The 69,183-nt window shown below is 38.7% G+C and overlaps 9 protein-coding genes across 18 annotated transcripts; 5 read left to right on the top strand and 4 right to left on the bottom strand.

Annotated features, from left to right (window-relative positions):
- Nucleotides 1–12,312: 12,312 nt before the first annotated feature.
- Nucleotides 12,313–14,785, bottom strand: LOC103430668 (cytochrome P450 71B26-like). Its single transcript, XM_008368821.4, has 2 exons — nt 13,799–14,785; nt 12,313–13,172 (listed from the first exon to the last, which is right to left on the bottom strand). The coding sequence occupies exons 1-2, from the start codon at nt 14,726–14,728 to the stop codon at nt 12,555–12,557; spliced, it is 1,548 nt and encodes a 515-aa protein (XP_008367043.2). The 5' UTR covers nt 14,729–14,785; the 3' UTR covers nt 12,313–12,554.
- Nucleotides 14,786–18,509: 3,724 nt separating this feature from the next.
- On the top strand, nt 18,510–21,773 carry LOC103430728 (uncharacterized). The gene is made up of 3 exons (XM_070811237.1): nt 18,510–20,331; nt 20,476–20,671; nt 21,764–21,773. The coding sequence occupies exons 1-3, from the start codon at nt 18,510–18,512 to the stop codon at nt 21,771–21,773; spliced, it is 2,028 nt and encodes a 675-aa protein (XP_070667338.1).
- A 1,668-nt stretch (nt 21,774–23,441) lies between these two features.
- LOC103414458 (serine/threonine-protein kinase AFC1-like) lies at nt 23,442–33,290 on the top strand. Of its 7 annotated transcripts, XM_070810377.1 has the most exons (12): nt 23,442–23,757; nt 24,389–24,575; nt 30,776–30,802; nt 30,894–31,047; nt 31,144–31,192; nt 31,286–31,400; nt 31,647–31,738; nt 31,902–32,058; nt 32,162–32,226; nt 32,329–32,426; nt 32,541–32,643; nt 32,747–33,290. In XM_070810377.1, the coding sequence occupies exons 1-12, from the start codon at nt 23,656–23,658 to the stop codon at nt 32,894–32,896; spliced, it is 1,299 nt and encodes a 432-aa protein (XP_070666478.1). In that variant the 5' UTR covers nt 23,442–23,655; the 3' UTR covers nt 32,897–33,290. The 7 variants fall into 7 exon arrangements, with proteins under 7 accessions (XP_070666478.1, XP_070666475.1, XP_070666481.1 ...); XM_070810374.1 differs by lacking the exon at nt 24,389–24,575 and having other exon boundaries at nt 23,553–23,757; XM_070810375.1 differs by lacking the exon at nt 30,776–30,802 and having other exon boundaries at nt 23,626–23,757.
- Nucleotides 33,291–33,419: 129 nt separating this feature from the next.
- LOC103452387 (NDR1/HIN1-like protein 13) lies at nt 33,420–34,556 on the bottom strand. Its single transcript, XM_008391878.2, has one exon. The coding sequence runs from the start codon at nt 34,554–34,556 to the stop codon at nt 33,420–33,422; it is 1,137 nt and encodes a 378-aa protein (XP_008390100.1).
- Nucleotides 34,557–34,637: 81 nt separating this feature from the next.
- LOC103452042 (pentatricopeptide repeat-containing protein At1g13040, mitochondrial-like) lies at nt 34,638–38,221 on the bottom strand. The gene is made up of 4 exons (XM_008391517.4): nt 36,442–38,221; nt 36,112–36,210; nt 35,247–35,348; nt 34,638–35,135 (listed from the first exon to the last, which is right to left on the bottom strand). The coding sequence occupies exon 1, from the start codon at nt 37,999–38,001 to the stop codon at nt 36,454–36,456; it is 1,548 nt and encodes a 515-aa protein (XP_008389739.1). The 5' UTR covers nt 38,002–38,221; the 3' UTR covers nt 34,638–35,135; nt 35,247–35,348; nt 36,112–36,210; nt 36,442–36,453.
- Nucleotides 38,222–41,095: 2,874 nt separating this feature from the next.
- Nucleotides 41,096–44,743, top strand: LOC103452043 (protein-tyrosine-phosphatase MKP1-like). Its single transcript, XM_008391518.4, has 2 exons — nt 41,096–44,262; nt 44,388–44,743. Exons 1-2 carry the CDS (start codon nt 41,782–41,784, stop codon nt 44,457–44,459), a joined length of 2,553 nt encoding a protein of 850 aa, XP_008389740.1. The 5' UTR covers nt 41,096–41,781; the 3' UTR covers nt 44,460–44,743.
- LOC103452044 (coilin-like) lies at nt 44,708–49,127 on the bottom strand. Of its 4 annotated transcripts, none has more exons than XM_070810372.1 (13): nt 48,840–49,126; nt 48,693–48,757; nt 48,332–48,613; nt 47,765–48,001; nt 47,497–47,566; nt 47,311–47,388; nt 46,859–47,108; nt 46,686–46,726; nt 46,317–46,511; nt 45,949–46,020; nt 45,721–45,867; nt 45,341–45,482; nt 44,708–45,226 (listed from the first exon to the last, which is right to left on the bottom strand). In XM_070810372.1, exons 1-13 carry the CDS (start codon nt 49,038–49,040, stop codon nt 45,033–45,035), a joined length of 1,974 nt encoding a protein of 657 aa, XP_070666473.1. In that variant the 5' UTR covers nt 49,041–49,126; the 3' UTR covers nt 44,708–45,032. The 4 variants fall into 4 exon arrangements, with proteins under 4 accessions (XP_070666473.1, XP_070666472.1, XP_008389742.1 ...); XM_070810371.1 differs by having other exon boundaries at nt 46,859–47,123; nt 48,840–49,122; XM_008391520.4 differs by having other exon boundaries at nt 44,805–45,208; nt 48,840–49,127.
- A 9,807-nt stretch (nt 49,128–58,934) lies between these two features.
- On the top strand, nt 58,935–64,722 carry LOC103452041 (glutamate--glyoxylate aminotransferase 2-like). The gene is made up of 14 exons (XM_029091277.2): nt 58,935–59,409; nt 60,312–60,510; nt 60,702–60,767; nt 60,887–61,004; nt 61,582–61,663; nt 61,790–61,877; nt 61,997–62,155; nt 62,514–62,687; nt 62,786–62,917; nt 63,333–63,398; nt 63,502–63,566; nt 63,898–63,989; nt 64,096–64,252; nt 64,431–64,722. The coding sequence occupies exons 2-14, from the start codon at nt 60,394–60,396 to the stop codon at nt 64,558–64,560; spliced, it is 1,446 nt and encodes a 481-aa protein (XP_028947110.1). The 5' UTR covers nt 58,935–59,409; nt 60,312–60,393; the 3' UTR covers nt 64,561–64,722.
- Nucleotides 64,723–67,845: 3,123 nt separating this feature from the next.
- LOC103452385 (cyclin-dependent protein kinase inhibitor SMR6-like) lies at nt 67,846–68,840 on the top strand. Its single transcript, XM_029091788.2, has one exon. It carries the CDS (start codon nt 68,322–68,324, stop codon nt 68,649–68,651), a length of 330 nt encoding a protein of 109 aa, XP_028947621.1. The 5' UTR covers nt 67,846–68,321; the 3' UTR covers nt 68,652–68,840.
- The last annotated feature ends 343 nt before the right edge of the window (nt 68,841–69,183 follow it).

Here is a 69,183-nt window from a genome sequence, read left to right as displayed (position 1 = left end):
TGTACTTCCGCTTAATGACACGTGATGTGACGAGATTGGTTAAAAATCATATCTAAAATTAAAAATAAGATTATCTTTTATTATTTTATATAAACATATAATAATATATATGTTAGTACCCATAAGCCTTGCTATTCAGTTTTGGGAAAGAGGTACACTTGGGCATTTACTATTCACTAAAGACAGTAATTGCCTTGCTTAGTAGCCCATACAGTAATTACTTGGGAAATTTGGTAGGGGTGGAAGTGCTCTTATAGGTTCGCCTAGCTAAAGGCTCTCATTGCTTTCTAACTCTAAGCAAGCTAATAACTAAGAGAAATGTTAAGAAGATTCTCTGAAGACTCTCCATAAACTCTCTGCCACTTCATGGTTTTGTTACAATATTCTATAATGTTTGCGAGAATTGTCGTTAAACTGTAAGGTGACAGAGAATCTATAGAGAGCCCACTTTGAGAGAGTTTCCTTAGCAGTTCTCGATAAAGAAACGTTCTTGCCGAGAACATGATCAATGATCATGACGTCCTTGCTTACCTTTTCTTTACAAAAATCATTGTTCTAAAAATCTCCATCTAGTGCCGGCTAGGTGGTTGTCCACCACCCCGATTAATGCATAGGCGTTTAAAAATTAAGAAATGGTGTCTAGACCTGCTGAGGCGCCCGCCTAGACTACCTATGCACCCGCCTAGCCCTCCCAGACCTGTCTAGACACCTACCTAGGTTGCAACTCACTTAGATAGAAAATAGATAACTTTTCTTTTGCATTTTATTGTTTCCAATAAATTGTAAGAGACTTATTGGACACTTAAATAAACATACATTATATGTTTGCTCCTCATGTTTTCATTATGTTTCATTACTTTATAATATATATATATATATATATATCATTCTATTTTCTAGTTTATGATGAAATTATATATATTTTAAGTATAAACAGACACTTATTTATCCGAAATACAATAGATTTACTTAAATGCACATAGTCCGCCTAAGCTTCGTCTAGTCACCTAGGCGCTAGGTCCCAGTCCGCCATCCGACTAGCACCTAGCGTCTTTTAGAACCTTGCGAAAATGTTATCTAGGGAGTAAGCCAAGAAGCAGCTCGCTATATTAACTCTCAGGCCATCTCCAACCGAAGGGTCCAGAGGGCCGAAAATAGCCCTAAAACCGTCTCCAACCGAGGGCTAGGCCAAAGGGCTCGGGAATCTGGGAGGGCCCCACGGGATCGGAGAGGGCTGGAGGGCTGGAGGGCTGGCTATTTTTTTTTTTTAATGTTTCTCATTTCTGTCGGTTACAAACGACAAAAATAACAATTTGAATTCAAACTTCCAACGGCTAGTGCCACTAGCCGTTGTAAATCCTTTTTTTTTTTATGAATTTAAACCTTTTTTTTTTCTTATTTTTTTCTATAACTTCCTATAACTTCTATTTTACAAAATTTGTTTCAATTTTTTTTTAATTCTATTTTTTTCCTATAACTTATATTTTACAAAATTTGGTTCATATTTTTTTCATATAACTTCTATTTTACAAAATTTGTTTCATATTTTTTTTTAAATTCCATTTTTTTCCTATAACTTCTATTTCACAAAATTTGTTTCATATTTTTTTTAAATTCTATTTTTTTCCTATAACTTCCTAAGCCATTATACAACATTAAATTAAATTAAGTAACATGAAACAACATTAAACAATATGAAACAACATTAAATAACATTAACCAACATAAAAATTATACAACACTAACCAACATGATTTTTAAATAAAATTAAGTTGTAGTTTTTAAATAATAAATTATGTTTGGCCCTCGGTTGGAGACGGTTTTTTGTGACAGGGCTAAAACGAGCCCTCTGGCCCTCTGGCCCTCGGTTGGAGACGGAGGCAAATATGGTCATGTATTGTTCATTAAAATATTAATATCTTGGAGAATCTTGGAGGGCCAGAGGGCTAAAACGAGGCCTCTGGCCAGCCATCGGTTAGAGATGGCCTCATAAAAAAAATTTAAGTATCCAACATTTTATATTACAACATTTAATATGTTGAACCGTGTTCTTAGCACACTACAAATTCTCTATTTATCTATATCGCGCTAGATGGTCAAAGTGATGAATTGAAGCCAGCAACTCCGACAAGTGCCTAGTGGAGTAGAAAATGTCGAAGAAAATTATGCACGAAAGTTGAAACGGTGGACTCAAGACAAAAATGGTTTTTGTCGTAGTCCTAAACACGTGCAGAATACCACAGAAAATTCCACAAAGTTCTAACCTTTTCGTGCTAAATAAGCATACCAAATGTAATCAAGGAGAACATTTTTAATGTACTCTGAGCACAGTACGCCCCATATTATTAAATATAATCAGTAGGACACCTTAAAAAAAAATTCATTAATTTTATAATGACATATAATGTAACACCTTCTATTATGGACGTACTGAAAAATTTATCATCTTCAAGTTTGATTTCATTAAAAAACAACGACAATCACCCATTTTCTTCTTACATTTTATAGCTTTTTCTTAAGGAAAACTAATGAAAATGGCTTGAAAACTTTAAGTTTTAACGATAAGGACAAAATAAATGGTAAAGTGAATAATACTATGATTAACTTTTTAGTGTAAAAATGTGATTTTTCATTAAAATGAACAGTATCAAGAGCTTTTCTTTAAAATTCTTTTTTTTCTTATCTAAACTAATATAAAATGGAGCATGTATGATTATTAGGTGTCATGTGTATTATTAAAATACATATTAATGAAATCTTTTTTGTTAATCAAAAGAGAGTGAAAAGACATTTTTGTCTTTTGTCACAACAAAAAAGTTAAAGATAACAACGTAATTTCACAAATAAAAATTTTGTTATTTTTTGTTTAACTTTAAGCCTTATCTACATATGATCTTATCATATCTAATTTAATAAAAAATTAAAAAAAAAAAAAAAACTAACTTCTCTCCCACTCTCCCCACTCCAACGTTCTCTCTCACTCTCTTCTTCTCTCCTTCAAATTTAAAACAAAAGTAAAAAATTTTACACGGACTTTATATGTGGGCATATATATTAGTATTTATTAACAAAACTCTCTTTTATCATAAAAAAAATTTTTAAAAAAATAATTTGATCTTTTATTCACAATTTAATAAAACTAAAAGAAAACACATGGGCATTAAAATAAATTTCAAACAAAAAAGAGTTTTATTTTATTTTTTATCTTTCCTCACATGGGCATTAAAATAAATTTCACTTTATCTTTACCTCACGTCTCTCTTCTTAACTGCACAAACCCGTGCAAAAAGAAAAAAAAAAAAAAAACAGCTCTCACATACAGTGTGTGGATTTAGACTAGTCAAAGGATAATGTTTTTCACATTCTCTTGTTAATTTTTGTTCATTTATCTTTTTCAGTTCATTTGATCACACAACCAAAAATTGTAATGAGTGTGTAAAAGATAAAAGGGTAAAAGACTGTTTACTACCCTAATGTTTCGTGGTTTTCAATATTTAGTACATCAAGTTTTTTTCGTCTCAGAGTCATACCTAAAGTGTAAATTTTGGGACAGTCTCATACATCCGTTAGTCAAACTGTTAAGTTTTTCGTTAACTGTGATGTGGCGCACTGAGTGGGCGCCACGTGTCATCCACGTTTTTTTTTTCTTTCTTTTCTTTTCTTCTTCTTCCTTCTTCTTCTTCTTCCTCCGACTGCAACTTTCTGCTTTTTTTTTTTTTTTTTTTTGCTTCTTCCTTTTGCTTCTTTCTTCCTTCCTCCTTCCTTTCCCTTTCTTCCCCTTCTTCCTTCTTCTTCCTTCTTCTTCCTCCGAAATTTGGGGAATGTTTTTTTTTTCTTTCTTTCTTCTTCTTCTTCATCTTCTTCCTCAAAAAAAAAAAAAAAAAACACTTTCATCTTCCCCCAAATTCGGAGGAAGAAGAAGAAGAACGAAGAAGGGGAAGGAAGAAGGAGAAGAATGAGGAAGAAAAAAAAAATTGAATCTGGGCAGATTCGGAGGAAGAAGAAGAAGAAGAAGAAGAAGAAGGAAGGAGGAAAGAGAAAGAAGAAGAAGAAGAAGAGGAAGAAAAGATAAAAGTGTTTTTTTTTTTTTTTTTTTTTTTGAGGAAGAAGAAGAAGAAGAAGGAGGAAGAAGAAGAAAGAAAAAAAAAAAAAACAAACTTCCCCAGATTTCGGAGGAAGAAGAAGAAGAAGAAGAAGAAGAAGGAAGAAGAAGGAAGAAGGGGAAGGAAGAAGGAGGAAGAAGAAGAAAGAAAAAAAAAAAAAAAAAACATTCCCCAGATTTCGGAGGAAGAAGAAGGAAGAAGGGGAAGAAAGGGAAAGAAGGAGGAAGGAAGGAAGAAGCAAAAGGAAGAAGAAAAAAAAAAAAAAAACAGAAAGTTGCAGTAGGAGGAAGAAGAAGAAGGAAGAAGAAGAAAAAAAAAGAAAAAAATTAAAAAAAAAATTAAAAAATTAAAAAAAAACGTGGATGACACGTGGCGCCCACTCAGTGCGCCACGTCACAGTTAACGAAAAACTTAACAGTTTGACTAACGGATGTATGAGACTGTCCCAAAATTTACACTTTAGGTATGACTCTGAGACGAAAAAAACATGATGTACTAAATGTTGAAAACCACGAAACATGAGGGTAGTAAACAGTCTTTTACCCAAGATAAAAATAAGTGTGTGAATATCACTAATCTAATTAAATATTAACATATCATTAATTATTTTAAAAAAAACATATCACATCACTCGAGTGCAAATAGACAATTTCATCCATAAAAGCAAAAGATTATTTTTCAAATATGGGCTTTTTAAGTCAAATTGATCATTATAAGAATTTTGATAATAAGAATAAAATGGTGTTGAATAAGTATTCATTTGGAAAATGTTTTTAAATGACCGAAAACGTATTTAGAAAAAATATTTTTAAATTTCAAAAACACTTAAAACGCATGATGCATATATTAGTGTAGTTGTTGTAATCCACAAAATTAGAAGGATTGAAACTTTTATATTGATTGTAGAAAAAGAATTCACATAATTCATTTTATTAATCTCCATACATAACATGCATTCATAAATCTCATTCTACACTTCTCAAATGTATTTTTCTTTCTAATTATAAAAAACTTGAAATGTCAAATGAAATTTTTGACGTGTCAATAACAATTCCCTTTAGATAATATATATATCTAAAGTGTTGAAATTTTTCCTTTTATTCATTCTTTTTCCTAACTGTGTGCGTGCCAAAATAATTTAGCCTGAGTGAGTAGTACAGAATATTTGTTTTCATTTAACACACACACATAGACATAGTTGTTTGTTGTTATTTTTTGTTTGTAAAATATTTGTAGTTCTCGCTTAAACTATTGTTTCTGTACTTGCAGATAAGATTCATAGAAAAATTGGTGTTTCACTGGATTTAGACCAATGTCTAGATGGGTTCCTGTACCCTTGGTCTGTCTTCTCATATTTCTGCTCTTTGCGTCGTCTAGGAACTTTTGGTCAGGTTTTGGAATGATGGGATAGGGAAGCAAAAGAAATGGTAGCTATAAAAGTTGTCATCAAGAAATACCGTATTGAAGTTGATGTGCTACATTTGCGTGGGGGACAAGGATTGTCTGCCCTTCATTTTTGATGTCTTTCTGTTTGTATAGTCATGGTTAAGTCACGTCAACATTTTATATTACTATTCAATTTGTCTTATTATATCCATAAAAAAAATATAAAATATTAATGTGACTTAACCGTGACCACACAAAACAGGAAGGCACAGAAAAGGCATCGGTAGAGGGCAGACAATCTTTGTCCTTGCGTGGGAAGTATGATGGGAATGGAAGTCGGTGAGTATGCTTTTCCTGTCATGATTATTTCTTTGGAAGTTTTAATGAAACATTTTTAGTATTGTTCACTTTTAACGAAAATGATATTTTTACTCTAAAAATTCACACATGATACTATTCACAACAACATCTCTTTATCATTTTGATTAAAACTCAAAGTTTTCAAGTCATTTTTATTATTTCTAATTATTTCTTTTGCTTCTTAGCAGTTGTAAAATGAAATTTGGGTCCATTGTTGGTAAAGTGGCTTTATTCTTTGCAGTTGTTTTCAAACAGAAATGATGGTTATTTCTTTTGCTTCTTAGCAGTTGTAAAATGAAATTTGGGTCAGTTGTTAGTTAAGTGGCTTTATTCTTTGCAGTTTGTGTTCAAACACGGAACTGGTTTGACTATCGTAACCATATATGTATAGTAAGTATATCAATATGCTTGATTTTTGATAAAATGATTCCCCAACTTCACCAATATTTTTGGGGGTTAAGACATTTTTTAATTTAAATGGTCTTAACTGGTATTTGAGATGCTTGTGCCAAGCTTATACAATTTCCTCCAGAAAACTAATTATCGCGCATTTCTGGTTGACCTTGTCCGCGAACTTGGCAGGCAACTGTTGGAATGTGTGGCATGTGTGTAGTTGGACTTCTGTTGTTTCTCTTATTTCATTCAAAGTTTATAGCAGCAGTTGTAGTATTCTTTAGGTTTTTACCTTTCTTTCTTAAAAATTTACCGGTAGTTTCTGCTTTTGTCTTTATAGCAAAGCTTATTTCCATGACACTCTGAGCATCTTTTATTAGACTGGACAATGAATTTAAATTGCAACGCTATTAGTTCACGGGGACAATCAGTTGTATTCAATCGTAACCATAACAAGGGTTCGAACCCAGTCGAAGCTGGGGGTGGGGGGGGGGGGGCCGCTAGGCCCTCACGTTCAAATTATATTACTTAAGAAAATATACAACCGGGGGAGGGGACATAGTACCTAAACCCCAACAATCAAAAATACAATCATATACAACCATTCCTAGTGAAGCTCCTTGAAATTTCGTTATCCTTTGCCTTTTTTTCCTTTTCATATTATTAGAGAGTTGTTTCCTAAAAGACATGGCTTCGATACTTTGTTTGCAAAAATTACCTACACATGATATAACAAAAATTTCCTATCAAAATTATCATTCCAACACATATTATATATTATAAAAACACTAACATATAGTTTAACATATTATAAAAATTGAACCTAAAAATTGGGTTTGAAATGAAATCAAATAATTCAATAAGTCAAGAATTCAATTCATCAACAACAACAATTCTATACATCAATTGTCATATAATTCTATGCTACTTGCAAAATTTTATATGAAATTATGAATTGATAATTCAAAATTTAAAAATTAGTTTACCTCAAAACTCAAAAGGAAGGGTTGGTGGTGAGTGAGTGCTCTTGCACTTGCAACGACCAATGGGCTTGGCGCTGAGCTGAGGAGAAGGGACAGCCGGACAGGGACCTCCTGTGCTGCAACAGCTTGCTGGTGAAAGGGAGTCAGGGGGTCAGGACGGCAAGGAGAAGTTGGGGAAATGGGGAACAAAGGGGGGTGGGGATATGGGAGTTAGGGTTAGTGGGGACCGAGTGGTCCCTTTAATGTCGTTTTGTTCTTTTTTTTTTTGTTGATTATAATGCCCAAAACCTAGACCACCGAGTGGCCCCTCTAATGTCCTTTATTTTTTTTATTTTTTTTGTAACGCCCAAAACCTAGGCTGTTTTTCATCTTTCCTGGGCTCTTGCCCTATTTGGGCTCTGGACTTTTTATTTTTATTTTTTTTATACCTAGTTATTTGGGTTACATTTTTTTTTGCCCCCTTCAATTTTGGCCCTGGACAGTTGCCCCTGTGGCACCGGGCCTGGTCCTGTGAGATTGCCCACTCATAACAAGAACTAGGGTTTTGAGGTCAATGTCATAACCCTGGATTTTGCAATGGGACATGGTTTCCTTGGGAAGATCAATGGAGCTGGAGGATGCAGTCTTAGGGTTTCTTTTATTACCATATTGAGGTATTGGAGCTGATTTGTATCAATTTCTGTGACTTTTCTTTTGTTTCCGATGCATTTTTTTCTTCTGCTTGTGCTTTCTTCATCAGTTTAGGGTTCTTAGCTAATTCTATTCGAAATAATTATTGTGATTATGATAATATCTTCCTGAATTAGGAAAATGTTATCATAGTTATTATAATATTATAATCATTATAATTTACCTCTTCTAGCATAAGTCAAATGCCACAAATTGTGGATCACGGCTTACATGCCGTAATAGCGGCTGTGCGCTTAATTGTAATATTTGTATATAATACCTTGTATAGAAAGAATTATGCAATTTGAAGAAAATCATTAACCCAATTTTCTATTACTCAAACCCTAGTCAATTTGCCCTGCAAAATCTTCCTTTGGTTTCTTAAGAAATTATGCCATCGCCACACCATTGTAATTGCGCCCGTATCTGTTCCACTTAAAAATAAATTTTGTTTCACAATTGTAACATCATAATCAGAAAACTGCATTGAAAACAAAATAGAAAATTGATGCATGAAAAAATAATTAATAAATTTCGCAAACCAGTTTTCTCTTTGTGAACACGGCACACTCATGTAATTTACTTTGTCTTTTTATAATCGTTCAATTTAAATATAACTTAAAGACCGAAAAAAAAAGAAGGGTGAGTCTAGAAAATAAAAGTTGTGAAAATCACACACACGACAAATTTCTTTCTTTCCGTTTTTTCGCAAAACTACGTACAAATTTTATTTTGCAGTTATAAAAGAACTTTTCTAAATAAGCACTACTAAAAAGTGGATTTAAACTTGGTTCTGCATAAAAGAAATCTCTTTTTTAATAATTAAAAAAATGGGGTGATAGTGTTCACTGTTCAGCTCCCTAGATCTTATTAGAATAAAGAGAGAAATGCAAACGAGGGGGACCTAAAGTCAAATCTCGTTGAGAAAAAAAAAATAGAGCAAGTAATACGGTAGGGGAACAAAAAATCAACCCCATGTACAAAGAAAACATATTGTAAAAAATCATCTTAAAAGATAGTTGATAGGAACAGAAAAATCATGAATATAAGTAAAAACTGCACATAAAGGATCGTCAAACCACCAGTAATATGCAGCATGATCTGCATCAATATTAACTAAGGCATCAACCACACATTTATTCTTGTGAAATATATGAGAAATAAAAATACCGCATATGTCTAATATGCCATAGGCAATTGCTCCAATCAATTAAGATATTGCCTTATATGCCATAACTCTCAAATAAACAACAAATTAATTAATTAATTGCATACATATTGTCATCATGTCTAGGCAATTGCTCCAATCAATTAAGATATTGCCTTATATGCCATAACTCTCAAATAAACAACAAATTAATTAATTAATCGCATCCATATTGTCATCATGTCTAGGCAATTGCTCCAATCAATTAAGATATTGCCTTATATGCCATAACTCTCAAATAAATAACAACTTAATTAATTAATCGCATCAATTAATTAATCGCATCCATATTGTCATCATGTCTAGGCAATTGCTCCAATCAATTAAGATATTGCCTTATATGCCATAACTCTCAAATAAACAACAAATTAATTAATTAATCGCATCCATATTGTCATCATGTCTAGGCAATTGCTCCAATCAATTAAGATATTGCCTTATATGCCATAACTCTCAAATAAGCAACAAATTAATTAATTAATCGCATCCATATTGTCATCATGTCTCTCTCTTGTCTCTATTGCCACGTATGGATGCAAACAATTTTTTATTTATGTCTTCATTACATTGAATATTATTTTGACAAATTCATGATAATACTCTTATTGATGGGTTGATGAATAAGCATCACGCATGTTGCTAGACGCAAACAACTTTCTTTATGTTTCCAGTCCACTGAATCACACAATCTGGTGCATATGATTATTTAATTATAGCTTTTTTCATTAAAATACAAAGTCAATTTACTGCTTTTCTTCTTACATTTTATAGCTTTTTTTTAATTTTATTTTTAACCACTGATATTATCTTCACTAAAGATGAGGGGGATGACCTAGTATTCGTCTTTAGAGAAAATCGAATGTAAGACCAATCACTTACAAGTGAAGAGAAATATCACTAGACCGTAATAAGTGGCATTTTATAGCCTTTTCCTATCTAAACAAATATAAAATGGAGCATGCATGATTATTAGTTGTTATGTATCTATATTATCTATTAATAAAATTTTCTTTGTAAAAAATGTCTAGATTGCAACGCATTAAGATGCCATTTCCAATAATAAATGTGTTCTTAGTGGGTCGTCTAGCTATTGTAAGTGTTCTAGAGTAAGCAAGGGCGGTTTCAGGATTTTAAACTAGAGGGGTCCCAATAATAAAGGTTAAAAATTTTATAGATAAAAATAAATTTAAAAGTTAAATTATAATACATTTCATTCATAAATCATACGCATAACAACATTACAAGCTATAAATCCTAATTTGCTTCCACGACGAGGTTTCATAGTCTGAAAATGTTCCATGATAGCTTCACTACCAATACATGAAAAAATATATCTCTCAACGTAAACAACTAAGTGTCGCTCAACAATGTTTTGTAGGCCTACAAGGTCTCATTTACAAATATGCTCTTCGGAACTCATCTTGAATATTAAGAGGATAGTCTTTCATTCGAATTTTGAACCAAATGGTGGTGGTGTGGGAAATTTAAAACAAATTAAGGTATGATATTGGAGTAAAATCAAAATATGAGATTGAATGGGTTTTTAGAATTTTAGGGTTTTGGAAATTGGGAAATTGGGGATTGGATGAATATGTGAAAATGGCCTTTGGGATGGGGAAGGGATGAGGAAGGTAATTTTAGAAAAATTGTTTTTGGGTTTCAAAAGTACTTGAAGTGTTTCATGCAAGAAACACATAGCTAGTACTTCTTGCAGGAAACAGTGTAGCTTTTCAGGATTAACTTGCTTTTTTACCAATGATTGGTTTCAGAAACATTTTCACTAAAAATGATTTCAATCATATAATACCCTTCACATATGAGCCCTAAATTAAATATGAGAGGTTACAAATTTTTATTTTTTATTTTTTTTTTGCCAATGATAAATAAATTATGAGCATTACAATTCACATAAAGCAATATTATGCAGAAAAATATTAGTACAAATCACATAAGAAACTTAAATCTGAGTTGGACACAAATCAAATGACTGAATTAATTTTTCTATCTCGGTTAAGATTTTAGCCCACAAGTGATGTTTTTTAAGGATCAATTATTTAATACTTTCCTTCTTTTTTAAGGATCAATTATTTAATGCTTTCCTTATTTAATGCAAATGCATCAGCCATATTTTGATTTATATAGAGAATGTTTGTAGGGCTTTGGTACATTGCCAACTAACAAACTTATCTCTAAATGTGCTAGGAGACAAACATGTACTATGAATTACACTTACCCTTCTCCAAATTTAATCCTAGCCCTTCATTGGGGGTTTAAATGATCTAATCTGGAGTGTACACGTGTCACTCATTTACACAAACAAAAGCTTTAAACAAAACTGGCCGTTCGAGTAAAAACCTTTGTTCTTCTTCTTCGATTATGCAGCAACTCATTACTTGGAGCTTCACTTGCTATCTTCGATCCTTGGAACCATAAGCAATTTAGGTTCCAACACTCCCCTCCAAATTGGTTATGGTTGTCATGCCAAGCAATCTCCCTCAAGTAATTGAATCTTTCCTTTGGAAGAGCTTTTGTGAAAATGTTTGCGATTTGATCTTCTGTCTTACAGTAGTGTAGCTTGATTGTATTCTCTTGTAATGCTTCTCTGATGAAATGATATCTCCTCTTTATGTGCTTTGTTCTTTGATGAAAAACTGGATTTTTAGTCATGGTGATTGATGAGGTGTCACACAGAAGTGGTGTGGCATCAACCTGCAATTCCCCAAAGTCTTTGAGTATGAATCTTAGCCATATGGCTTGAGATGTTGCCTCTGAGGCACTCACATACTCTGCCTCAGCTGTGGACAGTGCAACACTTTGTTGTTTCACTGATGCCCAAGAGAAAACCCCTGAACCAAAAGTGAATGCATAACCTGATGTGCTTCTGCAATCATCTTCACTGCCACCCTAGTCACTATCACAAAATCCTATTAGGATAGTTGATTTCCCCATTTCATACTTGATTCCATAGTCAAGTGTCCTTTGCACATATCTCAACACTCTCTGAGCAGTTCCCATGTGAAGAACCCCAAAGAAAAGAAAATGGCTAACATGCATATCCAGTTGCTTTGAAAACGAGTTCAGTGACCTCAAACATCAGAGGCTTAAGTGGTGTTCCAACTTATAACAAATGTTAATTAAAAACATAATCATTTCTGTTTTGTTAGAAAAGATTTAACTAATTAATACTCTACTTGTAAAGAACACTTCGACATTACAAACGAATCACTTTAGAATATATGTCAACCTGTGATTTGTAGTGTTTTATTCAATTTAAGACGAGAACAGAGTAATAGTACACATTCACACAAGGATATACAATATACAGTACAAGTGCCACATTATTAATTAACTACACCATAAGAACAAGAAACATATCAACTGAATTCTACCCAATCTTAAACCATAACAAGAAACAGGTCTTCCCCAATCCTCCGTTAATTTTTTTTCTTAATTTTAAGAAAATTTCATGGGGACAAGGTTGAGAGGAGTTCTCTTAGCAACGGTGAGGGAAAGGGAGCCACTGGCTTCTTCCATGTCAAGATCTTCCTCCTTCATTCCATCAGGCAATTTCCAATCGAACCAGTAGAGAAGATTTGCAAGTCCAAGCTCCACTGTTGTCGTTCCCATATAGATTCCAGGGCAAACTCTTCGACCAGCTCCAAACGGCAAAAACTCAAAATGTTGTCCTTTGTAATCGACAGAGCTTCCGTCAAACCGTTCTGGGATAAATTTTCCGGGGTCCCTCCAAACCTCAGGGTCGCGTGCGATTGCCCAGTCATTGATATAAATTGTTGTTTTTGGTTCAATATTATAACCTTGGATTTTGCAATGGGAGATGGTTTCTCTTGGAAGGAGCATTGGAGCTGGAGGATGCAGTCTTAGGGTTTCTTTGATTACCATCTTGAGGTATTGAAGCTGATCTGTATCAGTTTCTGTGATTTTTCCTTTGTTTCCAATGCATTTTCTGACTTCTTCTTGTGCTTTCTTCATCAATTTAGGGTTCTTAGCTAGCTCTGCCATCGCCCACACCATTGTTATTGCACCTGTGTCTATTCCACCTAAAAATAGATTCTGATTCACAATTGCAACATCATAGTCAGAAAAATAATTGAAAAACGAAGTAGAAAAATGATGCATAAAAAACTAATTGATGAATTTTGCACTACTTTTCTCTGTGTGCATACCATGTTTACTTTTGTTCCTTTATTCTTATTTGATTTCTTCAACTCAACTATCAGAAAGAAAAAAATAGTGTACAAGTCAAAAAAAAAAAAAAGGAAATCACACCCCTCAACAGAATGGGACATGAACTAAATTTTTTCCTTTCCTTTTTTCACAAAACTGGACAAATAATTTTTTGGGGTTATAAAAGAATAACTTTTACTGTTTTCTAAATGGGCACTAATTAAGGAGTCACTTAGCACTAAAGTTTAATGATATTTTTCTTTACTTATATGTGAGAAGTCTTAGGTTCAATTCTCGCTAACGCCAAATTTGAACCATATAATTGCTAGTCTATTGTTAGGCTCGGCCTACTCCCTCACTTCCTTGTAGATAATATGGTTCGTTCAAAAAAATAAAAAGGCACCAAGGGGAAAGGGTTCAAACTTTTGTCTGCATATAAAATAATTCTCAAACAAATAACAAATTAACACAAAATTAATAACCACAAGAGGTTCTTTTAAGAGATTAATTACCAAGAGGACTGCCTTGATGTTGTTGTGGCCAAGATGAGAAGCTCCAAACTCACTTTGCTCCTTCACTATCTTAAGCAGAACGTCAACTATATCTTCATGAGCTTGTTCGTCGTCAACTCTCCTCCCAGGTTTCAGATGATCATCAATCACCTGCTGGAAAAAACCATCCAACTCCTTGGAAATCCTATCGAACTCCTTGTGCACACCGGAAACCTTATCGATAACCCACCCCATCCAAGACGGAAAGCAGTCAGCCCCGGACATCCCTCCGAGCATGGCCTCAGTATCCTGAATCAACTCATCAATATTTTTAGCATGCTCAAATTTACTCCCTTGGAAACTTGTCCCGTACGCAATCCTAAAAATAATACTAGCCGTGAGAGCAAACAACTTTTCCGTGAGATCAACAGGAGCACCAGAAGATGAAGAGGCAGATATTGAATGGACCATTTCATCTACTTCTTCTTCCCTGATTGACCTGTATGACTGGACCCTCTTCACGCTGAAAAGCTCGAGCACGCATATTTTTCTTATCTCTCTCCAGTAATCGCCATAGGGAGAAAAGGCCATGTCAAGATAGTTGTACGTGAGCCTGCGGGCTCCGGCCGAGGAGGGTCTGCTGCAGCAGTGGAGGTCGTTGGTTTTTAATGCATCTTTGGCTGCTTCGGCGGAAGAGATGACGAGGGTGGGGACACGGCCGAGGTGGAGGAGCATGACTGGTCCGTACTTTATGGAGAGTTGGTGGAGAGATTGGTGAGGTGGGGTGCCGAGTTGATGCAAGTTGCCTATGAGGGGGAGCTTGGGGGGGCTTGGTGGGAGGGTCTTTTGCTGTGGGTTCTTATAGACATTTTTCCTCTTTTGGAGTAGAAGAAATAGAGGGAGAAGAAGGAGAAATGGAAGGCATATGAGCAAGGAGGTGATGATAGCCATTGGAGGTTCTATCAATGATATTTTTTTTTTTTTTTTGAGATTTTGTCCATCATATATAAAGCTCTGGTGATCTTAATATCTAGCTATAAGCGACTTTGGAAACAAACGACGAAGTAGTATTTCAACATCGATGAAAATTATCACTCATGTAAATTGTCGTAGGCAAGGTTTTAAAAGACACTAGGCGTTAGTCAGACGGTGGGCTGGGATCTAGCGCTTCGACGGCTAGGTAGGGTCTTGGCGGGCACCTAGGCGGACTAGGCAGATTTAATTAAATTTATTATATTTCGTGGAAATAAGTGTTTGTTTATACTCAAAATATATATAATTTCATCATAACCTATAAAATAGAATGACAAATATATTATGAGCTATTGGAACATAATGAAAACATAGGGAACAAGCATATAATGCGCGTTCATTTAGGTATTCAGCAAATCTCTTACAATTTATTGAAAAAAAATAAAATGCAAAATGAAAGTTATCTAGTTTCTGTCTAAGTGTGCGGATGCCTAGGCGATCTAGATGGGCGCCTCAGTAGGTCTAGGCGCCCTTTCTTAACTTTCGAAAGCCTAAATATTAATCAGGGCGGTGGCCAGCCGCCTAATGCCTAGGCGGGGCCTAGGCGACGCTAGGTGGGGATTTTTAGAACAGTGGTCGTGGGTAACAATTTGTAAGGGCCTTAAAGTTCAATGCCCTTTTTAATTTGTTTAGTTTTAGAGGACAATTATTATTTTTAATTTTTTTAAACAAACAATATTATCTACACTAAGAAGAGGGGGAGAGGGGCTTAGCCTGATAGTGGGCTAGCAATAATATAGTTCAAATTCACCTTTGATGAGAATCAAACCTAAGACCTCTCACTTACAAGTAAAGAGGAATACAATTAGACCGTAGTACTGAGTGTTTATAAATCATCTTCTACTGAGCTAACTAAATACGGAAAGACAAGTGGACTTTTACCATAATGGTGAAAATGTGTTAAGTCTTTGCATGATAGTGTGGGTTTAAATCCCATAAATGACTAATCTAACATTTAATCTAACCAAATTTATCGTTTGACAAAACAAAAAATACGAAAAGAAAGAAACAAGTGATAAAACTTTTATGTCTATCACAAATCCTCTGATATTGAACTTCATGAGTAGTCATAGTTTCATTTGAAACAACCTTAATTTGCAAAGATAATAAATGGCCTTCGTTATCATGAAAGGACGGTTTGGTACTGGTTTAATTTAGCAGTTTAAGTACTGGTTTGGTACTAAGGTACTTTTATAAAAAGTGGGTATAAAAAAAAGTTGAGCTCAAAAAGGTATTTGGTAAACACTTAAAAACAACTTATTTTCATAGTTTTGGGTGAAAAAAAAAACTGAAAACATGAAGCAGCAAAAATGAGCTTATTCTCACAACACAGCAAAAACAGTTTTTTTTCAAAACACATCAATACCAAACAAAATCCTTCGATTAATTAAATTTATGTGGAAAAATCTCCAGAAATAAGAAAACACATATGGGTGACACATCTATCTTTTTCTCTCCTTTTCTCTCTCATTCTATTGTTATATATAAGCGCAAACAACTTTTTAGTTATGTCTCTAGCCCTCTAGATTTTATTTTGACTAACTTATGATAGTACCGATATTGATCGGTCGATGGATAGCAATTCATATCCTTCAATTAATTAGATTCATGTGGAGAAATCTCAAAAAAAAAAAAAAAAAAAAAAACTCACAACAGATGCAAGATACATCTCTCTTCCTCTCTCTCAACCATATTGTTTCATATGGGCGCAAACTACATTTTATTTATGTATGTAGTCTACTGGATCTTGTTTTGACAAACTCATGATAGCATTCATATTGATCGGTTAATGGATAAGCATTATGCATGCTGCTGGCGCAAACAACTTTCTATATATGTTTATAGTCCAGTGAATCTTGTTTTGACAAACTCATGATAATGCTCTTATATATTGATCGGTTACTAGATAAGCATTATGCATGTTACTAGCGCAAACAACTTTTTATTTATATTTGTAGTCTATTGAATCTTGTTTTGACAAACTCATGATAGTATTCCTATATATTGATGGGTTGATGGATAAGCATTATGCGTGCTGCTGGTGCAAACAATTTTTTATTTATGTCTCCATTCCACTGAATCATGTTTTGACAAACGCAAAATAATATCTTAATCGGTTAATGGATAAGCATTATGCATACGGTTGGGGCAAACAACTTTCTATTTATGTATGTAGTATGCTAGATTTTATTTTGACAAGCTCATGATAGTACTCTCAACGATTGATTGATGGTTAAGCATTATGCATGCTAATGGGCACAAACAACTTTCTATTTTGTGTCTCCAATTCCCTGAATCAATTCTGTTTTAACAAACTCATAATATTACTCTTATTAATATGTATATGGATAAGGATTATACATGCGCGGCCAGGAAGAAAAATCCGGCAAATATATACCAGCCAACTTATCAGGCAGCTAACAGAACTCCCTGTGCTTTCATGGAATGAAAGTTGAAACCTATCCATCATATATGAGCATTCAATCAAAAACTTCATGCCAGTGTTAGCTGCAACGGTTCCAATTAATGTAACATGTCACAGATAATACAAAAGAGAGATTTGGAGTTTTATAAAGTTAGTAATTAGGTCGGCCAATAAAATTATGAATCCATTGGCGGGTTATTCCATTAGGTACCGTTTGGTACGTGGGATGGGACGGAACGGAGTGGGACGAGACGTTCCGTCCCACGTTTGGTGAGCCTAAAACGGATGGAATGCGCTGTTCCACGGAACGAGTTTTGGGTGAATTTTCGTTCCGCCTCACCCTCCTGGAACCAGTGGCGAAGCTACGTAGGAGCGAAGGGGGGCGTTCGCCCCTCCGCTCGCCGGAAAACAAAGGCAGGAGCGACCTTTGAACCCCCCTAGTTCGGCCGGAAACTGGGGAGCCCCTGGTTCTGAAACCAGAAACAGATAGCTCTCGGGGAAGACGACCGGGAGGGATTTTTTTAAAATTTTAAAATCCAGGCCAAAACGACGTCGTTTTGGGCCTGGTAAAAAAAAAAAAAAAAATTTGGTAAACGACGTCGTTTTGGTTGAATGAAAAAAAAAATAATATAAACGGGGGACCACTGGTCCCCATCCATCCCCATCTCAATCCCCATTCTATTTCAAATTCCTTAACCCTATTCCCCATATCCCATCCCGTCAGTCTCCCCACCCCACCTTTTCCCCCCTTTTCCCCACCCCACACGACAAAACCTTCTGTCCTGTAGCAAATTTCACTTTCCATTGGCCGACACATCAGTCTGCAACTGCAAGCACATCTGCACAGCCACTCCAAATTCCAATTAAGGTAAAAAAATTAATTTATTTCAAACCCTAATTGATTATTGAATATAAATTTTTGTTTAATTGATGTAGGATTATAGGGTTATACATTATAATTATATGGTTATTGATTATAGATTATTCATATGAATGCTATGATTATTGATATTTTTTTTTTTGAAGTACATAAAAGAGGACTGATACATTATATATACATTAACATAATGAACCCCAATTCAACTAACTAAAACCCTCATTCAAATGCATTGTTGGTACTTATTAATTACATTCGTAGTCTACATACTCTACTGTAGAATAAAAATTGATTATTCATATGATATGATTGTTGGTACTGATTAATTAAATTCGTAGTTTACTCTAGGACTAAGAGTCTAAGATATATTTGTTTTTCTTTCGTTATACAGTTACGTAATGGAACGATATTATAAGAAACAGTGCTTAAATCCTTCTCCAAATATTCCGGATAGTCCTCCTCTTCCTTCAAATATTCCGGGTAGTCCTCCTCCTTCTTCTAGTATTCCGAGTAGTGCACAACAAAGTGAGATTACTGAGTTGGATGAAATATTAGCTAATCTTCCGGCAGACCCTGGACTGAGATGTCGAATGCTTGATTATCCACTCAATTGTCGTGAAGCAATTCGTAGATACTACCTTCAAAAGGAACCTTGTCAACCTAAGTCTCACATCATGCCAAGGAAAGCTAGCGACAATCGATGTTTTATTACAGGTTGGTTTGATAATTTTAAGTGGTTGGAGTATAGTATAGTAAAAGATGCTGCATTTTTCCGTTATTGCTATCTTTTTAAATGTGATTTTGATAAAGCGGGTGGTAGTGGAAGTGATGTCTTCACTACAAAAGGGTTTACAAATTGGAGGAAAGGACCCGAAAATTTTCGAGTCTACGAGGGAGGTGTTGGAAGTCTTCATAATAAAGCTATGCAACAAGCTAAAGACTTGATGACCCAAAAACAACACATTGAAACATTTGTGATCAAGCAAACTGATGAAGCTCGCGTTAATTATCACACTTTACTAAGTGGAGCACTTGATTGCACAAGATGGTTGTTGCGACAAGGTTTGGCTTTTCGTGGGCACGATGAATCTTTGAAATCGAGCAATAGGGGTAATTATATAGAGCTTATGCAATTTCTTGCCGATCATAATGAGAAAGTTAGAAAGGTTGTGTTTGAGAATGCTCCCAAGAATCTCAAGTATACTTCTTCCGATATTCAAAAGGATCTTGTTCGTGCTTGTGTTATTGAAACTATTAATGCAATCACTAAAGATATGGAAGGTAAATTTGTTTCTCTTTTGGTTGATGGATCACGTGATGCTTCCAATAAAGAGCAAATGGCGGTGGTATTGCGTTATGTGAACAAAAAAGGAGAAGCAATTGAAAAGTTTTTTGGTGTTCAACATGTCTCCTCTACAACTAGTAGCTCACTTGAAGAGGCTATTGAGAGATTGTTTGCTACAACAAATTTGAGTATGTCCAAGTTACGAGGACAAGGCTATGATGGAGCTAGTAATATGAGAGGTGAGTTAAATGGTCTTAAAACAAAGATTTTGAACAAATACCCTCAAGCATTTTATATTCATTGTTTTGCACACCAACTCCAACTAGCTCTTGTATTTGTGGCAAAGGAAAATGAGGATGTTGCCAATTTCTTCATCAATGCTAATAGATTGGTGAATCTTATTGGATCTTCGTGCAAGCGTTGTGATGCATTGAGAGAGAAACAACAAGAACAAATTCAAAAAGCTCTTTATCTTGGTAATCTTGAAACGAGTGAAGGGTTAAATCAAGAAAGTAGCCTCATGCGTCCATGTGATACACGGTGGAACTCGCATTATGGTACTATAGTTAATATTATTGTTATGTTTGAAGCCGTGGTGGAGGTGGTTGAATGGATTAAAAGTGATCGCAATCAAGATAATCTCGGTGAAGCTACTGGGTTATTCAAAGACATACAAACTTTTGATTTTGTGTTTCACCTTTTCTTGATGAGACTTATATTGGGAATTACAAATGAGTTATCACAAGCATTGCAAAAGAAAGATCAAGATATTGTGAATGCGATGGCGTTAGTGGAAGTATGCAAGCAAAGACTACAATCCTTGAGAGATGATGACTTTGGGGACTTGTTGCATGATGTAGAAAAGTTTTGTGAGAAGCATGATATTGTCATTCCTAACATGGAGGATTTGCATTTCGTACCTGGAAAATCAAGGCGTAAAGCTCCAAAAATCACAAACTTCCATTACTATCGTGTAGACCTCTATTTTCAAGTCCTTGATATGCAACTAAAGGAATTGAATGATCGCTTCAATGAGGTAAACACCGAGTTGCTTCTTTGTATGGCATGTTTGAGTCCAGTGAATAATTTTGCATCTTTTGACAAAGAAAAAATTGTTCGTTTAGCCCAACTTTATCCTCAAGATTTTGATCGTATGGACCTCATGAATCTTCTAATTCAACTTGACAATTACATTCAAGATATGAAGATGCATAGTGAGTTTTCATCATTGAGAGGAATCAGTGATCTTGCAAAAGAGTTAGTGAAGACTAAGAGGTGTGAAAGCTATATGTTAGTGTATAAGCTTCTTACATTGGCTTTGATGTTACCGGTTGCAACCGCTTCGGTGGAGAGAGCTTTTTCTGCTATGAAGATTGTGAAAACACCATTGCGTAATAAAATGGGAGATCAATGGTTGAGTGATAGCATGGTTGTTTACATTGAGAGAGATGTATTTGCTTTTATTGATAATGAGCCTATTATGCGACGTTTTCATGACATGAAACCTCGTCGACAACAATTGTAATTTGTTTTTATTGATTAATTATCGAAGACATTATTATATACAAAGATTTAGTTGTTGCTAATTTTTTTTAACCTTGCACTGTTTTAAATTCGCCCCTCCTCCCGAGAAATCCTGGCTTCACCACTGCCTGGAACGACTCGTTCCACATCCGTAGAACACAAAATTATAACATCTCGGTTTCCTTCTTCTTCCTCCTTGTTTCCATCTGAGGGCATCTTTACTCCCTCTCCGTTCCGTCTCGTCCTGTCCCGTCCCGTTTCTTCCCATCCCGTCTGTGTACCAAACGATACCTTATTGCTTGTGGAAGGAGGAAGGCAAGTGGCCCGACAAAAAAATAAATAAAAAAATTGGGGTCCGCCAGGCAGGCACACTCGGCCTTCTCTAAAAATTATAAAAAAAAATTTAAAAAAAAATCCATGTGGACCCATGTGTCGTCCAGTCATTGTCCACATGAGCGTTACGTCACATTTAACGGGAGACTTAACAGTTTGACTAACGGATGTATGAGACTGTCCCAAATTTTACACTTTAAGTATGATTCTAGGACGAAAAAATACTTGATATACTAAATGTTGAAAACCACGAAACATGAGGGTAATAAACAGAGATTTACCCTAAAAAATATATATTTATGAATAGTAATCGTCATCACCCTTGCCTTTCCACTTTTCAAATAGGTGAATTTGCACAAAGATAATTACTTTTCAAATAGGTGAATTAGGGTGTTTGTATATATTTGATAGGATAATACTTGGTATTTTTTAACCGAAACGTTCCTGCCAAGAACATGATCAACGATCATGATCCGGCCTTGCTTGTTTTTTTCTTTAATTGTTTTCTAGATCACGCTAGGTAGTCAAAGATATCAATTCCGGTGATGAAACTTGAAGCCATAGACTCCGATATTGGTGGGTAGAAAAATTCTAGGAAGAGCATATATGCACGTCAGTTGGACACTCAAGTCAAACATGCACAAAGATAATTACTTTTCAAATAGGTGAATTAGGGTGTTTGTATATATTTGATAGGATAATACTTGGTATTTTTTAACCGAAACGTTCCTGCCAAGAACATGATCAACGATCATGATCCGGCCTTGCTTGTCTTTTTCTTTAATTGTTTTCTAGATCACGCTAGGTAGTCAAAGATATCAATTCCGGTGATGAAACTTGAAGCCATAGACTCCGATATATGCACGTCAGTTGGACACTCAAGTCAAACATGCATACCACAGAAAAATCCAGAGACTTGTTAACCTTTTCGTGCTAATTAAGCTAGACCAAAGGTCATCAAGTCTGATTTTCATTAAAAAACAAAGTCAATTTACCGCTTTCTTCTTACATTTTATAGCTTTATTTTATTTTATTTTTAACAACCGATATTATCTTCATTAAGGAGGAGGGGGATGAGTTAGTAATAATGTGGTTTAAATTCGTCTTTGGCGAGAATCGAACCTAAGACCAATTACTTACAAGTGAAGAGAAATATCACTAAACCGTAATAAGTGACATTTTATAGCCTTTTCTTATCTAAACAAATATAAAATGAAGCGTGCATGATTATTAGTTGTTATGTATCTATATTATCTATTAATAAAATTTTCTTTGTAAAAAATGTCTAGATTGCAATGCATTAAGATGCCATGTCCAATAATAAATGTGTTCCTGGTGGGTCTAGCTATCGTAAGTGTTCTAGTGTAAGCAACAGCGATTTCACGATTTTAAACTCGAGGGGTCCCAATAATAAAGGTCAAAAAAATTATAGATAAAAATAAATTTAAAAGTTAAATTATAATACATTTCATTCATAAATTATACGCATAACAACATTATAAGCTATAAATTCTAATTTGCTTCCACGACGAGGTTTCATAGTCTGAAAATGTTCCATGATAGCTTCACTACCAATATATGAAAAAACATATCTCTCAACGTAAACAACTAAGTGTCGCTCAACAATGTTTTGTAGGCCTACAAGGTCCCATTTGCAAATATGCTCTTCAGAACTCATCTTGAATATTAGGAGGATAGTCCTTCAGTCGAATTTTGAACCAAATGGTGGTGGTGTGGGAAATTTGAAACAAATTAAGGTATGACATTGGAGTAAAATCAAAATATGAGATTGGATGGGTTTTTAGAATTTTAGGGTTTTGGAAATTGGGAAATTGGGGATTGGATGAATATGTGAAAATGGCCTTTGGGATGGGGAAGGGATGAGGAAGGTAATTTTAGAAAAATTGTTTTTGGGTTTCAAAACTACTCAAAAGTGTTTCATGCAAGAAACACATAGCTACTCAAAAGTGCGAATCCTTTCAAATTTGCTTAAATTCCAAACCGGCCCAACCGCAGTCAACCTGTGAGTTGTTAACACGACATTATCCTACTTGCGTATCATTTCAAATTTGCTTAAATTCCAAACCGGCCCAAGCCCAACTACGGCCCACTTTTGCTTCAAGTTGGACTGATGAGCAAAAATCCAAGTATAATTCCGGCCTATAACCCAACATTAAAAGCTCAAGCCTCTTAAGAATGCTCCAAACACCAAACTCAACCAGGGTTCAAATCCAGCCGCACAACAGCTCCACGTACCAACCAACAGTCCAGATTATTCCTCCCAATCACATCCGACGGCTTGCGGTAGATCACAAAGAACAGGGGTTAGGGCGTTTTCTCCGTCTCTCGTGATCTATTCGTTTAATCAGATCGGTGAATTTAGGGTTAGGGTTTTGAATTGTATGGAGATGGATTACGTGTCGGAGTTCCCTCTTTCACACATTGATCGGCGTCCAAGAAAGCGCCCCAGGTTTGCTTGGGACCCCCCTCAGCCTCACCCAAAGGTACACTTTTCACCCTTTATTTCATCAAATTTCTCAAAATTGTGGTTTTTTTTTTCCGTTTATTTAGGCTTTAATTTGTTTATTTTATTCATTCAATTAGGTTTTCAATTTTGAATTCATCCCAATTTTTCTTCGTTTGTGTGGTAAATTCGACTGGTTAGGAAATAATTTGAGGGTAGAAGATAGAAATGATTCCATTTTCCAAACTTCAGATCTCTTAGCTTTCTTGGATAATTTTAATGATTCCATTTTCCAAATTTCATGATCTCTTAGTTTTCTTGGATAATTTTGATCTTATCTAAAATATTGCCTCAGACAAACAACAACAACAACAAAGCCTTTTCCCACTAAGTGGGGTAAAAATATTGCCTCAGACATGAATTAATATTGTTTGAGGAAATTTAATTTTATAAGTAAATAATTTGGAATTGAATTACTGAATTGTTAGTATTTTCATGACGAAGCTCGAAATTTTTGTTATTCGGGTGTTATAATTTGCATACATTGATTTTCTGTTTGGTTGATTAGAAAAGATGAGGGAAAATGTTAGAAATGAATGATAGATGGGTAAGGGGTGAAGTTTTTGTATTAATGTTTGTATAGTGGAGTATGAATAAATGGCTGTGTGTAGGCTCAGTCAGGAATATATTATGAGCAAGATGTTGGAAATGGGACAAGCTTTGGACCTACGAGAGTACTCCCAGACCATCCTAGTGTTTTTGTAAAGGGGTTGACTCAAAAAGGCTCTCCCCCGCGGCGAGATGATGACAAAGATGGACATTACATGTTTGCGCTTGGAGAAAATTTAACATCTCGCTGTAATTACGTTCAATCACCATTGAAGAGTTTTTTCTTTTACATTCTTCATGTGTCTTTTTTATGCTGTATTTTAAACTTTCATAACCTAATAAATCACACTGATGTACTTCCAACTTTTTCATTTTTTTACTCAACGGTGTATTTCCAATAAAATTATTCACATAGAAAATCTACTTACAAGTAAAAAGTTCTAGGACCTTTACTTTGGACTTTAGGGTTGCTCTAGAATTTGAAAATATATGTATATATCTAAAGTGTTGAATCTTTCCTTATGGTTTATTCTTTTCCTTACTGTAAAAAGTTCTACTTACAAGTAAAAAGTTCTAGGACCTTTCCTTATGGTTTATTCTTTTCCTTACTTTGGACTTTAGGGTTGCTCTAGAAACTAGAATTTGAAAATATATGTATATATCTAAAGTGTTGAATCTTTCCTTATGGTTTATTCTTTTCCTTACTGTGTTCGTTACCTAGGATCTATCTTGCAAAAGAACGGAGAATTAGATGGAGATCTCAACCATAGAATACAAGCTGGATGGATGAAGTGGAAGAGTGCATCCGGCGTGTTGTGTGACCGCCGTATGCCACTGAAGCTCAAGGGAAAATTTTATAGGACGGCAATAAGGCCGGCAATGCTGTATGGCACAGAATGTTGGGCGGTGAAACATCAACACGTACACAAAATGGGTGTAGCGGAGATGAGGATGCTTCGTTGGATGTGTGGGCACACGAGAAAGGATAAGATTAGGAATGAGGATATCCGGGGTAAAGTAGGAGTAGCCGAAATTGAAGGAAAGATGAGAGAAAATCGGTTACGGTGGTTTGGACATGTGCAAAGAAGGCCTACTGACGCTCCGATTAGAAGATGCGACTATGGGACAGAGGTTCAGGGCCGAAGGGGTAGAGGAAGACCTAGGAAAACTTTGGAAGAGACTCTAAGAAAAGACTTAGAGTACTTGGATCTAACGAAGGACATGACACAGGATCGAGCACAATGGCGTTCTAAGATTCATATAGCCGATCCCACTCAGTGACTTGGATTTTCCAAGTCTCCAACCAAGAAGTTTTCCTCATTCGGGAAATTAAGGGAACACTACCCCAACCTACATGCTCCACTCAGAAAGCTTCAACATACAAGCTTCAACAAAAGAAAATTCAAAGAACTTAGCGAAGAAGGCTTTGGTGTATTTAACACAATACGTTGAAATGAAGGAAAGCTTATTTATTGATATCCCCGATAAGCTACAAATATGTACATATACATGAGTCAAAATAAACACACAAGAGGGAGCCTTCACAAAGGTTGCTTAGGAGAAGTCTCAGCAGTCGGTAGAGCCCCAGAAAGAGAAGGCACCGGAGGGGGATCATTTGGAGCCTCAGTACTGGACAGAACCCTAGAAGGAGGAGGCATCAGAGGTTGATCATTTGGAGCTTCATTACGCGGTACAGCCCCAGAAGACGAAGGCAATAAATGCCTTTGGAACAAACCCACAAATCTCTGATGATCAAGTAAAACCTGACCATCAGTTTCCTTCATCTGGTCAAGCTTCCTCTTCATGTTTGTAGCATAGTCATGTGCGAGCCGGTGCAACTGTTTATTCTCATGCTTGAGCCCTCTAATCTCCTGTTTGAGACTCATCACTTCAGCCGCCAATGATTCAACTTGGCGGGTTCGAGCAAATAGGCGTTGTGCCATATTAGACACAGAACCTGCACACTGAACACTGAGAGCCAGCGAATCCTTAACAGCTAACTCATCAGACCGTTTGGAAAGTAGTCTGTTATCTTTGGGAGTGAGAAGGTTCCTGGCCACCACCGCAGCGGTCATATCATTCTTCATCACGGAATCCCCAACGGTAAGAGGACCAGTTGGGGAGACGAAGGATGGGCGCCATATGTTGTCTGGAGAAGGCGGGGCTGCCTCTTCAACAAGGTTCAAGTCAAAACGACGGTCGGAGGGGCCAGACATTTTCAAAGGTGTTGAAGAGAGAAGAGGTCGGACAAATCAAGATCTTAGAAGTGCAAGAATGAAGCTTCTACTGGTGGAGATTCAAGTGTGCTTTGGAACTTAATGCCAGCCCCTATAAAAATCTGCACTCGACGGAGCTTCAGAAATCAAAGAGGCGCCTGCTCAGAAATCGAAGAGGCGTTTGCTTTCTCAAAAGTTGGGCTGCTTAGAGATCACGAGGGTTGATCTCAGAAATCGAAGAGCCGTTTGCTTTCTCAAAAGTTGGGCTGCTCAAAGACCACGAAGACCGATCTCAGAAATCGAAGAGGCGCTCGCTTTCTCAAAAGCTGGGCTCCCTAGAGACCACGAGGGCCGATCTCAGAAATCGAAGAGGCACCTACTTTTCCAGCCTTGTCAGCACCTGTCACACGCACACTTAGCTTTGCGGAAATTATGGGCATTCTGTCAAAGACTTCTGGGGAAGTAGAAAACACATGAATCTTACTGTTCAATCACCCACTTCCCACACGCAACAATAGCTCATGGGTACCACAGATAACTTTGCCAAAGTTCTCTGCCAAAGTTGAGCACGTGAAGCTTGCAGCTCCCACTACATCGCTCTGACCAAGAAGGGTAAAAGAATAGCAAAGAAACAGCACTAACAAAGTTTAGACCCATAAATTTTGAAGGTCTAGCTACCATATTATTACCCACAAGGGTAAAGGAACAGTACCACTGCTGGATAATTGGAAAGTCCATGTATGTCAACCTCTGTGCTTCGTGGCAAGGTAGACTAGCAAACATGCCCAACCTTTACTCACATTCGAGAAAACACTCCCAATAAGATTGCTTGCTCCAAAATCGAAGAGGCACCGTCCTCCGAATCTAAAGAGCCAGACTCCCAACATGACTACTTTCTTAAAAATCGAAGAGAGGGTAAAGGAACAGTACCATTGCTGGATAATTGGAAAGTCCCTGTGTGTCAACCTCTGTGCTTCGTGGCAAGGTAGACTAGCAAACATGCCCAACCTTTACTCACATTCGAGAAAACACTCCCAACAAGATTGCTTGCTCCAAAATCGAAGAGGCATCGCCCTCCGAATCTCGAGAGCCACTCTCCCAACATGATTACTTTCTCAAAAATCGAAGAGACACTGCTCCCCGAATCTCGAGAGCCAGACCCCCAGCATGATTGCTTTCTCAAAAATCGGTGAGGCACCGTTCTCCGAATCAATCGAAGAGGCGCTCGCTTTCTCAAAAGCTGGGCTGCTCAGAGACCACGAGGGCCGATCTCAGAAATCAAAGAGGCACCTACTTTTCTAGCCTTGTCAGCATCTGTCACACGCACACTCAGCTTTGCAGAAATTATGGGCATTCTGTCGAAGACTTCTGGTGAAGTAGAAAGCACATGAATCTTACTGTTCAATCACCCACTTCCCACACGCAACAATAACTCATGGGTACCACAGATCACTTTGCCAAAGTTCTCTGCCAAAGTTGAGCACGTGAAGCTTGCAGCTCCCACTACATCGCTCTGACCAAGAAAGGTAAAAGAATAGCAAAGAAACAGCACTAACAAAGTTTAGACACATAAATTTTGAAGGTCTAGCTACCATATTATTACCCACAAGGGTAAAGGAACAGTACCACTGCTGGATAATTGGAAAGTCCCTGTGTGTCAACCTCTGTGCTTCGTGGCAAGGTAGACTAGCAAACATGCCCAACCTTTACTCACATTCGAGAAAACAGTCCCAACAAGATTGCTTGCTCCAAAATAGAAGAGGCACCGTCCTCCGAATCTCGAGAGCCAGACTCCCAACATGACTACTTTCTCAAAATCGAAGAGAGGGTAAAGGAACAGTACCATTGCTGGATAATTGGAAAGTCCCTATGTGTCAACCTTTGTGCTTCGTGGCAAGGTAGACTAGCAAACATGTCCAACCTTTACTCACATTCGAGACAACACTCCCAACAAGATTGCTTGCCCCAAAATCGAAGAGGCACCGCCCTCCGAATCTCGAGAGCCAGACTCCCAACATGATTACTTCCTCAAAAATCGAAGAGACACTGCTCTCCGAATCTCGAGAGTCAGACCCCCAACATGATTGCTTTCTCAAAAATCGAAGAGGCATCGTTCTCCGAATCTCGAGAGCCAGATACCACAGACCACTTTTTCAAAGTGCTCTGACAGAGTTAAAACATGTGAAACTGGCAGCTCCCACTACCGTGCTATGACCAAGCAGGGTAAAGGAATAGCATTACTACTTGTTAGGGAGATTCCTATATATGTCGACCTCCATCCCCAACGGACAGGCAGACCTGCAAAAATGCTCAACCCTTCATCATATCTGAGAGGGCACTCCCAACAAAGCCTTTCGAAATATTCAGCTTTCTTTCCCCCCGATAATACCTCTGCAAACAAGCTATACTAGAGCAAGAATATCTCATATCATCAGGGTTAAAAGCAAGAGTATCCCATATCATGCTTTTTCCCTGTTTTTTCTTTTGGCCTTGTTTTTACCTGCAAGACAAGGAGAAAGAGAGCAATCAGTCAGCACTTGGAATCAAGCTTCCAGCCAGGAACTGACTGCCTGGAACCCCTTACTTGATTACTTACCTGGCATTGCTCTCGAGTACTCATCTTCAACATCTTATGTTTCCAGGGAAGATTCCGCATCTGCTTGAGGAACAGATAGGGCAAGTGCGAAGGATACAAGGAAGCATGTGGAGACAAGCGTAACAGCACACGTGCCGATACATCCATTACTCTGTCAAAAGCAAAAGTATCCCATATCAGCAGGGTGGAACGTACTCTAGATTTGATGGACTTGTTTTGACCCTCAAATTCTTCAGTCGGCCTTATACTCTGGAGGAAACCAGAAAACCCTCCAACTCAGTTCAAGAATAAGCCTGTGGAAAGTTACTTCTTCAAAAGCAAAAGTATCTCATATCATCTCTTCTCATTTTTCTTCTCTTTATCCTTCATGCTGCTGCAAGATGGGGAGAAGGTGAACAATCAGTCGGAGCTCTGATTGCTTACCTTGTCTGTCACCTCTTTCAGCAGACCCCCTAGCTCGGCGACTTGGGGGACTCCTACTACATGGTTTGTATCGCGCTTGACCAAGCCTGAAACTACAAGTAAGCTTCAAGTGAAATTGATACATTACCTTGTGCATCTCCACCAGTTAAAGATACCACCCTTGGATGGAGGAAGAGTACTTCCAGAGAAGATGCCACATCTACCTATGAGACAGATAAGGCAAGTCAAGACGACACCACACTCCGATACTTAGAAGTTTCGTGATTACGAGATCATTCTCCCACAATATTTCCTAATGTCATTTGTACTAAATCATTCACTCGTACTCACTAAAGGAGAGCTTGAACCTATGTACTTGTGTAAACCCTTCACAATTAATGAGAACTCTTCTATTCCGTGGACGTAGCCAATCTGGGTGAACCACGTACATCTTGTGTTTGCTTTCCTATCTCTATCCATTTATATACTTATCCACACTAATGACCGGAGCAATCTAGCGAAGATCACAAAAAGCGACCGTTTTCGTTACCTATGATCTATCTTGCAAGAGAACGGAGAATTAGATGGAGATCTCAACCATAGAATACGAGCTGGATGGAAAGAGTGCATCCGGCGTGTTGTGTGACCGTCGTAGGCCACTGAAGCTCAAGGGAAAATTTTATAGGACGGCAATAAAGCCAGCGATGTTGTATGGCAGAGAATGTTGGGTGGTGAAGCATCAACACGTACACAAAATGGGTGTAGCGGAGATGAGGATGCTTCGTGGGATGTGTGGGCACACGAGAAAGGATAAGATTGGGAATGAGGATATCCGAGGTACAGTAGGAGTAGCCGAAATTGTAGGAAAGATGAGAGAAAATCGGCTCTGGTGATTTGGACATGTGCAAAGAAGGCCGACTGACGCTCCGGTTCGAAGATGTGACTACGGGACAGAGGTTCAGGGCCGAAGGGGTAGAGGAAGACCTAGGAAAACTTTGGAAGAGACTCTAAGAAAAGACTTAGAGTACTTGGATCTAACGGAGGACATGACACAAAACCGAGCGCAATGGCGTTCTAGGATTCATATAGCCGACCCCACTTAGTGGGAAAAGGCTTTGTTGTTGTTGTTGTTGTTGTTGTAACACACACACACACACACATTGTTTTTTGTCAATATTTTTGGTTTGTAAAATATTTGTAGTTCTCTGGTTAAACTATTGTTTCTGTACTTGCAGATAAGATCCACCGAAAAATTGGTGAAGGTTAGGTTTTAACTGGATTTAGACCTATGTCTGGATGGGTTCCTGTACCTTTGATCTGTCTTCTCATATTTCTGCTCTTTGTATCGTGTAGGAACTTTTGGTCAGGTTTTGGAATGCTGGGATAGGGAAACAAAAGAAATGGTAGCTATAAAAGTTGTCAGGAGTATCAAGAAATACCGTGAAGCAGCAATGATTGAAGTTGATGTGCTACAGTTGCTTGGGAAGTATGACAGAAATGGAAGTCGGTGAGTATACTTATCCTGTCATGGTTATTTCTTTTGCTTCTTAGCAGTTGTAAAATGAAATTTGGGTCAATTGTTAAGTGGCTTTATTCTTTGCAGTTGTGTTCAAATACGGAACTGGTTTGACTATCGTAACCATATATGTATCGTAAGTATATGCTTGATTTTTTATAAAATGATTCCCCAACTTCACCAATATTTTGGGGGTTAAGACATTTTTGAATTTAAATGGTCTTAACAGGTATTTGAGATGCTTGGGCCAAGCTTATACGATTTCCTCCGGAAAAATAATTATCATGCATTTCCGGTTGATCTTGTCCGCGAACTTGGCAGGCAACTGTTGGAATGTGTAGCATGTGTGTAGTTGGACCTCTGTTGTTTCTCTTATCTCTCTAAGTTTACAGCAGCAGTTGTAGTATTCCATAAGTTTTTACCTTTCTTTCTTTAAAATTTACCCGTAGTTTCTGCTTTTTTCTTTTTAGTAAAGCTTACTTCCATGACATGTATGAATACCTTGTGAGCATCTTTTATTGGACTGGAAAATGAATTTAAATTGCAACACTACTAGTTTTTATGCTTCCTGTGGCGTGTAACTTTTGCAGTCATGCATGATATGCGTCTCATCCATACCGACATGAAGCCTGAGAACATACTATTTGTTTCTTCAGAATACATTAAAGTACCCGACAATAAGGTATTTCTTCTTGTGATCATAATTATATTGTTCTGCAGTTAGTGTTTTCTTATTCCTTTTTGCCCCTTCAGATGACACGGTTCGCTTATTGTTTGTACCTCTTATCTGAATCCAGTTCACTTATTGAAAATTGTCATTTGCTTTTATTTCTTTGCTGTCACAGTTTTCATCCCGGCCACCAAAAGATGGAACCAGTTATAGAAGGTTGCCAAAGTCTAGTGCTATCAAGGTTATTGATTTTGGCAGCACAGCCTATGAGCATCAAGAGCACAATTACATTGTGTCGACAAGGCACTACCGGGCACCTGAGGTTATTCTGGGTATGCTATTACTATGCCTTCTGTTATCTTGCGAATCATTTGCATTTTGAATATTTGCTATCAATTTATATCTTAACATTCATAAGATTGTTAATATTTACAGGACTTGGATGGAGTTATCCATGTGACATATGGAGTGTTGGTTGCATCTTGGTAGAGTTGTGTTCGGTATGTCTCTGAATTATAATGGTCCATCAGTCTCTGCCAGATTTCTGGATTAGAAAAAAATGTATAGAACTTCTGAGAAAAAAAGAATGAATTTCTTTACAGGGAGAAGCTTTGTTTCAGACACACGAGAACTTGGAACACCTGGCTATGATGGAGAGGGTTTTAGGTCCAATGCCACATCACATGTTGAAAAGAGTGGAGTATGTGGTTTCTTGAGGAATTTCGTCGTAATTTTCATATCTTAAGGTTCAGATCACATCAGTTAGCCTATATTCACCACTGTCTCCTTTGCTACTTCTGTATTCTTGGTTCAGCCGTCATGCTGAGAAGTATCTCAGACGGGGTAGATTGGACTGGCCAGAAGGTGCAACTTCTCGAGAAAGTATTAAAGCTGTTTTAAAGCTACATCGGCTCCAGGTATATAGAATCTTGCACTTTTACACACTTGCTTTGGAACACGTCCAGACGAGTTATTCAAATAAAACCTTTAAGGTTAATCAATTTATATAATTTTTGGCAGAATATAGTGATGCAGCATGTCGATCATTCAGCTGGTGATCTCATCGACCTCCTGCAAGGTCTCCTTAGATTTGATCCCTCCAACAGGCTAACAGCTCCAGAAGCCCTTAGGCATCCCTTCTTTACCAGGGATCATTACCGGAGGTTTTAGCCAGTTGGAAAATTCATTCTTGCATTGTTAGTAGGTTTGCTTGGAGTGGATTACGGAGTAGTGGCTTATTGAAGAGCGGGGTTTTCTTGCTTTCCTGATTGTCATTTCTTGGCATACACAAAGATGAAGGGGCTCGCCGGGAACCCTGGATTTCTGTACTTTCACATCTGCACGAAAGCTAATGTAAATATCCTGTTCTCACCAGTTTCTCCTTGTTCGATTTTGCACCATGAAGATGAAATGTAACAAGTTTTCGATACAATAAGGTGTGATGCGCTTTCTGAACAAGTTTGGCGTTCGCCCTGTGTATTTGTTTGTTTATGTTTTCTCAGTATACTATCACTCTGTAACATGTTTCACGTATTGCAATAAATATCATTCTTCTTGTCTTGTACATTGTCAAAAAGCTGGTCTGCTTTTATTTTCTGCTGCTTGAGAAATTACAGTGCAGTAGTTGGGAAGTAATTTACGAAAATTCGATGCTTGAAACACAATCCAAGAAAAAAAAGAAGCAAACAATGACCTACTGTTTTGTCTTGCATTTTCTGGCGACCAGAACTCCATCAGGAGGTCTAGTGAGCACAACTTGGCAGTCCCCGTGCAACCAGTAGGAGTACCGGAGGATGTTTCCGAAGTTAGCTCGTGCTCGGAAATACCCCTTGACCTCAAATCTGGCCCGATCGGTCTCCATCTCCTTCTTGAGCCTTATGCTTTCCAGCACACCGAGACGAACCTGGCTAGCCACCATATGAACATTTGCGAACATGGACTGACGCCTCTGTGCAGAGAAGGGTTCTATGTACTGCGTAGCAACGCGGGTATTTCCGTAATAAAGATCAATGATCAGGTTGCTAAAGTCAACGCTGACCTTCTTGTTTGGGTTGGTGAAGTTTGCCAGCACTGTAACGTCGGCATTGAGAAGATATCCCATGTCAAGATACGCTGCGTTTAGTGTGGCGGAAGAGACGTCGAATTTCGGAGTCCGGGGACGAAAAACAAGATAGACTATGAGAACCACTAGGCCGGTTAAGATAACGAGAACCCAAAAAATTGCACAGCAAATGGCTCCTGACCATGCGAGGACATTGGTTTTTTTAGGCCGTGGTGCGTGCAAGCCCTGTTGGCGAGTATGCCGGCCATGCGGCTGCCCTTGTGGGTATGGCCGACGATGTTGCTCGTCTTCGCGATCATGATGCGGGGCTGGCACCATTGGAACTATAGGGGGGGTTTTCTGGCCTTGATGCTTTTTCAGAGGACGCTGTTCTCCTTCATGATCATCGTATGGGCCAGCCACATGGGTTTTCTGGCCTGGATGTTTTGTCCGAGGCTGTTGGTCTTCATGATCAAGGTGGGGGGTTTGCTGGTCTGTCCGAGGAGGATGTTCTTCAAGGTTTGGATGAAATGACACCAAATGACCCGCCGGATGCTTAGACCGGGGCCGGCGGGGTGGCTGTAATTGTCTTGTTCCTGGCTCAACTTGTTGTTCGGGGGGATGCGGTCCAGGCCATTGTGGTCTGAGGTTGGGCTGCTCAGGGTGCTGCCCAGGGTGATGTGGGAGTGGCACCGATGAACTGTGTGGGGATGTTTGGGGAAGTTGTTCTGGATATTGTGACGGATATGGCCGGACAAAATGGGGGTTGGTGTCACCACGGTGAGACATGGCGGCACAGAGTAGTACTGAGAAATGAACAAGTGAAGGATAGAGTGGATGCAGAATAAAATAGTAAGGAAGGAGCTGGTGTTAGAGAATGACTTGAAGAAAACTTCAAGGATTATTTTTTTTTGAAAAGGCAAAGAATCAAAATGTAGCTAAGCGTGGGACGCAAGTCATCTTCCGTGACAACTTTTTCTGTATGTGCTTCCGAGTTCTGAGTATTTTAGAGTGGCATCCAATTTACATATTTACCCCTGATACCCAGCTTGCCTAAAGCTAAATGCTACAGAAGATACAGACTTCAACTGGATATAAACACTCTCTCTGCCAAATATACCACTCAACACTAACTTGTTCATGAACAGAGAACATCTTTAATCGTTACCGAATGATGTTGTGATGTGACTCGGAGTCCCGGTCAGCAGGTGTGTTGTAACTGTGAAAACTAGTAGTGATTCCTTGGAAGTTCTCGTTGCTTTCTTCCATCCTCAAGACTCCAGCAAGGCAAGGATGCCCAAGCTTCTTTATTCCGCTTTTCTTCACGAGGACACGGCCGAAATTTTTGGTTGTTCTCTCTGCTAATCCCTACATGCGAAGGAAAAGTACAAATGCCATCATTCTTAAATCTTCTAGAATAACATCCAACCCAAGTAAGAAAAAGAGGGAAGGATAAGGAGCAGAAGGTCCGACACTCACTGCATTTCGAATAAGAAGCCGTACTTCAGCATTTTCACGCCCAAACTAATAGTGCTCTCACATTAGCATTCGTAAAAATTATCTGCAGCCTCTGCATGTCATCTATAAGCACAAGAGGGTCACGGTGCACCCTAAGAAAATAAAGAACAAAGGGAACGAGAATCTGAACTCTAGATTGCTTACATCATCTCATCTTACTTCAAAAATGAAAACGAGAATCAAAACTCTAGATTGCTTCAGAACTATATTGGTAAATAACACTTAAGGCTAGGCATGTAATCAAGACCAAGAACTCAGCCATAATTAAAGGTTGACTTCATCAGTCCAGAAATTAATAAGGATACCGAATCAATATGTAGTTCTGAAATCTTCATTAGGCATCCCCTTAGTTGACCTTCCTTGGACAAATTGGGAGTGATAAAACTAGAATGAGAGGAAAGGTAAGCAATTACCTTGAAGTAGTCTGGTTCTTGCAAAGCCCGCTTGCATTATCTATTGTCCCTCAGGACAAAGAAAAGAACAAAGTAGGTTGAAGTACCTTTTGGCATTTTTAGCAGAATGCGTCAAGTTAGGGAGGCAAATCATACATGGACACATCCTTCTACTATGATAGTGCCACTGTCAATTTTTAATGACGGTGAAATATATTGTCATAAACACTGGAATATATCCAGGATATCTTTACACTTATTCAGCACACAATGTAAAGGCTAAACATCCATGGCTCCCTTGTCTATCTTCCCCCCACGTCCTCATTCACACCCATGCATATTGTTTGACGACACTCACAAACAGCAGAATACCTGTACTTATCTTCATATCAAAAGGCAATATATGTACATAAATCAATCCTACAAGCTCGTACCTGAGTTGTTTGTAGCTTGCCAGAAAGAGCACAAGGTGGTAACAAGACCAGGCTTGATGAGGTGAAATCCTCTCTAACAAGTGCCTCTTACTATTGACTCTGTGATAGACCAGACAATACGATAGCATAATCATTAGAACCACTAAACCATATCTAACATAAAAACAGGTCAGTAGCATCACAGGTTCCATAATAAGCACCAAAACTTACACAACTTGTTACCCAAAAAATTTATACAACTGAACGTGAACTACAAAAATCAGTATAACTGTATTGACATATATTGGTACATGAACATAAAAACTACAAGGGTTCCTATAATATACTAACCGTTTAGCATTTTCATGCAGCATCTTTTGAATTGATGGCATTAACCAGAGTCTTGGAGAAAGCTCCATCAAGAGTAAAGCCCTTTTCCATCATCTGATCCCATACCCTACAAGCGACTGACAGCTTATTCTCCCTTATGAGACCTCCAATTATCAATTTAAAAGTTACCCCGTCAGCACTACACCCTCTAGTCTGCATTTCCTCGTAGAGATGCATAGCGTCACTCACTTTAGAAGCCTTGAGCAGCCCGTTAATGAGAGCATTATATGAAATCACATCAGGGGTGATTCCCTTCTCAAACATTTCACTGAAAACACTATAAGCCATTTCAATCTTCCCATTCTTACATAGGTGATCAACTATTGTAGTGTAAAATATACAGTCAAGCAACAGACCCATCGCTGTTGTCTGATCAAGAAGCTTCTTGGCTATCTCTGAACTACCTTCTCTTAAAAAGGCATTTATAAGAATAGTGAATGTAACCAAATCTGGCACAGTGCCCTTGTGACGCATTTCCTCAAACAATTTGTAGGCACTTCGGGTACGGCTTGCCTTGCAAAATGATGTAATGATGGTATTGTACGACACAACATTACACAACCCCTTTGGCTCCATCCTAGTTCTCATCAACAAATACGCCTTATCCGGTCTATTAACTTTACAAAGGCCCATGAGAAGCTGATTATAACTATACACATCAGGTTCCATCCCACCCCTCTCCATTTTCTTCATCAACTTCTCAGCCTCCTCCAACATGAACTGATTACAACAATAATTCAACAACACATTGTGAGTAACCAAATCTGGCTCGCAACCATTTCTCTTCATAAATGACTTGATTGCTTGTGCCTTATCAATCCTACCGGCACGACAAAACCCACTAATCAACGCATTATAAATCAAACTACTAAAATTAACACTACCCTTCACTTCATCAATGACAAGGTCATAAGCCAAATCAACCTTCCCACCCTTGCACAACCCAACAACCAGCGCCGTGCACGCAATGTTATCAGGCCTGAACCCTTTCTTAATCATACCATTCCAAATATCAACTGCCGTATCAAATTGTCCAGCTTTACACAACCCATCAATAATTATAGTATACGATACACCATCCGGCTCTCTTCCTTTGTCAACCATCCTATGAAGCAATTCCAAAGCGAAATCCATCCTGTCTTCTTGGCACAGAAGATTCAAATATATATTGAAAGCCCAGATGTCAGGCAATGCCCCAATCCTATCCATGTCTCGAAGAAGCTTCTCAATGAGGGTGAAATTTCTAATCTTGCACAAGCCAGAAATGAACCTTGAGTAAGTAAAGGGGTCCAATGAGAACCCCTTCGGCACCATTTCGTAGTAGTAGTGCTCGGCGAGATCGTACCGCGAGTGCTTGACGAGTACGCCGATGAAGCGGTTGTAGTCGACGCTGAAGACCCGGCAGTCCGAGTGGGTCATTTCGTCGAACACCTGTAGTGCTTGATCGATGAGGCCAGTTTTCACGTAGTACACTATGCGGCTCCGGTATATGAGGCGGTGAACGCCAAGACTACGATACATATCAGAGTGAATGCATAGCAGAGACAGTCAAGGAGCTTAATGCGTCGGAGTGTATGGCATCCGGCGGAGAGGAAAACGGGGGACTACAGCCCCGGAAATGGAGACGGCGGAGGGAAGAGCGGGTTTAGCTGCAGGTGAAACGACGTCGGTTCCCGAAGCCATTCGATAGGAGGTATAGCTGCAGCAGCTGCCAAGGCTACCTGGTTTCAACAATGGTGGTGATGGACTCAATGCGGCGCGGGGCAGGGGAGGGTGGGTGGATTTGGGTTTGGGTTTGGGTTTGTTGGGTTTCAAGATTTTCTGTTGGGCTGTGTATTTGGGCTGGCCTGAATTGGAAGTTAAGTATGTTTCTTTTGGGTTTGAGTTGGGCTTTGAGTTTTGAAGACAGCTTGTGTTGGCCCAATCTCATTTGCATCCGGACTTGCTAATAATAAACAAGTACGACATCGTCTTACCACAGTGGTGGAAAATATTAAGCTTATGCATTTTGGTGCGGGTTTGATCTTCATCAACAATTAACTTCTAATTTACTAATAATATCGCTCAGTTAAAAAATAAAAGCAAGTATGACATGCAATATAAGACAAGTTTGTGTTGGGTAGGGGACCGGATAAAAATGGCAATTTGATTCTTTCTTTCTTGGCCACCTTTCTTGACCAATATTTTCTATTTCTGCTATGATAATTTATTTTCTTCTTTTCTTTTGGTGCAACTAATGTGGACTACACTAAAAAGGTTTAGCGTAACAATAATGACTGAAAGTTGATGATTAAATTATTAATTAAGTGTTGATTAACATGCTTATTTTTTATTGACAACATTATATAGTTTACCAATTTAATTTACAAATTTAATTCCAAAAAAAAAAAATCGACCATTTATACCATTTTAAATTAAATAAACAAACATATAATATAACTTCATGTTATAGTGAAGGGACTTATTCTGTGGGCGAAATTTGTAAATTTAAAATGTAATTTTGCCTTAACTTATTAGTGCATAAAATCTAAGCATGGATTATGCATGCAAGTTATTCTGTATTTGTTGGTCAAATATCAACCGCTTATCCATCCCATCAGTTTGGAAGTTTGAACAAATCGTCCTTGAACAACAAGGCAATTTTGTCAATTCCTGGTCACACATTTTTGTTTTTTTTCTTGTCACTTGTTGTTTAATTGGAGCTATGATTTGCAATACCAATTGTCATAATAATTACCATGGTTCTAAAAATCCCCGCCTAGTGCTGTCTAAGTCCCGTCTAGCACCGCTTAAGCGCTAAGTTGTTGGCTACCGCTCCGATTAGTTTCTAAGCATTTGAAAATTAAGAAAGTGCGCGTAGACCTGCTTAGGTTTCCATATAGCCCGCCTAAACCCACCTTAGCATCCGCTTACGTCGCGACTCTCACTTAGACATAAAATCAATAACTTTCTTTTTGCATTTTATTTTGCCAATAAAATGTAAGAGACTTGCTAAATACTTAGATGAACACTCATTAAATGTTTATTCCCCATATTTTCAATATGTTCTAATACTTTATAATCTATATAACATTTTATTTTACAATTTATGTAAGCCAATACAATTATACGTTTTTTAAGTATAAATAGGCACTTATCTATACAATATATAATTAATTTACTTAAATCCGTCTAGTTCGCTTATGCCCCCCAACTAGCTGCCTAATTAGCGCCTATCGTTTTTTAGAACATTAATAATTACCACTTTTGCACCTCCATTCAACTTGGATTAATGGAGTTTTGGAGGTGTTATGCTTGTTGGTTGCTCGATTCTAATTGGTAAAATAAACCGGGAAGTAGAATGTTGGACTCAATTGTCACTGCCGTTCTGGTCGTGTGACAGTTTGTCTTCCTCGTTAAGTATTAGGGTTTCAAAACTTTGAACAGTTTGAGGCCTTCCAGAAATGGCATGACCAAGAAAACATTTCCTCAAAGATCAACGAGCCATGTTTAGTTTCTGACATTCTTTACTGGGAGGTTCAAACACTGGAAAAGGGATCCTCTATGGATCCCTTTCCACCAAATCCACATAGTCCGAGATTTGGATCGTTGGAATTTGATCAAACGGCTACAGTTATTATCATTTTTAAAGAGGCACCATATTTGTAGCCGTTGGATCAAATTTCAACGATCCGAATCCCGAACTAGGTGGATTAGGTGGAAAGGAATCCGAAGAGGATTCCTTTCCCAAACACTGATCAAAATTACCAGAACGCATGACCACAAATTAGGGTTGATATAATATAATATTGGTTTGGTGCTTACGTTTTGGTGTCCCTCATTCACAAAACTAGTAAAATACATTATTTATTTTGGACAATGATTGTTTGCCCTCCTTGTTCCCGTGCCTTCCTGTTTTGTGTGGTCACGGTTAAGCCACGTCAACATTTTATATTATTTTTTTTATAGAGATAATAAGACAAAAATGAATAGTAATATAAAATGTTGATGTGGCTTAACCGTGACCACACAAACAGGAGGGCATGAGATGGCACAGGAACAAGAAGAGCAGACAATCCTTGTCCATTTATTTTACATCACGATGGTAGTGTGTAGAACTTGACCCTCACTATAGTTCAAAATTTGATCTTTTACTTGCTTTGAAATTGAGAACACATGTTTGCCCATTTCCTATGTCCTTCTCGAAACAACTTTAGCTCAACTTGGGTCATGTAATAAGAGAGATAAATATAACATGATATAATTTGCCATAAGGAGATACTCCCCTCCCCAATGTACAAGTTAATTTATGCATCAAAAAATCTCGATTAAGGAAAAAAAAACTCTTCAACAAGTTGTCTAACTAATATCTCTCAAATCTCAAAAATGAAATCCACATTAAATTATCAAATACATAAAATCTTGTACCTTTAAAAAAATTGTACGAAACTACAACATGATGGTTTAGTGGTTGAGGACGAATTTAAACTCTATTTCACAGGGCAAATTATGGATTCGTTTTTTATCGCTGATGAATCACACGCTAATAAACCACACGGCAAGTCATAAATTGTCATGACAAAACCTTTAGTTATTCCCTTTAAAAAAAAAATGATGAAAACTGTCTTACGAATCACGTAACTTGAGTGTATTCCTCCACAAGATTCTCTCGGTGGTCCGAACTATACATGTGTAAATGACATCACAAGACTCGACATGCATTGCTTGTTAGATCATGGACGACGTGGCAGTTTGACCCATGCCCCCGCCAGTCTAAAACCAACCCACCATAACCATTACCAACAAGAAGTTAACAACCCTCCAAACCCCAAGTGACTCAGTCCAACTCGTTCTCCCAAAACTCAGCCTCCTCCCCTTCTTCTCACTTCTTCTCCCTTCTTCTCCTCCGGATTTCAAAGTCCGTCACACATACCAAGCGATTCTTCAGCTGGAAAGATGGTTGCCCATTTTTCCAATTTCCAAGTGAGTCTCTCTTAAAAAATACCTGACTTTTTCCTTCTTTCCAACTTTCTGCTTGTCTCTATTGGTTTAGGGTTTTACTCAGTCGTTTTCGTGTTTGAATATTGCTTCTTAATCAACTGCCTAGATTGAAAAGCTATAATCTTTAGAGAGAGAAAGTGAGGAGAGAGAGAGGGTCAAGGGTTTTAGGTGAGAAAAGGAGCAGAGAGAGAAGAGGTTTTGAAATTTCAATACCAACTATTTATGCCAAAATTTTCAACTTGATGGGTTCTATGTTATTTCCTGGAAGTATCCTTCAATGGGTATCGATTAGTTTTTAGAATTTTTGTCAAAAACTTTGAGATGTTAGGGGAAGAAGAGAAAAACCGGCTCGCCGGAAGTACTTCCCGGAAAACCTACTTGCGGTCGGTTTCGTGGTCTGACCGGTCACCCTCTAAGCATAACAATCCATATCCGAGGCCACAGCTGGTTAGTAAAGCGAGGTCCTGCCTCCCTCCACTTCAGCCCCTTTCAATAGCCAGAAATACCGTTAAGGAGTGGCCGCGGGCGGGGTCTGATGATCTCGGGGTCTGGCCTCAACCGCAGACCCCGAGAGGTTCGGCTAAACCGCTTCTGAATTCGAACCCAGAAGAACCTGGGAGAGAGTTTGAGTTTAAGAAGGATAAACTTGCGTTTTTCAACAAAGAATGCTCGAGAATTGCTGATCATATATTCTTAGGAAGTGATGCCGTGGCTAAGAACCGCGAGATTTTGAGGCAGAATGGGATCACTCATGTGCTGAACTGTGTTGGGTTTGTTTCTCCCGAGTATTTCAGAAATGATCTTGTGTACAAGACACTTTGGTTGCGAGATAGCCCATCGGAGGACATTACGAGTATACTCTATGATGTGTTTGATTATTTTGAAGATGTTCGAAAGCAAGGCGGGCGAGTTTTCGTGCATTGTTGTCAGGGAGTGTCTCGGTCCACCTCTCTGGTCATTGCATACCTAATGTGGAGGGAGGGCCACAGCTTTGAAGATGCGTTCCAGTATGTGAAGGCAGCGAGAGGGGTGACTAACCCGAATATGGGTTTTGCTTGTCAACTCCTTCAGTGCCAGAAGAGGGTACATGCTGTGCCTGCAAGCCCAAATTCCATGTTAAGGATGTATCGGATGGCCCCGCATTCATCGTATGATCCTCTTCATCTGGTGCCAAAGACGTTGGGACATCCAGGTCCACAAGGACTCGACTCTCGTGGGGCGTTCATTGTGCATGTTCCATCTGCTATATACGTCTGGATTGGAAAGGATTGCAACACAATGATGTCAGATAATGCAAAGGCAGCTGCCTTTCAGGTCATCCAGTATGAGAGGGCAAAGGGCCCGATTGTGGACATCAATGAAGGTGAAGAACCGTTGGAGTTCTGGGATGCTCTTTCCAACGGACTCTTAGCAGAAGATTCCAGCAAGACAGATGCCAAAAAGGTAGAAACTTTTTCTTCCGCAGGTGATAAGGTTTCTGCAGCGATGTGTGGTCAGGTTGGTGAAAGGAAGGTTGCCGAATATAATTTGGATTTCGAAATTTTTCATAGGGTACTTGCAGGTGGGGTTGTTCCACCTTTTTCAGTATCAAATACCGAATCAGAAACTTGCCTTCCAGCCAGAGAAAATGGATGGGGTAGATTGCGGCAAAAGTTTGCAAGCGGAATTATGAAAGGATTGGTCACATCTTCTGAGGTGAACCGAAGCCCTACCCCGTCCGGTGATGAATCGGATATGGTTGTGGAAACTCATAAAGAAGCAGAAGACTCCGTTTCCCCAATCGAGCCTTCGTCGCCATTATCAGCATCACGTCACTTTTGTCGTTCACCAGATTCCTTTGAATGTTATCCAAATAAAAGCCCACGTAGGGTAACAGATACTGTTAGAGAGGTAGAACGCTTTGCTCCTCTGACCGATAAGTTACTGTTACCTACAACTCTTTGTGGTTCACCTGATTCATTTTCTTGTTTTCCTGACAGAAGTCCCAAGTTCAGCTCCAAATCCCCAACACTCTCCCCTTCAACCTCTGAAAACTCCAGTTCATTTACCTTTTCACCCTCATCTTCCAATTGGTCGGACTTGTCATATTTGTCTTCTCGACAGCCTTCACCTTCTGGCTTGGATTCCACAGATCCATTTAATGTTAAGAATATCTCTTTGGCAGATAACTCATGCTTGCTTTTCAAAAAATCTCCCCCGTCGCCTACAGAAGCATTTTCTCCTGATTCTACTCTGGAAATGGCAAATACAGGTTTTCCATGTAAGGGGATTTCCCCCTCTATTGCGGAGCGTAGAGGGAGTAATCCTCCACCTCGAATGTTGGTACCTTTGGTTGATGAAACACCAAAAGTTCCGAGGAATCTGGTACGCTCACGGTCCTTCTCCTTACCTGACATGGCTGATGATGCAATGGACACTGATTGCAACCAATCTGAAACTGTGAGCAACAGAGAAGACCTAATGTTAGATGTGAACGTTAGTCACCATGGAAACGAATTGAAATCTGAAAGGATCACGCAAGCAGCGAAAGTGATCAACCCTGTTTTGTACCAGTGGCCTTCTTTGAATAAAGTGGAGGCACATCAGTCTCACGAACTTCATACTGGATCAGCGTATCTTTTGCCAGCTCCAGATACGAGTGCAGGCACAAGTAATCCTGGTATCTTATTTGTCTGGTTGGGACTCGAAGTATTGCAGGAGGGAGGGCAAAGTCCGACATGTGAGGATAGACATCTTCACTGGGAGGCCATAGGACACAACTTGCTCGATCGCATGGGTTTGCCTATGAATTCCCCTGTACAGGTAATTACCATACATTGTTTCTCTGTTTTTCATTATTGCTTAATTGCTTCTGTAATTTCTAACCAATGTCTGATTAATGCACATTAGCATATCTAATCTTTGCCTCTGAATGCCTATTTATGCAGATAATAAGAGAAGGTGAGGAGCCGGAAGAGTTCCTGATCCATCTGAGCCGTATATCCATACAGAAAACATAATCGCGACTTGAAGAATTGGAAGAATCGGGTTTTATGAAGGTTGCAGATCATGAGAGGGGAGTTGGCATCCCGGGCCGCTTTCCGGCTTGAGTGATGTCTGGAGTGGTACAGAAACATGTATAGAGAACAAGTCGGCGTTACGCTGATAGAAATTATAAGTTCTGTTTATACGGCAGATAAATAGTATCAATTCAAATAAGTGAATCCGGAATATATTTTTCCCCTGTAAAGCACCGAAGGTGTTGCCATTTCAGTTGAAATGATAATCAAACTCATATTTCGAATTGCTCCTCAAGTTCTGCTTCGCAACTTTCGGTTCCGGCAAGATCGAGAGAACAAGCTTGATACGGTAATAGTTTCTGTTCTTGCTTAGCGTTGGACCATTCAAAACATTCCAATGTAAGTTACAACACACTATACAACAAAATGGCCGTGAATTGCACCAACGACTGCACATTACATACCCCGGAAGTACCAATTTTAAGGCGAAAGTCGTATTCTATTTCTTCTGTGAAAGTTCACAAAACTAAGGACTGCAGTTACCTCGGAGGCAATGTCCCCACTATCAGGTCTTCATAGCCCTTGAGCTCTCAAACGAGCCACTGTTGGACCTAATGCGCTACCTCTCAAGCCCCTATACGACCACGAGCTCCTAACTGAACCATCGTTTTTACTCCAACCGTTCTCCTCCTGCGACAGTTCTGCCTTCTTTGCGTTCAATGCCTTGCTGATTTCATCCCATGCACTTGCTTTTCCATTTTCAACATATGTAAACAACAATCACAAATCATATTCAGATTCTTCATATGTGTAACGCTTCAAATGAGCCTTCACATCCGGTACGCAGAAACAGATACGAAATGTGGAAATCCAATTAGTACCTTTTGCAGCAGCACGAGTTTCCTTGTCTTTGTCGAGCTGCCTGGAACCTGATGCTACATTTTTATCTCCATGGACTGCTTTGGCTGTGTTGAGGTTGCCATGCTTAACAATGCGGACATCAATAAGGGAAGAATAATCTACCTGCAAAAGGATCAATACTTGTCAGATTCTAGCAATCAAAGACTATGAAGCAGTAAATCACAGCCACTGACAGGCAAATAAAACATGAGTGCATATAAGTACAAAAAGGGTCATAGGACGACGGTACTGGTCATCACTATAACTCGATCATACAAATATTTATCATCAAAAAAGGGTAGTACAACAGTAAATGAATGTATCACACTTTGCAACACAATGAAAGTGGTAGTTCAAATACCTCTAAAGAGCGATCTTCCCTGTAAAGGGATGTATCTGGTACCACATCAGATGCCTCATCTGTCTCCGCAAAAACAATGGGATATTCTGGAACCTGTACTAGCATAATCTTATTTGATTGAGGGTCGTACCGTGACACTTCTCCAACCTACAGGACAAGTAAATCTTTGATGGTAAAGATTTATGTTCATAACAGTCAAAAGATATTTAAGAGAAGAAAGAGTCATACTCGGTATGAGGAAACTTCAGGAGTCCAGCATGATGTTAATTCAATCAAGCGATATGCAATTTGATCACCTTCCTGCAACACATTAAAATGCAAATTAATACTTATTTCCTTAATACTAAAACAAATGGAATATAAAGGACAAGAGTGACTTTGATATGGAAAACATTTTACAGTATCATCTCGCTTTATATCAATTTAAAAGTGGTCCAGAGCATTAGCTAAATGTGCAAAAGACAGAAGAAAGGTTCAAGCAGCTAAAAGGTGCGATTGTACAACGCCAACTGCCAGTAACTCTTTCTAACATCTTTTCTTAGATGAGGGAAACAAATATCCATGCAAACAAAACGGAAAGCAGGAAAGCTACAAACCTTAGGTAAAGAGGTACAGAGCTCAAGCTTATCGAAGTCCATGTGGTCATTTACAGGAATCTCTTTTTCGATACCCAGTATTTCAGGCGACTCTTGATTCAGATCTTCGTGGTCACTTCTTGAATGTGTTGTTTTCTCCATACCCCATTTTTGACCCCTCTTCTTGCTGGTTATTCCATTCCACCGAAAATTTTCCTGAAGCAGGCAGGACATACAATTATGAAGAAATCACATATCTCAATAGATTAAGCCAATTTCAAGCTTCCAAGACCCTATATCTTACTTTTCAAGAAATAATTTTTTTTGAGTAGTTTCAGTAGCCCATATAGAAGAGAAAAGTCTATAATGATCTAAAGAAGAGAAACATACCACTGGATTTCTATTCTGCTGAATAGGCTGATCTCCGTCCACTGGAACAAGTATACACATCAGATAATTGGAGTAACAAATTATCCATAATTCAAGTATGAAATCGTAAAAAAATATTGGTGAACTCAAATGCCATAAGTAATTGTCTATCCAAAGATATGACCCATACATACCTTTTCCGAGGGGTTCAAAGCGAATATGTCCTGGCCTAATTACTACAGGAACAATATCCTCCTCCTTATCCTTATCCGTGTTATGTTGCTCATTCACTTCATTGTTATCTGTTTTCATTCGCTTATCCTCTCCGTCACTATCTGTGTCTGATTGTTCATCCTCTCCTTCACTGTTTGTGTTTGGTTGTTGACGTTTATCTTTACCAGTTGATTGCTGATTATTTGTTTTGAGCAATTGCGTCTGATGTAACTGCAAATTGGAAAGCTATATACAACTTTATTTCATGAGAAAAAAGTAGTCCCTCTTGTAAAAAGCAGATAAATTTACTTCAGAAAATCAACTTAAGCTGAAGGACCAAATACTCCCACATGTGTGTACACATGTGCACTTGTGGGTGTATGTGTGTGAAAGAGGAATCTTTATCTATTTATCATCTTAAACACCGCATTACCTCTTCCTTCTCAGCTTTCATTTTTTCCCTCAACCATTGCCTTTTGGCCTTTTTACGTCGAGCACTTCTACTAGGAATCTAGGACAAAAAAAGATAAAAAGAGTTGACAAATTTAAACTTATAACAGATATAAAAAAATGTATGACAAACAGCACGTACATCTCAGATTATAGTGATAACTACTACCTTTTTAATTTCATCAGGCATATCAGATGAAACCACACCCTTTATTTCATTCTCTTGAAGCTGACAGGACCTATCAAACAAAATTGGGGAAAAGAAAAAATGGGCAAAAATGGTGAGTACTAGATGTTTACAGTCTTACAGAAATTTGGTGACATAAAATTCTAAAAACCTAGCTCTATAGGGTTTAGCTAGCAAAAATGGTGACTATGGGAACAAAACTTTTTGCATTTCATCATCATCATCATATATAAAAAGGCCAGAAAGCTACCTCTTTCCATTGAGCAGTGATTGACCTATTCCATTGGTTCTTTTGTCAGTTTTAGGAGTGCTTGAATGATCCGGTCCATCCTCTACACTAAACGACTTTTCCTTCTTGGAACGACTCTTTTTGGTAAGAACACGAGACTGAGGAGAACTTTCTTTCTTCTCCGCACGGACATCATTCTGAAGGTCTTCAGGTAAACCTGAACATTCTGCGGTAGCAGCAGATTTAATTCTCTTCCTCCTGAAATATATAAATGCAAGTCAGGTGCCTCAGTAAACGTGCATGATATCATAAACACCTTAAACGCTTACATAATAATATACAGGAATGCAGTTAGAATGCCAAAGTATCGCTGATAGATGTGGTAAGGAAATATATAACTACTTCTTTATTTTAAGAAACCTCGACTGGATGAGGAAGAAATAACTATTTCATTTTAGTTCCAATTAAAGTTTGCCCCGGAATAAACGTGTATACCAACCATAGCACACTAATATTCTATCAGCTGAACAAATGATACATTTGTTGCATGCCGTCGCAAATAACCAGAAAATCGAGTAAAAGACATACTTAGAGCTCTGAGGTTTGTCTGAAAGCTTCCTTTTCTTGGACCGTCTGTTTGAACCGGTATCGGGTGCATTTTCAACAGGAAGTATATCCTCCAATTGGTCAGGTTCACCCTCTTCCGAATCACTATCATATCCTCCGGTTTCCTTTTCGAATTCCTCATTAGCCAGAAGCTTCATGCCTCCATTAATTGGTTGCCTCTCCACAATTTCCTCCACCTCAATAGCGTTTGTTCCATCATCAATCAATGCAATTTCAGACAATGCGCCCTCTTTCCTTTTCACACTGTTCAAATCACATATCAAAATACATACCCAATAAAAAAAAACCCCCACATTTTCCGATAATACAAGCATAAACTGACCTGATAATATCTTTATCCTTGAAAATGGAGGTCGACTCAAAAGGCGGAAGCACAAACCCATCCATCTGCGAAAAAAAAAAAATCAAAATTGCGTATTAAAATTTCAAATTTCTTTGGGGAATTAGGTTATGGGGAGGGGATGCTTACAGAGATGAGGAGGCCATCGGGACAAGAACGGTGGAGGCCGAAAGCGTGTAGGAGATGGGCCGCAAGGTCGGAGATGATGCGGAGGTGAGGCTTGAGTAGAATCCAGCTCCGCCGGAGTCCTTGTGTCCTCTGCGACTTGCTCAGAATGTGGCGCTCCTTGAATGCCACCCGAAGCCTCACGGTCTCCGTCGTCGTCGTCATCGGAAGATGAGAGGAAGAGAGCGGAAGGAACCACTCGAACTTCTTAAACCCTCGGTGGGGTTTTCAGAGCTCTCTATGTTGTGAGCCGATAGTGACAGTTGTTCTGCAAGTGTTAACCGAGTATGGGCCTGGGCTTAGGCCGCTGGACCATCGACTACTATAGTTAATGGGCCTTTTGGGCTTGGAAAGGACTGTCACGATAGAATTCCGGGCTTCTTTTTTCCTTTATTGCTTGAAACTCTACTTTAACCTACTTTGCTCCATAGAACTCAAGTTGTGTCACTTTGAGTCTGAAACTCAAATTTAGTATCATTTTTTTCAAAAATTTTACTCTTATCATATATTTGTGTCATCTATCTAATATAAGTGGGACTCACATGTGTTGGTAGGCGCTACCTCTATTAAAAATATGATACAAATGACGGTACAATTATGTGGTAAATGTAGCATTACTCAACTTTTTCACATTCCGTCAATTCCGTAAAACATATGTTAAGTTGACTGATGTGGCATGATCGGGTTATAAGACAATTACAAATAAGGTTATTTATTCAATCAATTGTAGCAAATAGATAGACAATTCTTAATGCTTTCAGCGAATCCGTCCATTTGTTTCTATACAATTCAATGACTAAACGATCTCATATTTTATTGAATTTTTTGTAAGGATGATCTTTACAAAGTATTTTATAATATGAATTATTCTGATCATAAGCATAATCTGTAAATTAACCACATAGTGAATTAAGGAGGAACTCCTATTTATACATTAAGAAACCAAGTTAATTCCTTTTTTTAACATATTATATACATTAAGGGGGTGGATGAGCGGGCTAAGCCTCATAATTGTCTAGCAATACTATGGTTCAAATTTCAGAATTTTTTTTTTTAACAAACGATATTATCTATACTAAAGGGGAAGGGGTAAGCTAAGCCTCATAATGAGTTAGCAATAATGTGATTTATATTTGTCTTTGATTAGAATCAAACCTAAAACTTATTACTTACCAAAGGCATACCACTAAACTGTAATACGGCCAAATTCCTAATTTTATTACTTAAGTATGTCGTACATAACTCCGCCGTGTAAGTTTATCTTACATTGCCGGTCCCAAGCCCGGATAAATGAGGAGGGGGAGGGCGTCAGGTAGTCGACAGCCGGCACTCCATGATTACGTCGAATCCTTATGAAAATGAATCCAGAACAAAATCGCGCTAAAGCTAGGGCGTCACCCGTAAGTGGCACGCTGTGTGGCCCGAGCACAGTGATAAGTGAGCAAGGGTCGCTGTATCTCCATCGGCACCCGGATGCAGTGTTAAATGAGCAAGGGGGCTATAGAAACTTCTTTTCGAACGACTCCACTCAAAGTTGTTTGGGAGCATATGCTCCTATCAACTTTACACGGGACACACAAAAGAAGTACTTTGATCCTATTAGACGGGGAAGGGTGAAGAAGCTAGGACAGAAGGGTAGAGTTCAAGAGAGCAAAATACGTTTAGGAACGTGGAATATAGGAACCTTGACGGGAAAATCTATGGAAGTAGTAGAAGTTATGGTGAGGAGAAGGATAAATATTATGTGCCTACAAGAAACTAAGTGGGTTGGTCATAAGGCAAAGGATCTAGAAAACTCAGGTTTTAAATTATGGTATTCGGGCACAAATAGAACGAGAAACGGTGTTGGCATCATCGTGGACAAGACCTTGACACAAGATGTTGTAGATGTCAAGAGGGTAGGAGATAGAATCATGGCAATCAAGATTGTAATAGAACAAGAACTTATCAATGTGATTAGTGCGTACGCACCTCAAGTAGGGTTGGATACGAGTTCGAAGGAGAAATTTTGGGAAGACCTTGGAGACTTGGTGCAAGGAATTGCTCAGACGGATAAGTTATTTATAGGAGGAGATTTAAATGGACACGTGGGTAGGGAGACAGGCAACTATAGAGGTTTTCATGGAGGCCATGGTTTTGGGGAGAGAAACGAGGATGGGGAAGCTATCTTGGATTTTGCAATGACATATGATCTCTTCTTAGCCAACACCTTCTTTAAGAAGAGAGAAGAACATGTGATCACCTACAAGAGTGGGTCGTCAAAAACACAAATAGATTTTCTTCTAATGAGGAAAGGGGATCGTATAACTTGTAAGGATTGCAAAGTTATACCAGGAGAGAGCATGGCTAATCAACATCGCTTGTTGGTGATGGATGTACATATCAAAAGAGTGAGAAAAAAGAACAAGACTTGGAAGTGCCCAAGGACTAGATGGTGGAATCTAAAAGAAGAAAAACAAGCCATTTTCAAAGAGAAAGTAATCACCCAGTGTGTGTGGGATAGAGAGGGGGAAGCTAACCAAATGTGGGATTCCATGGCTAGTTGTATCCAAAAAGTAGCAAAAGAGGTATTAGGAGAGTCCAAGGGCTTTGCCCCACACCAAAAGGAATCTTGGTGGTGGAATGAGGAGGTACAAACAAAGGTGAAGGTTAAGAAGGAATGTTGTAAAGCCTTATACAAGGATAGGACCGATGAAAATGGTGAAATGTATAGAAAAGCGAAGCAAGAGGCGAAGAAAGCTGTGAGAGAAGCTAAGTTAGCGGCTTATGACGATATGTATAAGCGACTAGATACCAAAGAAGGAGAGTTGGATATCTATAAACTAGCTAGAGCAAGGGAAAAGAAGACAAGGGACCTAAACCAAGTGAGGTGCATCAAGGATGAGGATGGAAAGGTTCTTGCTACAGAGAACGCGGTTAAAGACAGATGGAAAGGTTATTTTCATAATCTTTTCAATGAAGGACATGAAAGGAGTGCTTCTTTAGGGGAGTTGAGTAACTCAGAAGAGTGTAGAAACTACTCTTTTTATCGTAGAATCCGGAAGGAAGAAGTGGTTGTAGCTTTGAAGAAGATGAAACATAGAAAAGCAGTAGGCCCAGACGATATACCAATCGAAGTGTGGAAAGTTTTGGGAGAGACAGGTATAACATGGCTCACTGACCTTTTCAATAGGATTTTGAAAACGAAGAAGATGCCAAATGAGTGGCGAACGAGCACTTTGGTGCCTATCTACAAGAATAAGGGCGATGTACAAAATTGCATGAACTATAGGGGTATTAAGCTAATGAGTCATACAATGAAGCTCTGGGAGAGAGTCATTAAGCATAGATTGAGGCAAGAGACACGGGTTTCGGACAACCAATTCGGGTTCATGCCAGGGCGCTCAACCATGGAGGCAATCTATCTCTTCCGAAGATTGATGGAAAGATATAGAGATGGGAAAAAGGATTTACACATAGTCTTTATAGATTTGGAAAAAAAGCGTATGATAGGGTCCCAAGAGACATTCTTTGGAGGATTTTAGAGAAGAAAGAAGTACGAATAGCATATATCCAAGCTATACAGGATATGTATGAAGGAGCAAAGACTGCCGTAAGAACTCATGAAGGACAAACCGAAAGCTTTCCCATAACTGTAGGATTACATCAAGGCTCATCCTTAAGTCTTTACCTTTTTGCGTTGGTAATGGATGAGTTAACAGGACATATTCAAGATGATATTCCTTGGTGTATGCTTTTCGCAGACGATATAGTGTTGATAGATGAAACTCAGGAAGGGGTAAATGCAAAGCTTAACCTTTGGAGAGAAGTGTTGGAATCTAAAGGTCTTCGCCTAAGCCGATCAAAGACAGAATATATGGAGTGCAAGTTCAGTGCAAATGGAGGCCAAAACGAGTTAGGGGTGAAGATCGGAGATCAAGAAATACCAAAGAGCGACAGTTTTCGTTACCTAGGATCTATCTTGCAAAAGAATGGAGAATTAGATGGAGATCTCAACCATAGAATACAAGCTGGATAGATGAAGTGGAATAGTGCATCCGGCGTGTTGTGTGACCGCCGTATGCCACTGAAGCTCAAGGGAAAATTTTATAGGACGACAATAAGGCCGGCGATGCTGTATGGCATAGAATGTTGGGCGGTGAAGCATCAACACGTACATAAAATGGGTGTAGCGGAGATGAGGATGCTTCGTTGGATGTGTGGGCACACGAGAAAGGATAAGATTAGGAATGAGGATATCTGGGGTAAAGTAGGAGTAGCCAAAATTGAAGGAAAGATTAGAGAAAATCGGTTACGGTGGTTTGGACATGTGCAAAGAAGGCCTACTGACGCTCCGATTAGAAGATGCGACTATGGGACAGAGGTTCAGGGCCGAAGGGGTAGAGGAAGACCTAGGAAAACTTTGGAAGAGACCCTAAGAAAAGACTTAGAGTACTTGGATCTAACGGAGGACATGACACATGACAGAACACAATGGCGTTATAAGATTCATATAGCCGATCCCACTTAGTGACTTGGATTTTCCAAGTCTCCAACCGAGAAGTTTTCCTCACTCGGGAAATTAAGGGAACACTACCTCAACCTACATGCTTCACTCACAAAGCTTCAACATACAAGCTTCAACAAAAGAAAATTCAAAGAACTTAGCGAATAAGGCTTTGGTATATTTAACACAATACGTTGAAATGAAGGAAAGCTTATTTATTGATATCCCCGATAAGTTACAAATATGTACATATACTTGAGTCAAAATAAACAAACAAGAGGGAGCCTTCACAAAGGTTGCTTAGGAGAAGTCTCAGCAGTCGGTAGAGCCCCAGAAAGAGAAGGCACCGGAGGGAGATCATTCGGAGCCTCAGTACTGGACAGAACCCTAGAAGGAGGAGGCATCAGAGGTTGATCATTTGGAGCTTCATTACGCGGTACAGCCCAAGAAGACGAAGGCAATAAATGTCTTTGGAACAAACCCACAAATCTTTGATGATCAAGTAAAACCTGACCATCAGATTCCTTCATCTGGTCAAGCTTCCTCTTCATGTTTGTAGCATAGTCATGTGCGAGCCGGTGCAACTGTTTATTCTCATGCTTGAGCCCTCTAATATCCTGTTTGAGACTCATCACTTCAACCGCCAATGATTCAACTTGGCGGGTTCGAGCAAATAGGCGTTGGGCCATATTAGACACAGAACCTGCACATTGAACACTGAGAGCCAGAGAATCCTTAACAGCCAACTCATTAGACCGTTTGGAAAGTAGTCTGTTATCTTTGGGAGTGAGAAGGTTCCTGGCCACTACTGCAGCGGTCATATCATTCTTCATCACAGAATCCCCAACGGTAAGAGGACCAGTAGGGGAGACGAAGGATGGGCGCCATATGTTGTCTGGAGAAGGCGGTGCTGCCTCTTCAACAAGGTTCAAGTCAAAACGACGGTCGGAGGGGCCAGACATTTTCAAAGATGTTGAAGAGAGAAGAGGTCAGACAAATCAAGATCTTAGAAGTGCAAGAATGGAGCTTCTACGGGTGGATATTCAAGTGTGCTTTGGAGCTTAATGTCAGCCCCTATAAAAATCTGCACTCGACGAAGCTTCAGAAATCGAAGAGGCGCCTGCTCAGAAATCGAAGAGGCGTTTGCTTTCTCAAAAGCTGGGCTGCTCAGAGACCACGATGGTCGATCTCAGAAATCGAAGAGGTGTTTGCTTTCTCAAAAGCTGGGCTGCTCAAAGACCACGAAGGCCGATCTCAGAAATCAAAGAGGCTTGCTTTCTCAAAAGCTGGGCTGCTTAGAGACCACGAGGGTCGATCTCAGAAATCGAAGAGGCACATACTCTTCCAGCCTTGTCAGCACCTGTTACACGCACACTCAGCTTTGCGAAAATTATGGGCATTCTGTCGAACATTTCTGGCGAAGTAGAAAGCATATGAATCATACTGTTCAATCACCCACTTCCCACACGCAACAGTAGCTCATGGGTACCACAAATAACTTTGCCAAAGTTCTCTGACAAAGTTGAGACACGTGAAGCTTGCAGCTCCCACTACATCGCTCTGACCAAGAAGGGTAAAAGAATAGCAAAGAAACAACACTAACAAAGTTTAGACACATAAATTTTGAAGGTCTAGCTACCATATTATTACCCACAAGGGTAAAGGAATAGTACCACTGCTGGATAATTGGAAAGTCCCTGTGTGTCAACCTCTGTGCTTCGTGGCAAGGTAGACTAGCAAACATGCCCAACCTTTACTCACATTCGAGAAAACACTCCAACAAGATTGCTTGCTCCAAAATCGAAAAAGGCACCACCCTCCGAATCTCGAGAGCCAGACTCCCAACATGATTACTTTCTCAAAAATCGAAGAGAGGGTAAAGGAACAGTACCACTGCTGGATAATTGGAAAGTCCCTGTGTGTCAACCTCTGTGCTTCGTGGCAAGGTAGACTAGCAAACATGCCCAACCTTTACTCACATTCGAGAAAACACTCCCAACAAGATTGCTTGCTCCAAAATCGAAAAGGCACCACCCTCCGAATCTCGAGAGCCAGACTCCCAACATGATTACTTTCTCAAAAATCGAAGAGAGGGTAAAGGAACAGTACCACTGCTGGATAATTGGAAAGTCCCTGTGTGTCAACCTCTGTGCTTCGTGGCAAGGTAAACTAGCAAACATGCCCAACCTTTACTCACATTCGAGAAAACACTCCCAACAAGATTGCTTGCTCCAAAATCGAAGAGGCACCGCCCTCCGAATCTCGAGAGCCAGACTCCCAACATGATTACTTTCTCAAAAATCGAAGAGAAGGTAAAGGAACAGTACCACTGCTGGATAATTGGAAAGTCCCTGTGTGTCAACCTCTGTGCTTCGTGGCAAGGTAGACTAGCAAACATGCCCAACCTTTACTCACATTCGAGAAAACACTCCCAACAAGATTGCTTGCTCCAAAATCGAAGAGGCACCGCCCTCCGAATCTCGAGAGCCAGACTCCCAACGTGATTACTTTCTCAAAAATCGAAGAGACACAGCTCTCCGAATCTCGAGAGTCAGACCCCCATCAGGATTGCTTTCTCAAAAATCGAAGAGGCATCGTTCTCCGAATCTCGAGAGCCAGATCCCCGACAGGATTGCTTGTTCGAAAACTGAAGAGGCACCACTTTCCCAACTTTAAGAGCTGGATCTCCCTGGATAAAGCTTGTCTGTAATCTTCACACGCAATATCAGCTTTCCAGATACCACAGACCACTTTTTCAAAGTGCTCTGACAGAGTTAAAACATGTGAAGCTGGCAGCTCCCACTACCGTGCTATGACCAAGCAGGGTAAAGGAATAGCATTATTACTTGATGTTAGGGAGACTCCTATATATGTCGACCTCCATCCCCAACGGACAGGCAGACCTGCAAAAATGCTCAACCCTTCCTCTTATCTGAGAGGGCACTCCCAACGAAGCCTTTCGAAATATTCAGCTTTCTTTCCCCCCGATAATACCTCTGTAAACAAGCTATACTAGAGCAAGAATATCTCATATCATCAGGGTTAAAAGCAAGAGTATCCCATATCATGCTTTTTCCCTGTCTTTTCCTTTGGCCTTGTTCTTACCTGCAAGATAAGGAGAAAGAGAGCAATCAGTCAGCACTTGGAATCAAGCTTCCAGCCAGGAACTAACTGCCTGGAACCCCTTACCTGATTACTTACCTGGTATTGCTCTCGAGTACTCATCTTCAACATCTTATGCTTCCAGGGAAGATACCGCATCTGCCTGAGGAACAGATAGGGCAAGTGAGAAGGATACAAGGAAGCATGTGGAGACAAGCGTAACAGCACACGTGCCGATACATCCACTACTCTGTCAAAAGCAAAAGTATCCCATATCAGCAGGGTCGAACGTACTCTAGATTTGATAGACTTGTTTTGACCCTCAAATTCTTCAGTCGGCCTTATACTCTGGAGGAAACCAGAAAACCCTCCAGCCCAGTTCAAGAATAAGCCTGTGGAAAGTTACTTCTTCAAAAGCAAAAGTATCCCATATCATCTCTTCTCATTTTTCTTCTCTTTATCCTTCATGCTGCCTGCAAGATAGGGAGAATGTGAACAATCAGCCGAAGCTCTGATTGCTTACCTTGTCTGTCACCTCTTTCAGCAGATCCCCTAGCTCGGCGACTTGGGGGACTCCTACTACATGGTTTGTATCGCGCTTAACCAAGCCTGAAACTACAAGTAAGCTTCAAGTGAAATTGATACATTACCTTGTGCATCTCCACCAGTTACAGATACCACCCCTGGATGGAGGAAGAGTACTTCCAGAAAAGATGCCACATCTACCTATGAGACAGATAAGGCAAGTCAAGACGATACCACACTCCGGTACTTAGAAGTTTCGTGGTTACGAGATCATTCTCCCACAATATTTCCTAATGTCATTTGTACTAAATCATTCACTTGTACTCACTAAAGGAGAGCTTGAACCTATGTACTTGTGTAAACCCTTCACAATTAATGAGAACTCCTCTATTCCGTGGACGTAGCCAATCTGGGTGAACCACGTACATCTTGTGTTTGCTTTCCTATCTTTATCCATTTATATACTTATCCACACTAATGACCGGAGCAATCTAGCAAAGATCATAAAAAGTGACCGTTTTCGCTACCTAGGATCTATCTTGCAAGATAACGGAGAATTAGATGGAGATCTCAACCATAGAATACAAACTGGATGGATGAAGTGTAAGAGTGCATCCGGCGTGTTGTGTGACCGTCGTAGGCCACTGAAGCTCAAGGGAAAATTTTATAGGACGGCAATAAGGCCAGCGATGTTGTATGGCACAGAATGTTGGGCGGTGAAGCATCAACACGTACATAAAATGGGTGTAGCGGAGATGAGGATGCTTCGTGGGATGTATGGGCACACGAGAAAGGATAAGATTGGGAATGAGGATATCTAAGGTAAAGTAGGAGTAGCCAAAATTGAAGGAAATATGAGAGAAAATCGGTTCCGGTGGTTTGGACATGTGCAAATAAGGCCTACTGACGCTCCGGTTCGAAAATGTGACTACGGGACAGAGGTTCAGGGCCGAAGGGGTAGAGGAAGACCTAGGAAAACTTTGGAAGAGACCCTAAGAAAAGACTTGAGTACTTGGATCTAACGGAGGACATGACACAAAACCGAGCGCAATGGCGTTCTAGGATTCATTTAGCCGACCCCACTTAGTGGGAAAAGGCTTTGTTGTTGTTGTTGAAGTATGTCGTACATAAATCAATGAGATTCCCCTAATGTGACTCAAGTCTTTTTCTCATGCTTCTCGAGACGCAAATCGTTGGACATGCCATTTAATACGACATCTTATCATACAAATATGGTATCGTTTAAAATACAAACAGAAGGGCTAAATTAGTTAAAGCATCTTCAAATGAGATGTCAAAAGATAAATGTCAAATATTAATTTGATAGTTAATGTGGTAATGTCAGATTTTCTCTTTTTCCAACCGATATGTTTTTTTGTTATAAATGATATTTATATGACTCATTTTAAAAAGAAATCAATTAATTATAAATTTTCAAGATCTATAATTTATGCATTAATGGAACTGGCACAATAAAATAATTAAAAATTATTTGACATCACATTTTCTCATATATCAAATTTGACATAATTAACATTTGAAAATCATATGTCAATTCACATAAAATTGACATATCAGTTGAAACTTGTTCATACCTTCAAATTTGATTACATGACATTTCATTTAGAATTTGACATCTTTTTCGAAAATGGTCTTACAAACTTTTGACCATACAACAAATATTTGAAACAAGTCCTACACTTAGCCAACTTCTGTAAAGATAAGAGTTACAAATATTGGATAAAAAAATGGAGTTACAAATCAACTCAAACACTTCAAGTGGTGTTGATTGCAGCTATACCACGACTTGGCCTAACAAGTAATATCGTTTATTGATATTCTTGTTTAGTTATAAATGAGATGTCTAATGTTTGATTTTTATTAAAAATGAATTTGAACTGCATTATTACTGATTGATTACAAATAGAAAAAAAAAATTGCCGAAGTGAGAGAGAGATGGAAAATATCAACCACTCCATTATCCTGGGTGAATAAGTCTGGTGGTGAAAGCGACAATGGCACCACAATTGCAATGTGTGAAAACGGAAGATGAAGGCCAAAAGGCTCTCGTTATCCGCCGAAGGAGGACCGAGAGAGTGTTAAAGCTGCACCACATTTCTCGCAAGAGATTTATCCTCTCCCTTGGCGAATTATACCAATAATCCGTTTAAATATTTTCAGTGGCTCTGCTGCTGCCATTGCATTCACTTCATGTACCACATAATAATGTTCGTACCTTTCTCTCTCTGATCCTTTCCCCATACAATAATAAACCCTTCATTTTTTATACGTCAGAGCACACTTGTGAACTTGAGCACACTTGTGAACTTGTGCACCCATCTCCCCTGCCAGAAGAGCACTACCCACCTGGGTTTTCCCTGCAACTTCCACAGACTTCGCCGCTAACCCAGAAGTTCACAGGTACCTTTCTGAATTTTCCTCTCTCTCCCTCTTTTTTTTTTTTTTTTTTTTTTTTTTTTTTGTTCTTGAGCTTTTTGGTGAATTGGGTTATTAATTTATGTCTGTGTTTCTGCCGAATGGGTTTCTTTTTGGTTGGTGTTTAACTTGAAGTTTTGGTCTTTGGTCAAGATATGTAATCGGTGCCTCATTGGTTCATCTGTAATTTTACCATTTGCCAACTCCAGTCGTTTCTTTTTTGGTTTTCCGCATTTGGGGTGTCCTTTATTTGGTGATTCTGAACAAAATATTACATCTTTTCCAAGTTTTATAGGATTCATCTGTTGTGATATAATTGTTTAGGCTTTCGGTTCGATAGTTGTGGTTGCGGTTGATCTTATTAATGCTGGTGTGGTTTTGCTTTCTCTTAATTTTAGTTTGTTAATCAGGATGATTAGTCCATTCAGTGAATTAGTTTATTATTAATGTGAAATTTTAATTTTTGGTTTAGTTGCCCTGTCATAGTCACCTTACATGGTGACACTGAAAAAACTGCAGGCCATACAGAATTTAGTTGAATAAATAATGAATTCTGCGATTTAAGTTGGCTGGTGACTGGGTAGGTATTCAAGCTGCCATCTTCACAACATATATATTTGTTTTCGCCTTTCGTGCTATGTTTCACTCAATGAGTGTAGTCTTCCTGAGAACTGATAGGAAAAAAAACCCTCATCTGTTGTACAATAACAATCTGGTGCAATAACGGTGCGGTCCAGGGTTCGTTCTTCTTTAAAATAGTGTTATTGACTATGGAATGGAGTTTTGACTTTTCAAGGGATTATTTGTGAAGAACCCTTTTATTTTTCCATATGATCGTTTTTGTTTTAGTTCTTGTTACTATAATAACTTACTCTGAAAATCTGCAGGTTAGGGAGTGAGTACATAAATTGGCTGCTTTGCCTTCTCATTGCATTGGAGTAAAACTTTTAAGAACGTAAAACTATCATCATGCCCCTTAAGGCATTGGACTATGAGTCACTGAATGAGAAAGTGAAGAAGGTTCAGTATGCTGTTAGAGGCGAGCTGTATCTTCGAGCTTCTGAGCTTCAGAAGGAAGGAAAGAAGGTACAGATGCCACTTTTTTTGTTTTGTTTTGTTTGGCAATGCAGTTTTTCTTGGCTTTCACTATTGTAAAATTGGCTTGCATGTCTTCTTAACTGCAATCAACTTAACATATATATGGCAAAGAACAGAGTTTAAGTGGATTAGTAGTCCCAATGACAATTCTATCAATTATTTCGGTTTCTTGTCTGCAGATTATTTTCACAAATGTTGGGAATCCTCATGCTCTAGGACAGAAGCCACTGACTTTCCCTCGCCAGGTCCTCATATAGTTCTTTTCGTTGCTAAGCTAATACTCACTTTTTTAGTTTGAATTGTTTGAGTTACTAACTTAAATTGTCCGTAGAACTTGCTCTGACCAAGTAATCTTTTGCTGCAGGTGGTTGCTTTATGCCAAGCTCCATTTCTGTTAGATGACCCTAATGTAGGGCTGCTCTTTCCTGCTGATGCAATTTCAAGAGCTAAACATTATCTTTCAATTACTTCGGGTGGTCTAGGTATCAGCTTTCCCTTACCTGCCTTTCGTGTGATGTTATCATGATAAAAGAACTTGACTATATCCATGCACTGAAGAATTATTTTTTGTGTATTAAACTCCCAAAACCTTATTACACACACTCGCACAACTGCTAAATAGTTCAACTGGTGCTGCCAATCTTAACTTTTTGAAAGCTGTGTTCAATTTATTTCAAAATTTAGCATATCTTTTAAGATCTTCCTTTCGTTTCTCCACAATGATCTGCCCTAGTGATCACCAATTGATGTCATGTTCATGGTGTGATGATCAAATTTTCTCAGTATGTGACTGAATCATGTTAATTGGAACTTCTTTTGTATTTAAAAGTTAGATAAACATCTTATCTTGTCAATAGTTCGTGTAATTATTATGCTATATCTCCAACAATTTCTTCCTGCCTTCTAACTTGCTATTGCCGGTTATTATAAACATGAAATTGCTTTATCCCCATTATCTGCAATAAACATAGCTGAGAAGTTGTTTCTGGGGCCGCTAAAGTTTAAGAGCTCCTTTTATCAACTTGAAATGAACAATTTTGCTTCATGTTGTATGTGTAGGTGCTTATAGTGATTCCCGAGGTATTCCAGGCGTTAGGAAGGAAGTGGCAGAGTTCATTGAGAAACGTGATGGATATCCTAGGTGATGGTTGCTAGATAGCAATCCTTTTACTTCACTTTTTCTTCCCAGGGGCAATAAAGTTGTTAATTTGGTTCTGAAGTTGTGATTTAAGGTGTTTGTAAATTTTTTGGTGTGCCCCAATGACAGTGACCCAGAGCTCATATATCTCACCGATGGTGCCAGCAAAGGAGTGATGCAGATCTTGAATGCTATTATCCGTGGTGAAGGGGATGGGGTAATGTATCTTCCTAAATGACAATAGATAACAGATTATACAAATGTTCTCCTTTTTCGGGCTTTCTTCTTGGACACCTCAATACTCTCCAAACATAATCCTATTTTGGATGCTGGCAGATTCTGGTTCCAGTCCCACAGTACCCACTCTATTCGGCTACAATATCTCTGTTTGGCGGTTCTCTTGTTCCATATTACCTAGAGGAAACAGCAAATTGGGGTCTTGATGTTAATAATCTTCGCCAGTCAGTTGCACAGGCTCGCGCGAATGGAATCACTGTTAGTATCTTTTTCTCTGGCTCGTTTATGGAAGATTGCAGGATATGTGTTTTCAAACTAAGAGAGAACTAGATGAATGGATGAATAGGAGCAGCCCGCAATCTGATTTGACATTTGGCAGACACTTTAATATGTTGGCTGATTAATTTTCAATATAAGGATTTCACAAAGTATAGCGTTGTTTCCGCATGCCTTTGGAGAAATTTCCTCTCTAATGTTCTCCCTTTGCCTCCTGGATTGATATCTACTCCTTTTGAATATAGTGTTAAATGTCAATTTCTTCTTGTGGTTGCAATCAGTGTTGGCTTTCTGTCATGCTTTTTTATTACCAACTAAATATTTAGTGCAATACAATCAGGTAAGAGCGATGGTGATTATAAATCCTGGAAATCCCACTGGTCAGTGTCTTAGTGAAGCTAATTTGAGAGAAATATTGAACTTCTGTTACCGCGAAAGCCTAGTCTTGCTTGGGGACGAAGTTTATCAGCAGAATATATACCAGGACGAGCGCCCCTTTATTAGTGCTAGAAAGGTAAATACTTTTAGCTATCAGAGTTAACTGCATGTGCCTTTCCTTGCAGTTTCAGCTCCAGTCGATAAGTAATTCTTTAATTCTGATAATACTTGTAGGTGTTGATGGGTATGGGGCTACCTGTAAGCAAGGAAGTCCAGCTTGTCTCTTTCCACACCGTCTCCAAAGGATATTGGGGTGAATGTGGACAGCGGGGTGGATACTTTGAGATGACAAACATCCCTCCAAAGGTTTGTGCCTCCATTATTTTGTCTTTTGGCATCGCATAACTCGAGTTTTCATCACACTTGACATTTTTATTGCAAAAAGAGGATATGCAGAGTATGTCTCCAGAAGCATGTAGGATTTAGACTTAACAGAAATACAAGAATGCTATAAAATTTATGAAAGGAAGGGGATTATAAACAAGTTTAAGATTTGATCAACTAGAAGCCTCCTAACTTTCATGTTACATGTCAGCTAATACTGGAACAAGTTAAGCTTTTTTTTCATACCTTGATAAATTGGTGTTTGATGCTTGCATGTTGAATTAATCAGGCCATCTTCATGTAGAATGTAGAATGGAATAAATTCAAGCATTCTTAAATTCAGTATATAAGCTCCAACGCTCATTGATGTGTTTGTTCTCGTGATATCATGTTGCAGACAGTTGATGAGATATATAAGGTTGTATCAATAGCACTCAGTCCAAATGTTCCTGCACAAATATTTGTGAGTGAAAACTAAATATATTGATGTGCTATTCTATATAGAACTCATCTTTCTGTCCGAAACTGTTTTATCTAAATTAGGAAATTACTTGGTCTATTTGCAGATGGGGCTGATGGTCAACCCTCCGAAACCTGGAGACATTTCATATGAGCAGTTTATTAGGGAAAGGTATGCCCTCTAAAAGTATACGTGAATGTTTCTGTTCCTATTACTAAACGGAAACTGGATGGCAAAAGCCGTTCTGCTTTTCCATGGTTCATCAAAGTTGCTGCTTAGATAGGTCCAACTTTGACACTGCTTTTACCATCTTTTCATGTAAACGGTTTGATGTACATGAAAACCTTCAAAAATGGTAACTATAGGTATTTCTTGTTTATCTGAAATTAACAATAATAAATTCACAATATGATATGAGATTTGGAACGTTGGTAATGAGTGGTATCAAGAGATGCCTTCCTGAAGCGACAAATAATGATGGATTTGAATTATTGATTTGCAGCAAGGGGATCCTTGAATCTTTGAGGAGAAGAGCACATATTATGACCGATGGATTTAACAGCTGCAGAAATGTCGTTTGCAATTTCACAGAAGGTAAAAAGTTGCTTTAAATAAGTATTACAGGTCCTTACAACTCGTTCAAGTTTGCCTCATAGAAATAATGGCTGTTTATGTTAACGGTTAAGAAAATTGGTTTTAGGTGCAATGTATTCATTCCCACAAATACGCTTGCCACCAAGAGCGATAGAGGCTGCTAAACGGGCTGGAAAAGTTCCCGACGTTTTCTACTGTCTCAAGCTTTTGGAAGCCACTGGCATTTCCACCGTCCCCGGATCAGGGTTCGGACAGAAAGAAGGGTAATAACTTTTAGCAATCTTCAGTTCTAGCGTGCGACACAAATCTTAGGATGCGCATTACTGAGTCTACTGTAATAAGTTGCACAGAAGTATTAGAGGGACACCGTAAATTCTGTTTGCACTAGCTGCACTATCAAACATCAGTTTCTGATTGTTTCATTTTTACTTCTCCATGTAGGGTTTTCCACTTGAGGACAACCATCTTACCGGCTGAGGAAGACATGCCGGCCATCATGGATAGCTTCAAGAAGTTCAACGACGAGTTCATGGATCAATACGAAGATCGGAGAGGCTATTCGAGGATGTAAAGATCCGGAAAATCATAAGGTTTCTTATAACCTCCAGCTTATGCAAAGCTAGTATTGCAAACCTGTCTACTTTTCACATTAGGCTGTATAAACTGTAAACTTCCTCCTTCTGTCCAAAATTACTTTCACCTCTTACGTATTAAATATTGTATGTATTTATAATTCTGCTTTCCAGCTTCTGATTTAAAATTGCAGAGCACTAAATTCCAACTTTAAGCTAGATGGGGACCAATAGTGATGGGAGACTTCATTAAAGCCTTACTATACTGCTCATTCTGGTCCATTAACTTTGTCCTACCCTTTTCTTTTAGCCTTGGAAAGAGAACTTACATGGTTTGCCACTACGGTGACGTCTCAATTCAATAACATTATGTTATGTGTAAGTTTTTCTTCACATGATATTTGATTATTGCACGGGATGTCATGTTGGGTGAATCCGTTTGATGCAAGTTGCTCTTTTAGGAAGGACTTATTTGGTACCTGAGATTGGATTGGATAGGACTGGATTGAATCATAGGATTCTAGAAATATTGAAGTAAGAAATGAAAGCGAAGGTGAAGGGGTTTTCATTTTGGGGGAAGTAGAATGGACAAGTTATAAGGTGATGATATCCGACAATATCTAAGGACTGGAATAGATAAGTTCTCTTCATAGGTAATCCAAACGAAACCTTCGTATGTTTTCTTTCCATACTTAATAGGAATTTGGCACGATGCACGATGTTTCTAAGTTTAATCAACGTATTACCCTATTTCATTTATTAGCATAAATGTATCTCACTTATTATGTAAGCAACAAAGCATTATTTTGTCGCATGATGCGATATATCTTTGATAACATATAAGACTCACTATTTTGAGGGAAAGCCTTGCCAAGTTGTAATACCACTTTGAGAAACATGGCTTTACACTTTTCTTGTGTGGGAGTGAGTGGTGTTTTGTGTTTGTGTGAAGAAATCAATCGGGAATGTGGCCAGACTGTTAAAAGCATGGAGGGATGGGAAGGCTCTGACATCTGCATGATCTGGTTACGCAGAACTTGATCTGTCCCTACTACCCTAATGAACAAGTCTAAAGAGCATCGAATTTGGAACATGGAAAAGGTTGATTTTGGATGTCAAAGCACTTGTTTCTTCTCCTCTTTTTGCTTTTCTTCTTTTTCCTATATACAATCACTTAGATGCTCAAACTTCTTTTCATTATCATAAAAATCTAATGTGAGCGCAGATCGGTTAATCTTGTTTGACATTAAAAATATAACTGAATTAACTAGTATTCAAAGGTTTGGTTTGGTTAGATTTTGACCAATACCACCATTGAAACCGAACCAAACCAAAGTATTATTAATCAATTTGATTCAGTTTGATTTCAAAAGTATCAAAACCGAACCAAACCAAAAGTAGATCAGTTCGGTTCAATTTTTTAAATTGTTTGACTTTTCTCCTTGGTCAAAACCAACGAATATAGTTTGGATCGGTCGGTTTGATCGATTTGGTGCCCACCTCTAACAAAAAAAATGCTCTGCATGGGTAAGTATAATGGATGGGAATCGAATGGTAGATCAAAAGTACGATGTGTTTACCCTTTAATAGGATATAAATGCCTCGTGTAACTCCACATTATTGTTCGTTCTTGCACTTTATCAAACAAGAGAAAGAAAAAAACACGATTTGTTACTCCAGACACTAAATTTAAGAACCAATATTGCTCTGACATTTCATTTTATTTGCGAGTACATCAAGACGATTGTAGTTTAATTTATTTGTTTTTCTTTATACAATACTTAATTTGATATGATAATGGTATTGCTTTGATCCCAATCAAAGAAATATGAGAAAATAAAAGATATGACACAGGAATTAAAGAAGAAAAAAGGAAAGGGAAAAGGGCACGCAAAGTGACGCAACCAAAGATAAAAAAAGAAATGGGAAAAAGGGCGGGCATCTGTAAAGAGAGGGGAATATTTGAGTACTGTTGCCGATCCCCAGGCCCCAAATCTTGGCGCCAAAATCCAAGTCAATCTCCCTCCTCCCTCCCTCCCTCCCTTCTGGAGCACATTATCCCCCGGCCCCGTTCCACGCTGCTCTCGGCTGCAATCCTGCCGTGGACCCCCGCCCATGTAAGTAGGTTTCGTTAATTCGACACAAAAATAATGGGTTTCAGGTCAACCTGTTAACGAGTCGAGGCGTTATTGGGTAACACGTTAAGAACTCGTTAATGTGTTGGGATGTTATCGGGTCATTTGTTAAAAACCGATAAGATATCGTTTGCCAAATCTAGACATTAGGATGTCAATTTCTTACATGACATGGTAATCCGACACGAAACAACTTGACCCGTTAACGAATCGGTTCGTTATTGAGTCACCCGTTAAGATAACTGATTTAACACGACACGACTCGTTAAGATAACGAGTATGACATGAAAACGACAAATGATCGGTTTGCCAGGTTACATGTGAGTTGCGGTTCACCACTCTAAAAAACTTTTTGGAGGGTGATTTTCACTCTTTTTAGTTTCACACACATTCATCTTGATTTCTAACCATTAGATTTATTAAGTCAAGCAAAATTAACGACCAATATTAAATAAGAATGTGTAAGAGGCTAAAAGAGTTTGTGTTCATTTCCGAACATTTTTTTTAGTATAATTGTTATACAGCTACATAATATTCTTGATTCACCCATGTCATAGAATGTGGGTTTATTTATGAAAATTATCATAGGTCCACGAAGTATCAATCCCACTATAGTGATAATATGTAAATTAGTAAAGGAATGAAAGAATGTCTCAAATTGATAAATTAAGAGACAATTTGAGATTGTTTATCTAGATTAATAAGCATTTTTACTATAAGTAATTTAATACAAACACTTGAAAAAGTGATTCAATAAACCAATAGTACTTTTAAATTTGTTGTACTTGTCGACTAACTTTGAGTTTCTAGAAGACAAATGTAGCAATTCCAAAAGTCAATTGTAAAAAAACTTTTGTAAAAACTTAAAATGAATTAAGTTACCTTTCCTATTACACCAACTAATTTTCTGTACAACATCAACTTCTTAAGTAACACTGCATAGCGGTATCAAAAATAATTTATATGAATCAAATTTATCATCACTACCACGTCACGATTCAATAATATCATCTTATGTATAAATTTTTATATACATTACTCTCAGCAATTTGACACCATCCTCGAAACATTTGTCCGTTCGTGGACCGGGTCAGCTATTTCCCCGGGCACCCCTCCCAACCCTATGCTATTATTTATTTCCCTCTCTCTCTCTTTATTTTATCTCTTACTTTGCTTATGCCACGAGAGTTTCCTCGGGTTCTCTTTCTCTCTCTCTCTCTCCCTCTCTCCCTCTGTGACAGAGCCTCTGTCCCCGACTCCCATCTCTGAAGTCTCTCCGACTGATTGGTGTAAACGGAGCATTAACTCTTAAAACTCTTCCCGCATTTAAAGCGCAATCTTTCCCTCTCCCTCTTCCCTCCCCCCCTTTCCCTGTCACTGATAACAGACCACCCAAATCCAAACGACCTTTCCATCTCTTTCCCTCTCATCCCTTTCATCTTTTCCCTCTCACTTTCCCACTGGTTTCCATTTATTCCCTGCCTCCTCTGTTTTCATCGCAAAAAGGGGAAGGAAAAAGAACCCATCTTTTGTTTATCAAATAAAGAACCCATCTTTTTTTTATTCCACCCTTTATTCCCTGCTATATTTATCTCACCGATTCCGCTGCAATTTCCCAGAGAGAAATGGGATTTTCCGGGAAATCTCAGCCGCTGGATCACATGGGTTTCGATTCCGACCCTAAAAAAACATGGGTCGTCGCCGGAATCCCACTACGTGCGCCGTTAAAGCCGTTGTATACAAACCCAGTAGAGCAAGATGACGGGGAAGAGTGCTCGACGACTCCCACGGCGGAAGAGTCCAGGATTCCGGCGAGTCTGACGTGTCCGCCGGCTCCCAGAAAACGAAAAGCGGGGGCTGCTTCGAAGTGCAAATTTAATGGTGTTAGGGAGTTCTTCACTCCTCCAGATTTAGAAACCGTCTTTATACGACGCCATGTTGAGAGGGCCAATTGATTTTTGAAAGTTTCGGTTTTTAGATGCACTTTTGGCTCCAATTTCTTTGCTTTTTTTTTAGTTTATGTTGCGTTTTTTTTTAAGTCTGAAATGATGATCTTTAGGATCTTCGTATTGGGAAGGTAGCTAGGAGATGATTATGTAAATGGTAATTATTATAAATAAATAAAATTCCAAATCTTAGCTTAATTGCTTCATGAATTTTTGCTCTGTTTCTGCTCACTGTTCAGTGAGATTGCTGAAATTTCTTGCCTCTTGCTCCTTTTCTGGTTTTTGGTTTTTTGAACATGGCGAGGTTTTAAATTACTCTAATCTGTCCGAATCAAACGTAGGTAGATTCTCTACCCTCTCATTTTCCGTGACCTGGTTTATGTGATCACAGTTAAATCACGTAAATATATATATATTTTTTTATAAAGCTAATAAGATAAAATGAAATAGTAATATAAAATATTGACGTGGCTTAATCGTGACTACACAAACAAAAAAACACGGGAAGTGGAAGGGCAGAGAATCTGCCTCCGAATCAAAC

The sequence above is a fragment of the Malus domestica genome, chromosome 13 (genome assembly GCF_042453785.1).
Source record: "Malus domestica chromosome 13, GDT2T_hap1".
Lineage (NCBI taxonomy): Eukaryota > Viridiplantae > Streptophyta > Magnoliopsida > Rosales > Rosaceae > Malus > Malus domestica.
Note: the sequence above shows the minus strand (reverse complement) of the source record. Positions and strands in the feature narration are given on the sequence as shown.

What these genes read in the sequence shown, in the direction of transcription:
- LOC103452042 (XM_008391517.4), bottom strand. Translation starts at nt 38,001, where the DNA reads ATGTATCGTAGTCTTGGCGTTCACCGCCTCATATACCGGAGCCGCATA.
- LOC103414458 (XM_070810377.1), top strand. Translation starts at nt 23,656, where the DNA reads ATGGAGATGGATTACGTGTCGGAGTTCCCTCTTTCACACATTGATCGG. An exon ending in CCCCTCAGCCTCACCCAAAG is followed by an intron (nt 23,758 to 24,388) that starts GTACACTTTTCA and finishes GGCTGTGTGTAG; the next exon opens with GCTCAGTCAGGAATATATTA. An exon ending in CCACCGAAAAATTGGTGAAG is followed by an intron (nt 30,803 to 30,893) that starts GTTAGGTTTTAA and finishes TGTATCGTGTAG; the next exon opens with GAACTTTTGGTCAGGTTTTG.
- LOC103452041 (XM_029091277.2), top strand. Translation starts at nt 60,394, where the DNA reads ATGCCCCTTAAGGCATTGGACTATGAGTCACTGAATGAGAAAGTGAAG. An exon ending in AATTACTTCGGGTGGTCTAG is followed by an intron (nt 61,005 to 61,581) that starts GTATCAGCTTTC and finishes TTGTATGTGTAG; the next exon opens with GTGCTTATAGTGATTCCCGA. An exon ending in GAGCAGTTTATTAGGGAAAG is followed by an intron (nt 63,567 to 63,897) that starts GTATGCCCTCTA and finishes ATTGATTTGCAG; the next exon opens with CAAGGGGATCCTTGAATCTT.
- LOC103452044 (XM_070810371.1), bottom strand. Translation starts at nt 49,040, where the DNA reads ATGACGACGACGACGGAGACCGTGAGGCTTCGGGTGGCATTCAAGGAG. An exon ending in CTTTGAACCCCTCGGAAAAG is followed by an intron (nt 46,727 to 46,858) that starts GTATGTATGGGT and finishes TACTTGTTCCAG; the next exon opens with TGGACGGAGATCAGCCTATT. An exon ending in AACTCGTGCTGCTGCAAAAG is followed by an intron (nt 45,227 to 45,340) that starts GTACTAATTGGA and finishes TGTTGTTTACAT; the next exon opens with ATGTTGAAAATGGAAAAGCA.
- LOC103452385 (XM_029091788.2), top strand. Translation starts at nt 68,322, where the DNA reads ATGGGATTTTCCGGGAAATCTCAGCCGCTGGATCACATGGGTTTCGAT.
- LOC103452043 (XM_008391518.4), top strand. Translation starts at nt 41,782, where the DNA reads ATGTTAGGGGAAGAAGAGAAAAACCGGCTCGCCGGAAGTACTTCCCGG. An exon ending in CTATGAATTCCCCTGTACAG is followed by an intron (nt 44,263 to 44,387) that starts GTAATTACCATA and finishes CTATTTATGCAG; the next exon opens with ATAATAAGAGAAGGTGAGGA.
- LOC103430728 (XM_070811237.1), top strand. Translation starts at nt 18,510, where the DNA reads ATGGAACGATATTATAAGAAACAGTGCTTAAATCCTTCTCCAAATATT. An exon ending in CGTACCTGGAAAATCAAGGC is followed by an intron (nt 20,332 to 20,475) that starts GTAAAGCTCCAA and finishes GTTTGAGTCCAG; the next exon opens with TGAATAATTTTGCATCTTTT.
- LOC103430668 (XM_008368821.4), bottom strand. Translation starts at nt 14,728, where the DNA reads ATGGCTATCATCACCTCCTTGCTCATATGCCTTCCATTTCTCCTTCTT. An exon ending in ACATCAAGGCAGTCCTCTTG is followed by an intron (nt 13,173 to 13,798) that starts GTAATTAATCTC and finishes ATTGTGAATCAG; the next exon opens with AATCTATTTTTAGGTGGAAT.
- LOC103452387 (XM_008391878.2), bottom strand. Translation starts at nt 34,556, where the DNA reads ATGTCTCACCGTGGTGACACCAACCCCCATTTTGTCCGGCCATATCCG.